This window comes from Ipomoea triloba, chromosome 15 (genome assembly GCF_003576645.1).
Source record: "Ipomoea triloba cultivar NCNSP0323 chromosome 15, ASM357664v1".
Lineage (NCBI taxonomy): Eukaryota > Viridiplantae > Streptophyta > Magnoliopsida > Solanales > Convolvulaceae > Ipomoea > Ipomoea triloba.
This window is the reverse complement of record NC_044930.1, coordinates 15218457-15290545: the sequence shown is the minus strand read 5'-3', so window position 1 is coordinate 15290545 and position 72089 is coordinate 15218457. Positions and strand designations below refer to the sequence as shown.

General features: G+C 38.6%; 3 protein-coding genes across 3 annotated transcripts; 1 reads left to right on the top strand and 2 right to left on the bottom strand.

Annotated features, from left to right (window-relative positions):
- Positions 1-3346: 3346 nt before the first annotated feature.
- Positions 3347-10982, bottom strand: LOC116005749. Its single transcript, XM_031245989.1, has 9 exons — positions 10879-10982; positions 5978-6168; positions 5554-5900; positions 5228-5421; positions 4964-5089; positions 4563-4858; positions 4051-4509; positions 3640-3909; positions 3347-3516 (listed from the first exon to the last, which is right to left on the bottom strand). The coding sequence occupies exons 1-9, from the start codon at positions 10980-10982 to the stop codon at positions 3347-3349; spliced, it is 2157 nt and encodes a 718-aa protein (XP_031101849.1).
- Positions 10983-44715: 33733 nt separating this feature from the next.
- Positions 44716-47895, top strand: LOC116006722 (cinnamoyl-CoA reductase 2). Its single transcript, XM_031247209.1, has 3 exons — positions 44716-45268; positions 46741-47090; positions 47621-47895. The coding sequence occupies exons 1-3, from the start codon at positions 44732-44734 to the stop codon at positions 47772-47774; spliced, it is 1041 nt and encodes a 346-aa protein (XP_031103069.1). The 5' UTR covers positions 44716-44731; the 3' UTR covers positions 47775-47895.
- A 26-nt stretch (positions 47896-47921) lies between these two features.
- Positions 47922-54777, bottom strand: LOC116006721 (probable leucine-rich repeat receptor-like protein kinase At5g49770). Its single transcript, XM_031247207.1, has 19 exons — positions 54416-54777; positions 54222-54342; positions 54056-54127; positions 53649-53723; positions 53491-53562; positions 53117-53278; positions 52960-53034; positions 52741-52812; positions 52564-52635; positions 52379-52447; positions 52181-52255; positions 51991-52062; positions 51161-51295; positions 50535-51007; positions 50262-50423; positions 49895-50031; positions 49284-49503; positions 48967-49202; positions 47922-48573 (listed from the first exon to the last, which is right to left on the bottom strand). Exons 1-19 carry the CDS (start codon positions 54501-54503, stop codon positions 48100-48102), a joined length of 2862 nt encoding a protein of 953 aa, XP_031103067.1. The 5' UTR covers positions 54504-54777; the 3' UTR covers positions 47922-48099.
- Positions 54778-72089: the final 17312 nt, after the last annotated feature.

Sequence of the window (72089 nt, the reverse complement as noted above, 5' to 3'; positions counted from 1 at the left end):
GAGTAGCATGTCTATATAATATATATGTAATATCTTTTCCTTTATTATTTCTGAATCAAAATTATTATGATTGGCAGTTACCTAAGTTTTAATTCTAAATAAGTTATTCTTTATTTTATATAAGTCATGTATTTATGAGGATGAAATAATCCACCTTCATCATCTTAAAAAAAAAAAATCTTCTTTCTTGATACACATTGCCGTTCAGTAAAAAATATATATATATAAAACTTCCATCCTCCTTATTCAAACATTCCTCAAAAGGTTGAAGTAATCCTACAAGTCTAGTAAGTTATCTATTTTAATTGTTTTCATTTTGGGTAGTTTAGTTGTAGGATTTTGGTTGAGAATGTATGTTTATGTGTATGTTGTTTCTCTTGTATTTTTATTTGGTTGGATGATGGTGATGGGTGATAGAAGGGGAGCGCGTGAGCAACTGAAGGTTTAGAGGAATTTCGAAGAAATAAGCATTTACGGTAAGTTTTTATGTCCACTAAAGATGATTTTTACCTCGTATTTGAAATTGTGAAAAAAATATGATTTAGATGGATTCTCCTTGAAAGTTGTGATAGAAATGTATTTTATTGGTGAATGATGTGATGTATATGATTCATTGTGTATATTATTTATATATCTATACGTATAGTTAAATTTTATGTATTGGTTATATATCTATACGTATAGTTAAATTATATGTATTGATTTTCAAAACTATCTTTATGTATACTAGTAGTATGCTGTATGCATGACCAAATGATATTTATCTTAAAAAAAATAATATTAAATGTAGATATTATCTATTTAGTATGTGCCGTATATATATATATATATATGTATAATTTTTTTTAATAGAATTATATATAATATATAGACGTACGTAATTATATATACATGTACCTACCTATTTAAATATGAATGTGAACCTATCTAATTGTCTTATATATATATATATATATATATATATATATATATATATATATATATATACACGCATATATAAGCTAATTGACGTAGGAATATATATAGTGTTATTTTTTTTAGATTTCTATTGTTCATAGATGATACTGGCAACGTATATATATACTAGATTCGTGACTTGTTAATTTATAAGTGAGTGTATATATGTGTGCATTTTTTTTGAGTATATTTAATTATGTACTATCAAATGTCAAAGGTGTATTTCACAATGGTTGATTGGTAAATTTAATTGAGATATGAATTATCAATATTTTTCTAATTTGCGAATTTGGAAATAAGTGTATTTAAATATTTGATTTTGGACAATTGAGTTTTGAGCCGAAGGGTTAAAATGTTTTGGTGGTTAAATATATATACATGAAAAGAAAATTTTATGAAGAAAGTCTTATGGAAGATATGAATTGTTCCCTTCGTGGGATATGGATTGTTCCCTTCGTGGGATATGGATTGTTCCCTTCGCGGGATATGGATTATTCCCTTTACGGGATATTGATTGTTCCCTTTATGGGATATTGTTCTTCCATAAGCGTATTTAATTAATTAATTAATTTATAAGTGGATTATATTTTATGATAAGAATATATATGTGGTTTTCGAAATGGTCGAAAGATTAAATGTTAGTGGTTAATGTTTTAAAAAATTAATTGAGTAAATCTTTATTCTTGGGTGTTTGCTTTACGGGGTGGAGTAGTTTCTTATTTAGCAATTTGCTAATTTTGTGTTTTGTGTTGTTTTGAATTCTGTGATAACAGGAAGTAATAGAAGCTTGAAGAGCGCGCCAATAGACCGTATTAGGTGGATATTATGTAATAAGGTTTTGGAGTTAGACCATTTTGGGAGTTCATCATTTTATTTGAGTTGTGGTGGTTTAGCCTTACATATTGGTATAGTTAGTTTAGGTGTGGCGGTAACACCCTTTGGTTCATGAGTACATTAAACAGTTTATTTTCATATGTTGGAATGTGAATAGTTTCTAAATAAAGGTGTTGCCTATTTCGGCTTTCTAATTTTGGAAGGTTTCCATATTTAAAAGTGCTATAAATAGTAAATTTTGAGAACATAAAAATTGGGGTGTTACACTAAATTAACTGAATAAGAAGTAAAAGATGACAAAATAGCCTTAGAAGCATCAATAGAGAAAGCGACATAAGAATAAATATTGACTTGATCTGAGCTTAAAAGGTTCTTGAGAGTGGAATAGTCGGTGTAGAGGTCCACGGAAGAAACTCCACGATCCTTAATCTAAGACAGCACCTCCTTACACGCCATAGATTCAGCCATAAGCGGAGAATAGCAGTGTGATAATTGACCACTCCGAGCAGCTAAAAACACTCCATCCGGCGAGAATAGGACTGCCCCCATAGAAGCACATTTTGACGCATGCTGATATCCTGCGTCGAAGAAGCAACGGACGGTGTGCGCAGTTGGTAGGGGAACGTGAGCGTCGGCTTCGGCAGCAGCTGCCGCAATTGTTTGGGGAGCGGGAACAACATATGCGACATACAGCCCTCGGCCTCATCAGAAAACGGTCCCAAACAGCCTCGTTTCTTGCCTTCCACAGATGGTAAAGTACTACCATAAACACAATCAAATCTCCTTCCGTGAGAGCATGCATTGCATTAGAGAACCACATGCAAAAACTATTTCCTACCACATTATGTATGGGAATAGAGGACTCATGCCAAACTAATCTTGCAAAGTCACACAAAACAAGAGAATGCATAGTATTTTCATGATCCAACCCACACATTGGGCATGAAGGATCAACATCTACTCTTCTTAAAATAAGGTTCGTGGTAGTGGGAATGATATTAGAGATAGCTCTTCAAATAAAAGTTTTCCACTTTGGAGGGGCTTTAATTTTCCAAAAATGTAGCCAATTATTGAATGCCCCAGGGTCACTCATAAATTCACCAACAATGCTTCTATACCCATCTTTAACCGTGTAACACCCTGTAGGATTCCCAAACCAAAACCATATATCTTCATAGTTTGGGCTAATAGGAACCCTTAGAATGCGCTCCACATCAGAGGGCATAAAAATATCTTGCAAGATTTCCTGGTCCCATGTATTTGTTGCTGGATCAATCAAACCAGATACTAAGGAACCCTCTAACTCAGGTGGCATCTCCGTCTGAACCATTGGGTCAGGATCGTCCGGTAACCAGGGATGACCCCAAATCAAAGTGGTTGTGTCGTTACCCACTCTTTTCCTGACCCCATTGCAAATCAAATCATGGGCAGCCATGATACTACGCCAACAGAAACTTGGACAGCTGCCCACAGAAGCATTAATAAAGGAGGTTCTTGGGTAGTACCTGGCCTTATAAATTCTAGCCACCAAGGAATTTGGTCTAGTTAGAAAGTGTCAGGCCTGCTTACCTAACATAGCCATATTAAAAGCTCTCAGTTCCTTAAAACCTAGACCTCCATACTTCTTAGGGACACATAGATGATCCCAAGCCTTCCAATAAATACCCCTTTCAGAGCCTGATCCCCACCAATAACGATTCATAGTCCTCTCAATAGAGACACACACTGAATCAGGAAGTAAGAAAACGCTCATCGAAAAGGTAGGCATTGATTGAGCCACACTTTTCAACAGAGCTTCCTTACCTGCCTGGGAGAGAGGTTTCTTATTCCACGAACATATCCTCTAACGTATTTTATCCTCAATATACGAGAACACTGCTTTCTTGTTTCTCCCTACAAAAGACGGCAATCCTAAATATTTCCCGAAATTAGGAGCCTGATTGACTCCCAAGACCAAAGCAACCTCCTCCCTATCCTCCTCCATAGTATTCCTGCTAAAACAAACACTGGACTTGTGGAAGTTGACTGCCTGCCCTGACATAGCCTCATATTCATTTAAGCAATTCTTGATCACTCCAGCCTCTTGACCTGTTGCTTTGAAAAACAAAAGGCTATTATCTGCAAAGAACAAATGTGAGACCAGAGGTGCTCCCCTAGCAACTCTACAACCTTGAAATAAACCACGTGACTCAGCTTGTTGCAGAAGCAAAGAGAGTCATTTAGCACAAATGATGAATAAATAAGGCGATAAGGGATCACCTTGTCGAATTCCTCGAGTGGGGATTACTTGACCAACAACCTCCCCATTAACCATGATGTTATAGGAGACCGTGGTGACGCACAACATAATCAAATTTACCCAATCAACTGCAAAATCCAAAGCCAGCAACATTTTACGAAGGAAAGACCACTCCATCCGATCATAAGCTTTGGCTATATCAAGCTTGAGGGCCCCCCAGCCAACTCTACCTTCCTGTTTCCTGTTCAGAAAGTGACCAACTTCCGCAGCAATCAAGATATTATCAGTAATCAACCTGTTAGGGATAAAGGCACTCTGGGACTCAGAAATTATATCACCTAACAGGGGCTTCATACGATTGGCCACCATCTTAGCCATTACCTTGTAGACCACATTACACAGAGCGATAGGGCGGAGATCAAACATCATCTCAGGGCAAGTCTTCTTCGGAATCAGAACCACATTAGTGTCATTAAGCCCTTCCGGAAAAGAGCAATTATTAAGGCAATTCACCAGAAATGCTGATAAAAACCTGGATTCATCCCGTCCGGGCTTGGGGCTTTATCAGGAAACATAGAGAATATAGCACTCCTAACTTCCTCAACCTCGAAAGGTCTAAGAAGGGAATCATTCTGCTCTTGCGAAACACGGGGAGTGATAGAGGCAACAAAAGTATCCACAGAAGTTGCAGCAAGATTTGAATTAAAGATATTATGATTATGATAATAGTCAAGCACCACATTTTTCAAACCATCCCCCTCCACCCATACACCAGATTCATTCTTTAATCTAGATAGATAATTCTTCTTTTTACGAGCAGAGGCATACCTGTGAAAGAACTTCGTATTAGCATCTGCACCTCTGAGCCAATGTTGCTTGGCACGTTGTCTCCAGAAGGAATCCTCCTGAGCCTCTAGACGACTCAGCTCCTACTCCATACGCTGGAACTCAGCAAGAGATGTGGGGTCAGTGAGACCCCGTAAGCATTGTTGATCTCTGCGTAGGGATTTAATCTTCTCCCCGAACTTGTGAAAGTGATCACCTCCCCAAGAATGCAATCTGTCCCCACAAAAACGCAAGCAATTAACCAGTCCCCCCGCCCTACCAATCTGCCACGCCTCCTCTACTTGCCTTCTGCACCCCTCATTTAACATCCAAGCCATCTCAAATCTGAAGGGCCTACGTACAACCACTGACCTCACCCGACCCTCCGAGAGCCCCAAGAAGAGGGCTGAATGGTCTGACGATCGAGTAAGAAGGTTCGTAAAACAAGCATCCGGAATTGAGTTGCTCCTTGCGGTCGTGGCAAGAACCTTATCCAGGCGCTCCTCCATCCACTCAACCGTGCCCTTTCCTCTCTCCCAGGTGTACTGATAACCACGCATGGGTAACTGTAACAATCCACAATCATCGATAGCCTCCCCAAATCCGCGGAGGAGGTTGTCGGGATGCGGATTACCCCCCCCCCCCCCCCCCCGTTTCTCATGTTGAAACAGAAGATCATTAAAGTCACCCAGGATCACCCATGGTAGAGAAGACCTACCAGCCAGCGATCGCAAAAAATCCCAAGCCTCAGTCCTCCTATTACGCTCTGGAAAACCGTAATAACCTGTCATCCTCCAATCTCCAACCCCAGCAATAGATACCTCCACATCCACATGATTCTTCGAGAAACTCAGAAGTCTGGCCGTGTTATTCTTACGCCACAACAAAGCCAACCCTCCACTTAAACCGAAACCATCAACATAAAAAAGTCCTTCAAAACCCAACTTGATTCGAAGGCGTTCTGCATGATCCCGTCTTACCTTGGTTTCCATAAGGAAGACGAAATCGGACTTCTTACGAGACACTAGGTCCACCACTTCGCGAACTGTACGTGGATTGCCCAAGCCACGACAGTTCCAACTGAGGGTACTCATGATGAACGGCGGGTCTGGGGACCAGAACCTGCCACCTGCACGTTTTTTGAAACATCGAGCATTGCAACATCACCATCCTGCCTCCTCGCCCCATTAGAACCACCTTCACGCCTCCTCTTAGATATTGCCGCAACCCCCACCTCGGTCTCCCGCTGCTGAACAGCCGCAACCTCGGCAAGGGCACTGCTACGGTTAATAGGCTCAACCCCCGTCTCTTCACTTTTGCAAGTGCAATCTTTTAATACTAAATATGCAAAATGTTAATGTGCAAAATGTTAATACTAAATGTGCAAACTTGGAAAAGTCTGAAAATTTCAAATTTTAGTGTTCATGGATTGCAACTTTTAATACTAAATATGTAAAATGTTAATACTAAATGCGCAAAATATTAATATTAAATGTGCAAACCTAGGAAAGTCCGAAAATTACAAATTTTAGTGTTCACGGATTGCACCATTAAGTATGTATTAATGCACCACACCTAATGGTTAGTGACCGCCTAACCTATACTTGCACAAAGAGTGAATACCACCTCTACTGAGGCTCAATTCATGATCTCCCATTTAGAAGAGTCACTACATGCCACTTGACTACAAAGCAATTGGTTATATATATACACACACTAAAGTTCAATATTGAATACATGCGCAAAGACTTTTTTTATTATTTTATTATTTTTTTATTTTTAATTCTATTGCTTAAAAGTAGGGGATTATAAATATAATAATATCTATAAAATTTAATAGCCTTAATGTTGCCTGACAAGCCGCATGACAATAATCCCATCCCCGGTCCATAGTAAGGCCTTATTTAATAATTACATTCGAGTTCCAGTGGGGTGATATTGACTCTTTGTATTTTAATAGATTAAGAAAGATACTCTTTGTGAATAGATACTTCATTGTAATAGAGTCAGTAATATTAAAAAAAAGTTAATTGTTTTATAAATTTTCCTCATAAAAATAAATTTGAATAATAATAAAAAAAAGTAACTAAAAATAGGAATTTCATAAATATATTCCTCCACAATCCTGTTGGGCTAGGATGTGGGAGTCTTTGAAGCAATGGGGAAGGGATTTTGCTTTATGGGCAAAGAATTTAGAAATGAGTAATGTAGTATACCCCTAATTTATTTTTTCTATATTTTTTTGGATTCTGACTTGACATCGTTTTATTGATTTAATTATTTTTAATTAATAGTTGGTTAGCTTATTTATGGGCACCCAATGATTAGGAGCTACGTCAGAAGTGAAAGTATGGGAGGGGAAATTTATAATGGGTAGCCTAATATCTTTAAAGTTAGCAGTTTATTGTACTTCTAAGAATTTTAAAAATGTCATTAAAATCTTCATCTTAAATCCAAGGTGGTATAAATATTATGGGCCTATGGACGAATGGGCTTTTTATTCATATCTATTGATCCAACTGTAGTTAGGCTATTTTTGTAGCCCAAATAAAATCTTTGTTGGAGGTCCTTCAATCATTATTGCATGGACGATGGTCCATGTTGGAGGTCCTTCAATCATTATTGCATGGACGATGGTCCACACAGCTGTGTGGACCAAAAATAAAAAGTACATTATTTTTGTACTGAAGGTACATTATTTTTTGTACTGTAGGTACATTATTTTTGTACTGAAGGTACATTATTTGATATATACTATCAAATAATGTACCTACAGTACAAAAATAATCTACATTCAGTACAAAAATAATGTACTTATTTTTGGTCCACACAGCTGTGTGGACCATGGTTGGTCCATGCAATAATTTGCCGTTGGAGGTTGGAACTCTACAATCTTGCTGCTAGGAATGGCAATAGGGCGGGGCAGGGGCGGGGAGGGGGATCCCCCACCCCGNAAAATCTTTGTTGGAGGTCCTTCAATCATTATTGCATGGACGATGGTCCATGCAATAATTTGCCGTTGGAGGTTGGAACTCTACAATCTTGCTGCTAGGAATGGCAATAGGGCGGGGCAGGGGCGGGGAGGGGTATCCCCGTCCCCGGCGGGGAAAGGGAAAAAATCCCCATCCCCGGTCAACTCCTAGTCAAAGTGTTATTTTAGTACAATTTTTTTAAGAAAAAAAACAAAAAATAAGAATTTTAAAAATACGAACTACCGAAATTCTAGCATTCTAGCATGTATACTATAAATCTATAATACACAAAAACATAATGTATAATCTATTAATCTAGCATGCATACTGTATACTGTGGATATATGCACACAACTAGATACTTATCCCTAAATTATAATATACAAAAACATACTAAATCACAATTAACTCTAGCATACTGTATATTGTTGATATATGCAAACAACTACATACTTATCCCTAAATTTATAATACACAAAAACATACTAAATCACAATTATTATAGCATACTGATCGGGAGAAATAATACACAAATACAAAAACAAAATACAAAGAAATACATAAACTAAACACTTAAATACACATATTTACAATACAAAAAAAAAACAACATGAAAATACACAAAAATTAAATCTTAAGCACATGTGAGGATTGTGACTGTGATGGGCGGGCACAGAGAGAGAGAGTGAAATAAGAGAATTTAACTTTTTTAATGTTTATAATTCACTTACTAACTTTCTAATGTTTAAAATTCTATATTTCTATATTCTATATAATAACTAAAATAAATAATATATATATATATATATATATATATATATATATATATATATATATATATTTTTTAAATTATTCGGGGACGGGGCGGGGCGGGGAGGGGTATCCCTGTCCCCGTCCCCGTCCCCGACGGGGAATTCCAAAAATTCCCCGTCCCCGTCCCCGATCCCCGCAAAATTTCCCCATCCTCGTCCCCGTTCGGGGACGGGGCACATTGCCATCCCTTCTTGCTGCGGCCTAAATTCAATGTATAAACTACCCGAATTTAGAGAAGACCACACTTAAAACTTATATTCTGATTTCGAACTCACAATTCGCTTTTCGAGAACAACTCAAACCAAAACTTGAATCTTATATGAGTTCTGGTTTTGCAAATGGATGATCCAATTTGATTTTTTTAAATTACATATTTACTTTTTTTTTTTTAAATTCAATTTTTCTCTGTCTCAACTCTAAATCTTAGAAATTGTAAATGAAAACAAATCCCTGTAACAAGTTTTGGATTGGTTGAATTGATTATGTTTTCTGATGTTTTCTTTGCTTGAACTAGAACAAATAATTATCCAATTACCCGTCCAATTCACAGATAAATTTTTTTATTATTTATTTAGATAATAAAATTAGAGATAAAATTATTTTAAAAAATCTAATATTGAACATCTATATATATATATATATATATATATATATATATATATATATATATATAAACAAAATCCTCCAAAACGAAATCTTATTTCTTGCCCAAAATATTGTACATTAAAACAATTAAAATAATATTAAAAGTACAATAATATTAAAACACGAAATACTATAACATCAAAACATTGTTATACATTAGGATTGGTACATTATATTGGTATAATCTATATATTTATAAATATATAAAAACAAAATCATCCAAAACGAAATCCTATTTCCCGCCCAAAATATTGTACATTAAAACAATTAAAACTATAAAATAATATTAAAAGTACAATAATATTAAAACACGAATTCCTCTAACATCAAAACATTGTTAAACATTAGGATTGGTACACTATATTGGTATAATCTATACATCTATACATATATAAAAACAAAATTATCCAAAACGAAATCCTATTTCCCGCCCAAAATATTGTACATTAAAACAATTAAAACTATAAAATAATATTAAAAGTACAATAATATTAAAACACGAATTCCTCTAACATCAAAACATTGTTAAACATTAGGATTGGTACACTATATTGGTATAATCTATACATCTATACATATATAAAAACAAAATTATCCAAAACGAAATCCTATTTCCCGCCCAAAATATTGTACATTAAAACAATTAAAACAATAAAATAATATTAAAAGTACAATAATATTAAAACACGAAATCCTATAACATGAAAACATTGTTATGCATTAGGATTAGTACATTGTTATAATCTCTCTCTCTCTCTCTCTATATATATATATATATATATATATATATATATATATAAACAAAATCCTCCAAAACGAAATCATATTTCCCGCCCAAAATATTGTACATTAAAACAATTAAAACAATATTAAAAGTACAATAATATTAAAAAACGAAATCCTATAACATCAAAACATTGTTATGCATTAGGATTAGTACATTGTTATAATCTATATTCTATATATATATAAAAACAAAATCTTCCAAAACGAAATCCTATTTCCCGCCCAAAATATTGTACATTAGAACAATTAAAACAATAAAATAATATTAAAAGTACAATAATATTAAAACACGAAATCCTATATCATCAAAACATTGTTATGCATTAGGATTAGTACATTGTTATAATACTTATAAAAACAAAATCTTCCAAAACGAAATCCTATTTCCCGCCCAAAATATTGTACATTAAAACAGTTAAAACAATAAAATAATATTAAAAGTACAATAATATTAAAACAAGAAATCCTAAAAAAAAAAAAAGAAGAAAATGAAGCAATTGTAGGGTGACATTAATTTGATGGGTATATATTTGATGCACCGCCAGTGTATAAGTGCTATACAACGGCGGTGAACCACAATGTGACACGTCATTAAAACAGAAAATTCAATGTCAACAAAGCCCTCCTTTGCAAATAAACAACTTTCTAAATCATTATTATTTTAATTAAACAACTTTCTAAATCATTATTATTTTAATTATTAATTTCATTAAGATAAATTCCTCCTGGTTTCTTGCTACTTGCGGGTTTCACTTAAGGGACTAGTCTAGGTGAGTAACATCTTGGCTTCATTGAGCTCATTCTTGCCCTAGCTCTTTCGCCTGCCATTGCCCAGAGTGTTTAGCAAGATCAGTAAGAATCCCAATAGTGTCTTCTTCTTCATTGACAGAATCTTTTGCCCCTATACCCATTTCTTGGGAGTCTCTTTGAATCCTCCTTGACAGCCATTTTAGCATCAGTGGTGGGAGTGGGGTGGTGGCATGGACTAGCTCTTCAATGGCTAGTTTTTATTTGGCGAAGACTCAATTATTGAGTGTTTGGTTGGCCGGGCTTGTCAAAACCCAACGTGTCTTGATGATCAAAAAACTTACCTGCAGATTGAGAGCCTAACCTTCCGATCCCTCGAACCTTGAGAGCTGTCAAGAATTTAATATGCCGATCCTTCTTTGTACCTCGTTCGGGGAACACATAACTATTTGTAAAATTGTACGTTAAGGTTTTATTAACATTGTTGTTATTTGCTGAAACTAGTATGTGGGTATTTAGAAACAAGTGGTGGGGAAAGAGGTAGTGATCTTGGAGTTGAGGAAGGAGAATGTGGTGGTTGTCGGCATGAAAGGTGGTGGGGAAGCTAGCCACTCGAAACTGGGAATGATCGAAGAAGGTTTGCTCAAATCAATGGAAAAGAACATATATGACAAAAACCTAGAAATTACTCTTTAAATAGGTGGTTGAGCCCTGTTGCAATATCTTCTCCATTTACAGAGCTTTGTAGAAGGCCTTGGAGAAGACAAACAATTCAAACTGAAAACATATCTTTTGTTTAAAATATGATCACCATCACCAATCCAAAACTTAATCAACTCACAGGAAACAAGTACCATATCTCCAGCTCTCCTTCAGGGAAAACTTTGTCGTTGCCGAACTTGTTGAGAACAAATCCATCTATATATGTATATGGACGTATGGTCGGCAAACAGAGATGCGAAGAAAATTTTATAAGTTTTGGATCAATACATAATATGGTAATTATATATTATTATTATAGAAATAATTATTATTATAGAAATAATAATAATATAGAAAGTTGTTTATTTGCAAAGGAGGACTTTGTTGACATCAAATTTTCTTTTTTATGATGTGTCACATTGTGGTTCACCGCCGGTGTATAGCACTTATACACCGGCGGTGCATCAAATATTTTTCCTAATTTGATAACTGCTTACTATTTACAACTACCATATGTAACCAAACTTACTCGGTAGTACAATGTCTCATTTCTGTCATGAAGTCGGTTTAAGATCCTTCATAGGACGATTGTTCTAAGTTCCGCCAGGGTGTGGAGAGTTATACTATCTTAGATGCCTTTTAAATTTGGTACGCGGACCTTTTAGCCATGAAGATATCCGCACTGTTCCAGGAGTCATTCATAATTCGTTTAGGGATACGTGTTATGAATATGGATTATTAGATGATGACAAGGAGTACATTGATGGCATTATTGATTCGAGTTCACTCAGTAAGCCAGAAGTAGTTTGGAATGCCGTTTGAGAATTTCTTGCCGAGGATGCATGAAGGATGTAATTTAGTGGGAGGTGAAGGTGAATGTGGTAAAACGAAGAGTCAAGACTCCCCGAGTGTCGTGTCTCTCAAGGATGGCGAATGGGAACCGAATATGTGTGGCATTTAGGAAGTTGAAAGGTAAGAGTTACAAGAATTAAAGGTAGAGTTCATGGGTGGTTTGAAAGTAAAAAGGGATAGAAAATACAAAAGTTAAAAGGAAAGGGGTGCATGCCAAAGTTAAACTAAAGGATTGATTATCGTAGGTAGCTTGGAATTGGGTTTCGGGATCGATCTAGGGAGTCACGGTCTTAGTATTGAGTGGCGTCACACTCAAACTCTCAATCCTCATTTGGTTGAGGCATTTTATCGAACACCTAGTATACCACTCCTCTCGGGTCTCGTCCTTTCGGACTAAGAGCGGAGATATAGATGAGTTGGGCTCGTGAGAGGTCGCTATCGCGCACACTCTCACTTCCACTCGGTTCACTAGCTACCCCGGCCATAAATAGAAGCAAAGATTGAACAATCATCATCCATACATTCATCAATCATACTCCCACAACACCAAGATCATAATATCAAATTATAAGCATCAATCCATAGATCAACAAGGGAACACACACCCAACTACTCTACTCTACCATAACAAACATAAATAGAAGCAATATAAACAAAGCAAGAAAGTAAAGATTCAAACTTTATATTAAAAGAAGAATGTTACCTAAAGGAAGCTTTAAATCTACATCATCATCGTCATCCTAATCTACTCTAATCTAAGGAGGAGTATTGGAATTCCTCCCCAAAGGGGAAGAATTTGGAAAAGAAAACTAAGATCTAAAGATTGGGGTGCCTCCTCCTCCCTCAAAGGTCTAAAATAAGGAGCCTTATATAGGGGGAACAAAATAGGGGCAAGATAGTAATAATTCCACGCAGCAAAATTTTAGGGTGACACAGGGCTCTCGACGCGTCGAGCCCGGAAGAAATATTTTCCGCGATCTTCCACACGCGTGGTGGAGGTCATGGGGGGTTACTGGAATGTTTCCACGCCCCTCCACACGCGTGTGAGGCTGCGTGGGAGGCTCCTGCTTCATGGTTTCTCCATTTTCTGCTCCGTTTTGGCCTTAGGTCCTCCGTTTGGCTGTAAAATAGCTAAAAAGCATCTTCCAAGCTCTTGTTAGCGGTTTTGGTCACATTCGAGTCTTAACGCATGATATTCTTATGAAAGGGCTACTAAACCATACAATTATAGCCCTTAAATGACCCCTAAAATGAGCTATTCTTGGTGCTTATCAATGCACAGGTTCAACGTCGACGTGTCTTGCAAAATCCAGGTATATCGAGCTCCAATCTATTTATTCGACTTTGTTATTTGCTTTTCATTATTTATAAATAAACTAATTTGTTATTTTTTTTTGTTTCTTTTATTTTTTTGCCTTTTAAAAGTTGATGTTATCGGATTCAGATAAAAAACAGCTTGCTCTGATGGAGTTGGAGAATTTGCTATCTTCGTGGGGAAAAAGCTTGAAAGACATTTCGGAAATGCCAATTCCAGACGAAAGTAGCATGGGTTTGAGTGAAAACATGTTGATAGCCGAAGAGTTGGCGTATGACAAGGAATCTTTGAAGACGGAGCCTGAGACATTGGTAACATAATTGACCGATGAACAAAAGAATGTTTACGACTCTGTGATGAATGATATTGATTCAAATGGAGGTGGATTATTCTTTGTGTATGGTTACGGAGGAACAGGCAAGACGTTCGTGTGGAGAACGTTATCATCAAAGATAAGGAGCCGCGGTGATATTGTTCTAAATGTTGTTTCCAGTGGAATAACATCTTTGTTGTTGCCGGGAGGCAGAACAGCGCATTCCAGATTTGCTATACCACTTTCTTTGAATGAAGATTCCACGTGCAATATATTGCAAGGTAGTGACCTTGCTGAGCTTATAATAAGGAGCAAATTGATAATATGGGATGAAACACCGATGACGCACAAATACTGTTTTGAGGCTTTTGACAAAACCATGAGGGACATATTGAGGTTCGCCATACCGGGTAGTGCTGAAAAGACTTTTAGTGGAAAGACAGTAGTTTTGGGCGGCGATTTTAGACAGATCCTACCTGTTATTCCGAAAGCAACAAGACCAGAAGTTGTCGGAGCAACTATTAATTCTTCATACCTGTGGACAAATTGCAAGGTATTAAGGCTGACCAAGAACTTGAGACTATGGACCTTAGCTTCAGAGGAAGATAGACATACAGTTGATTGGTTTTCAAAATGGATTGCAGATATACAGTTGATTGGTTTTCAAAATGGATTGCAGACATCGGAGATGGGATTGCAGGGGTGGTAAACAATGGTTCATCTGATATCGATATTCCGGCAAGGTTTTTGTTGAAGTGTGGACACGATCCCATAGCAACTATAGTTGAGAGCACATTCCCAAGCTCGAGATATGGCATGCTTGATGAGTCGCAGCTAGAAGGCTGAGCGATTCTCTCGCCGACTTTAGATGTCGTTTATCAAATTAATCAGTACATGTGCGACATGAATACTGCAGAAGGACAAACATATTTAAGTTGTGACTCTTTGTGTAAGGCAGAATCAGGCGGTGAAAATCTATCAGAAGTGCACACTCCTGAATTCTTAAATAGTTTGAGATTGTCGGGTCTTCCTAATTATTCATTGACATTAAAGGTCGGTGCACCTGTTATGTTATTGCGGAACATAGACCACTCTCTTGGTCTTTGTAACGGAACGCGGCTCATTATCACAAGATTGGCAGATCACATTGTCGAAGCAAGAATAGTTAATGGGACACATGAACGGACCAAAGTTCTTATCCCCCGAATGTCTCTTAGTCCTTCTGATACGACATTGCCCTTCAAGTTCCAGCGTAAACAATTCCCGTTGATGCTTGCATATGCCATGACTATAAACAAAAGCCAATGCCAAACACTAACTCACGTTGGGTTATTGCTAAAAAAACCGGTCTTTAGTCACAATCAATTGTATGTCTCTTTCTCCCGAGTCAGTCATCCTAATGGCCCGAAGGTGTTAGCGGTAGACGAGGATGGACAAGATTGTGTTGCGACTTCCAATGTCGTCTACAAAGAGGTTTTCAATAATGTGTAAATATAATCAATGATATTATGTTTTTTTTTTCAAAATGATAAAGTTGCTATATATCTAGACAAAAAAATATATCATCTATACAAATGAATTAGGATAGCAACTCATTACTATAACTAAGTTGCCAGAGAACGAGCACATTGGGCCAATTTCTAAAAATTCCTAACAATGATATATAAAATCTCTAAAGTTACAACACCGCATGCCTACATCTACACATTAGCTATTAATTTGAGCATTTATTTACTCGAATTCAAGCAATGGTAACATCAACAAACATAAATGACCCAACTCATATCTTCACTTGCACTATATAATATTTGATGTAATAATTTAAATAATTGTATATCCATTCAAATATTCTTAATATATTATAACAAACTCATTCCGTGCATCGCATGGGTGTAAATACTAGTGTACAATTATTTGATTATAAGATTAGTGCAAGAGTGTCATTCAATTAATTGAATAATATATCACTTGTTTGTTTACAATTATCTTAAAAAGATCGATATTTAATATAACTTAAGTAATTATATTATTACAAAAATAAATATGGAAAAATGAAAAATAATTTAATTTTAATTATTACGGAGTTTAAAAATAAATTCAACGACCAATACTTAGCTTAATTACCATAATAATTATTAAGCAATTATTATTAGTCAATTACACTTAATTAATTATTTTTCGTTAACATGAATATCAATTCGTATATACAAAAATTATTATTATTATTATATATTAAATATGTTCGACCTTCTGCAGTGTTCATGTCACACGTGTACTAATTAATTTGATCAACGGCATCTAAAGTTGGTGAGATGATTGCCAAACCTTCTAATGAAATATTAATATATTCATTTCGTTTTTCCTAATATTTCATTTCCTTATAAATATATTCGTTTCCATTTTCCTTCATAAAAAAATTAATATTCATTTCCATTATTTTTTCCTTCATAATTTTTTCCTAATATTTCAATTGGTGGTTACTAATTTGTTCGTAGGGAAAGATGTGTTATATTTCCAGTGAAATATTAATATGTTCATTTCGTTTTTCCTAATATTTCATTTCCTTTTGAATATATTCACTTCCTTTTTTTGCCAAGCACCTTGTGTTCAAATGGCATGTAGTGGCCTCCCTCATATGAAAGGTCATGAGTTCGAGCCTCAGTGGAGGAGATATCGAAATTGACTCTTTGTGCTTCAATAGGTTGAGAAAGTATGTATGAACAGATACTACAATGTAATAGGGTCAGTTGTATTCAAAAAAAAATTTCTTTGGTGGGGAAAAGTTGTGTTATATTTTCAGTGGAATATTAATATATTCATTTCATTTTTTTATAATATTCCATTTTCTTTTGAGTATATTCATTTCCTTTTTCCTTCATCAAAAGAATTAATATTGTTTTCCATTCCTTTTTCCTAATAATTGCCAATTAATTGGTCCGATTCCTTGCCAATTAGTAAGAAAATATTAATAACAGATTCCCGTGTAATATTCATTTTCTTTTCGTTCATAAAAATTTAATATTAATTTCCATATGATTAAAACGTAATATAATTATAAAAATATAATTGTCGAATATATTTTCAGTGAAATATTAATAAATTCATTTTGTGTTTCCTTCTAAATAATTAATATAATTATAATATAATTTTTTATTATATTTCCAGTGAAATATTAATATATTCATTTGGTGGTTACTAATTTTTGCATAGGGAAAGTTATGTTATATTTATAGTGAATTTTTATTATTAATCTCCTTTTTCATTTGGCCTGATTCCTGTGCCAATTAGTAACATTAGTAACATAATATTAATAACAGATTCTCGTGTGTAATATTTATTTCCTTTTTCATTCATAAAAAGATTTTAATATTCATTTCCATATAATAATAAGTAATATAATTATAAAAATATAATTCCCATTTATATTTCTAATGAAATATTAATAATATATTCATTTTCTTTTTCCTTCGTAAATATTAATAAGATTAATATAATTACAATAATTTAATTGTCGAAATAAATTCATTTCCTTTTTCGTTCAATTTTCAATCAAATATTAATATTAATTTACTTTTTCAAATGGCCTAAATTCCGTGCCGTTTAATTTTCAATAAATTATTTTTTTAATATTCTTTTTTTTTTTGAACTATAATTTCACCTATGAACATGGTTTGAATAAACGAATAAAACAATTACATATAAAAAGTATTGTAAAATCATGAAATGTTAAGATTTAAAAAAATCACACAAATTTAAAATTTGAAATCTTTAATGCCCAAAAACATAAATGTCTAGGATTTTCAACAGGAAAATATTTTATTAATTGCTTCTCAACTTTCACATCTCTTAACAGATCCACTATCCATTGCATCACATTTCTTATTAGGCTCCAAATATCTGCATTTGTAATTAAAGGATCAAGAGAGCTGGAAATATAAGATTTCAAATATAAAAGAATAGTTAAAAAAATCAATTAAAAAAGAATAGTTAATACTTAGAATAAAAATAGTAGTTATTTGACAAATTAGCTTACATTTCAGCAATTGAAGCTACTAACAATTAACCCCAGCGCTTGTGATTGCAAAATATAAGAACCTGCAATGAATATAACCAAAACAATTTCACAAACGAAAAACAACAAGACTCAGAGAGATGAAAATTGGTGGTGGTGGTTGACTGGGTTTCTTCTTGTATTTATAGCCATAAAGAGACAGGCAGAGCTATTATATATGAATGGAAAACCTCTATTATATTATATTACAGACATATTTGAGTTCCATATATATTATATTCCAATAACTATTTATTTATAGTTCCATTACCAATTATTAATTGGTAATTGGTAATAAATAAATGGAACTATAAATAAATAGTTGTTGGAATATAATATATATGATATTCAAATATGTATGTAATATAATATAATGAAGTCTATTCATATGTTTTCACCATTAACGTAATAATAACATATCTTTTGGTAATAATTGGTAATTGGTAATAAATAAATGGAATTGTAAACAAATAGGTATTGGAATATAATATATATGGAATTCAATTATAATTAATAGAATTCCATACAATTCTAGCTATTTGTTTGCTACCAATTATAACTAATATATTTGAGCGGGAAAATTTGGGAGGAGGGTGTTGTTTTTATATATTATATAGATTGTTTCAATACTATATGATAGTGTTAATTACTTCCGTGTACTTTGTATGTATAGAAGGCGTATAGAAATTATGTGTAAAACATAGAGTAGATCAATAGATTAGCTCTCAATTCCTCTTTCTTATTGAGGGTTCTTGTATAACTTAGAGAGAAGATAGAGCATTACTGCTTCTAGGATACTTCTAGAGAGAGGGAGAGAAGGAAAAAAAAAAAAACCCCATACCATGAAGGACTCAAGTCCTTTATACAGAACTAATACCCGTATAAGACGCTGGACATACATAATTATTAGTAGGGCGGTATACTCGGGGTATATTCCCTATCAAGTAGCCCCCCAGTTCGTGCCCTAACGTCGAGCCGATGAGGAAGGGTTTGGGCTAGAGATTGATCTTACGGTCCGTGGCTTACGCCAGTTGCCTCGTTAAAAACCTTGGGCTATGAAAAACCTAATGGAAAAAAATCCTAGCCTAAGGAAAAAATAGCATAACCTTAAGCGTCAATAAGGAGAAGTTTGACCTGGAAAAATTGACCATATAGTCCGCGACTTACGCTGATTGCCTCATAAAAAACCTTAGGCTAAGAAAAAACCCAGCGGGAGAAAATCTTAGCTAAGGAAAAAAGAGCACATCCCAAAGCACAGTCTATTGAACTACGAGGGTCTCCAAACTCTACCGATCTAGGGTTCAGAGTTGCGATATGATTGAGCGGTCAAGCTTCACCAACCTGGTGACTAGATGGTCGAGAGGTCGAACCTAATCACGATTTAGAAATTTGATTTTACCAATCGGAAGATTGATTTTTTAATGAGATCTAGCGATCAAGTCTTACCAATCAAGGGATTGGATTTAATCGCGGTCCAAAGACCTCTATTGATCTTATCGATCATCGGTGGGAACGCTTTTCCCAATGCCCTTTACATGCGCTAACTGGTCATAGTTGGTTTAAGCTCGGCCAAACCTAGATCTAGATTACCAGGCTACAAGATCGCTCTTAACTAATCGCGCTTGGTTGGTTCTGATTACCACGCTAATCATTATGACGGGGTTTTGGAACCCGAAGTTATTTGAACGGGGAATTTTTTTTCCATTTTATGCTCGGTTTACGAACCGAGAGTCTCAAGTGGGGGGGCGCTGGGAGACCCGAAAGTCTAACGGGACCTCTGAAGTCAATATGCTCGCGAAGTATGCTATGGTGCGCTATAGCCACCGAGGTCACTTTGCTCGGGAAGCGCATTACGGTCGGGAATTGCTTAAGTGAGCTCTGTAGGACAAGGGAGTTGCCCTATAATCCTACTAGTAGCCCCCCATTCCCTATGTTGCGAGAATTGTTGGTCCCGGTTGATAAGATGTGAGTCTAGAAGGGGGGGGGGTTGAATAGACTCACAAGGATTTTGAAAACTTTTTCAACAACGAATTGAACCCTTAAGAAGGTTGAACTTCACCAAAGATAAACACAGCAGAAAGATAAAGCTTAATAAGATTTTAATATCACTTTGCACGATTTTGTGATTATGAAAAGTTAGGTTTGGTTGTGAGTATGCAATGCAGTGCGTAAATAAAGAGAGAGAGAGAGAGAGAGATTTTTATAGTGGTTCGGCTGTAAACGAAGCCTACTCCATTCTTCTTCACAACTTGTGAAGGATTGCACTATTATCTCTTTGATAGTACAATGTCCTTTCTAAAACGCGCTCCTTTGATCACCATGCCCGGCAGCCATGCTTTAATAGGTTTTTCAACTCTTTCAAAGTTTAATCCGCCTCTTTCTACTCCTCATAAGTAGAGATTGGTTGAAATGGTTGAAGAGTTTCTCCAACGTGGAAATCTTGTCTTGAGCTTCTTGATTCAATGCTTAAAATGCACAAGATCTTCATTTGAAAACTAGAATGAGAGTTTTAGCGTTTGAATATTTTGCATATTGTTTTTGGGCTTGTAATTGCTTTTTGCATATGTCAACCAACAACTCCAAATGAAAAGAGCTTGGGTATTTATAGGCATGAATTTTGATTCCGTTGGAGGGAAACCAAAATTCAAAACCTTTGACCAGTGTGTAATATCCGTTAGGTAAAATGTGATCATTTGTGAATGTTAGTACTTTCTAGCCGTTTGTCTACTTTAGTGTAGAGACAATTTGTCTTTTGTCTTACACAAAAGGACAAATCATTTAATGCTCATTGGGATCACAACCTAGGACCCGTTTGACATTCTAATCATACCCAACCTCAAGGCCATGGACAAGACAAAATTTCAGAGAATGTCTTTAGAGTCCTTGTGCCTTGGGTACTCGTGAGAATGATTGACCTTATCATTCTCTCATCATCTCCTCGAATTAATCATCTTGATTATTTGGTCTTCAAGAGTTCGGCCATTCCATTATTCGGCCTTGTGCATTTTCAGTCTTCATATCTTCAAGTCTTCAAGTCTTCGGTCTTTTAGGCTTCAACCTGAAGCCTTCAGTCTTGAGAGCATTCTAAATCTTTGACTGAAAGTTACTCTTGATCTGTATGGACTCGTCCAAAAGAATTCTTGGCAAGGATTCGTCCTACTGGAAAACAAAAAACATAAAAAGTTTGGGGGGATCTCCTCTGGTCTTTGGTATCATCAAAATCAATAACTCGGGGTTCCTAACAAGAATTGCCAGCCTAAGGGAATAGATACAATGGCCTCCCAAGTTCGTTTTCACTCTTAATAGTGATCGGGAAATAACTCGATCGAGTTCACGATCTCGATACATCGAACAATTCTTATAGCATCGATGGTTGATTTGCTTAACTTGTAGGACTTTAGAGAATAACGAGTTTTAATCATTATAGGACTATGGGGATTCACGAGGTTTAAACTTAACGATCAAGGGGTCGAACCTCTAACAAGATTAGAGGGATTGAATGCTACCGATCAAGCGATCGGATTTTTAATGTGATCAAGTGATCAAACATAAGGCTCGTGGTGGGCACCTAGATCAAGAGATCGGCGACGGTCCAGAGAACAAGTATTATGCCCATGGTCGAGCACCTCGATCAAGAGATTGGAGCTGATCTTGATCCGGGGGATCAAGAATTTAGGCCCATGGCGGGCATCTCGATCGGAACTGATCTAGGGGATCAGGAATTTAGGCTTATGGCAGGCACCTCGATCAGAATTGATCTAGGGGATCAGGAATTTAGGCCTATGGTTGGCACCTCGATTGGAATTGATCCAGGGGATCAGGAATTTAGGCCTATGGCAGGCACCTCGATTAGAACGGATCCAGGGGATTAGGAATTTAAGCCTATGGCAAGCACCTCGATCGTAGATCGGACTGATCCAAGGGATCAGCAATTAGGCCCTCGGTCGGGCACCTCGATCGTAGATTGGACTGATCCAAGGGATCAAGAATTAGGCCCATGGTCGGGCACCTCGATCCGGAGATCGGCGCTGATCTTATCGATCAGAAAATAGGTTCAAGGCTCTTTATCTTTTGATCTTTGTCTTTTATCTTCTAAGCGTAGAGGTCCGGAGGCTCTTGTCTTTTGATTTGTAGAGTTTGATGCCGAAATATGTTCCTAGGCTCATCGTGTCGATGGTGGCAATGCCGACCTAATCGGGGTTGTGACGCCGGTGGTGGTAATACCAACCTAACCGGGCTGAGCTGCCTACTTCGTAGGGCTTATGGCGGGTTTTAATCCCGAACTTACCGTGCCAGTGGTGGAAGGACCGACCTAACTGGGCTTGGTACATATTTTTTACTTGCAACTATACACACGGTACAATTTACACAGTATCTCAAACTAGTCCTACGGATCTAATTTTTCGATCCTACAATCGCTTCGGCCTTCAGCCGAAATGGTGCCGAGAGAGTTCTCCAGGCTTTCGATCTAATGATCTCTTTGGTCTTTAAATGGAATGGCGTGGAGATTTTTCCCGGGCTTAATGATGCTGATGGCGACAGTATTATCCTAACCGGGCTTCGTACACAATTAACCTGCATACATGATCGTATTACATTTTACTAAGCAAATTAAATTAGAGTTTACACGGTCGAGGGAATTTTCCTCTACCGGTTCGGAGATCGTAGTTTTTTTTTTTTTTTTTTTTTACCTTCGGTCATAATCGATCTTAATGATCGCAAATGGGCACCTTACTCCCAACGCCTATAATCGGACAAATAACGGGCACCTTTCTCCTGTAGTTCTATACGCCCAAAAGATGGATCCGAGGACCATAGCGGACACCTTGCTCCCACCCAGTTTGCAGGACTTATGCCGAGATTAAATCTCGGACTTATAATGCCGGTGGTGGATGGACCGACCTAACCGGACTTAATACATATGTTTCACTATTACATTTTCTAGGTACAAGTTTAGAACTTATACAATTTGCATGGTGCGACATTGATTTAAGAATTAAAAAAGAATCTAATAATTCTGAAGAGACCCCAGGCAGCTTGTTTAGAATACAAGCAAGCATTTTTAATTCTTTTCCGCCTGGTTGTATTTCTGAACATTTGATTCGTTAATGATATTTCATCCTCGTTTATTTTCAAAAAAAAAAAAAAAAAAAAAAAAAAGAGTCCGGGAACGGGATTAGTCAGCAACGCCCGGCCTGCGATCGATCCGCGGTCAAACTGATTGGACTCTTCGACGGGTAACTATCGTGATCGAAGAATTCAAGGTCCCGGGATGATATAATCGACGCGGTATAGCTTGGAGTTGCATGACTAGACTCGTAGATACGATTCCTGAGAAGGTCGCAGCATGCAGGGTCCCTGCTATAATCTCGGTAACTGGTTTGGATAGCTTAGACCGCTTGGGAAATAGAGTTGGGTTAGACTCTAGCTCATAGGTCGGGAACAATCGTTGATGCTCAGGAGTTCACGGACGACATGATGCTAGCCACTTAGAGTGGGGTTCGCTCTCTCATTATCTTCCGTCTCCCTTGCCGAAACTCTAGACTTAGACCGCTCAGGGAATACGACTGATTATCCCTTGTGAAGTTGTGGATATCAGGGAATGAAAATCGATATGCTATGTTTGAAAAAGCTTTGAACTTGATATTGCAGAAGAGACGCAGGTGACTCATCAATTTGTTCAGGAACTAAGGAAATGCTCTACATCGGTACAAGGTCGAGTAGAGTTATAATGTGGACTTGGAGGTTCGTACCGGGCATCCGAGCAGGTGCTGGTTAATGCGTAATGTCTTGTTGGTTGGAGGAGCCCGAACGATGGGGTGAAAGGCCGCAATGATGAACATCGGTACATGAATTCTTGAGCATCAGCAAGTATTGCTGTTGGCTTGTACCTTGGTGATGACAATCAGTGAAAATGTACAAATGGAAGTGCTGCGAGCCCAACTCTCTTGGCAGACTAATGTAAAAGGAGATCATTAATAGTATTCTTGGCACCACTCAATTTTCATGATGGCGTTCTTACTACTAGACCATCCGCTCTGCTTGGACCTGATGAGATCTCAACTGCTGAGAAGGTGTTCGCAGGCTGATGGTATGAGCGAAACAGAGCACAATCCCGGAGGTCGGTGAGGATGGCAGCAAGGAACACACTAGAGACTGGATTCGCCTATTTCTGCACCTGTACGCCATATGACTCAAGGCACGAGCATATTTAGTGAGATGCCTTGTTTGAGATTCTCTTGGTTAATTGCTTTAAATGGTGATCACTCAGGGCAAATCGCCTATTTCTGCTGGTATCTTTAGCTTTCTAGCATCGACGTGGTCGGGAAACTTGTGATGCTCAGGTGGTGATTGATAAGGAAGAAAAGCTAATTGAGGAAACAAAATATTTTACAGAGACAATGGAAACAAATATCACTGCACGAAATCAAGAAAATATTCAAACGAATCATTCTCATCATCTCATATCGAAATCCTTGATTTGAAACAGTGGAAGCTGGTCCCCAAAGATCACAATGCACTTTTGTAAAGGAAAATAATTAGACATATTATTATTCAAATTAAAGGGCAATTTACAACTCTTTCCAGATTGACAACTAACACATATAGAAGACTTAGTTTGCCAATTAGTAACATCAATGACCTTCTTTCCTTTTAAGAGAGATAAAATCTTTGCACTTGGATGTCCAAGGCGTTGGTGCCATAGAGAGAATGAGTTGTCCCCTTTTATTGCAGATAAAGCTTCATGAAAACCAGGTTCTAAAGCATAGAGTTGTCCTTGTCTATGCCCCTTCCCTATTGTTCTCTTGTTGTGATCCTTAATAACAAAATCAGATGATGTGAATTCAACAGTGCAAAAGTTATCACTAGTGATTTTATTTACTGAAATTAAATTCTTTTTCAGTTTCGGAACGACAAGAACATCTTTTAAATTTAGTTCTCCAACACATGCATTTCCACTATGTGTTATATCAAGTTTGTTTCCATTTCCAACATAGATAACATCGTTTCCTTTATATGGTTTTGTATAAGACAACATACCTGCGTTGTTGGTCATGTGAGCTGTAGCTCCCGAGTCCATGTAAAAAGAAGGGTCATTGTTGTTTAAGGTGAGAGCTGCCAATGCTTGTGGTAGATCTTCTGATTGATAGGAATAGTCAAATCTATACCAACAATCAAGAGCAATGTGATTCAGCTTACCACATATTTGACACGTTGGTTTGTCACCTTTTGATTGTTGTACAATTCCGTTTGTTCCATCCCTTTTGAAGTTATTGGAACCAGCATTGTTGTAACGTCCTGCTGGAGTAAATCCTCTACCTTTTGAATTAAAACTCCCACGACGTCCACGTCCACGTCCACGTTGGCTAAAGAGTGCTTGATTATATTCAATATAATTTTTCTCTTCTTCCTTTTGAGAAGCTATGGTCTGCTCATATCCCTGAAGAGCGAGTAAAAATTGATTAAATGTAGGATAAGGAGGTTTAGTTACCATAGCTAGACGGAAGTTTTCATATTTTGCTCCTAGGCCACGTGCAAACTGGAAAACTTTATCAAGATCATCCACTGGTTTCTTGATAGCTGCTAGGTTGTCGCAGATTGATTTGAATTCTTTTGTATAGTCATCTAAGGATCGTGATCCTTTCTTGATAGTCATCAACATATTTTTCAAAAGACCTTCCTTTTCAATTGTGATTGGCAGCAGTTGTTCTTCTAAAGAACTCCACACATCATATGTAGTGGCATCTTCTGCAATGGATGGTTGAGCCTCTTCTTTTATTGTGCCAAGCAACCATGAAATAAGAAGACCATCATTTGTTAACCACAAGAGTTAATTCCAGCAATGGTCCCCCGACTATGTTGATTTTCCAAAATTGGTCCTCGTCTTTTAATTTGGACGAAAAAGACACTTGACTTTCAAATTTGTTCCAGCAATGGTCCTTCCGTTTATCAGCAGTCAACTAGGCGTTATGTTAGGGGGTAAAATAGTCTTTTAATTAGATAGTCTTCTTCCCCAAGCTGCACCTTTTGTTTAGGCCTCTTTCCATAGATGGCATCAAATGAGGTACAAAGCTTAGGGTCAAAGCTTTCGTGAGATACCTGGACAGAGGACTGGAAGAGGCGCAAAGCTTATGCCACGGGTGAACAACAACCTCTTTCTCTTTCTCTTTCTCCGAGGCGCACATTCCGGCGAAGGCAAAAAGCTTAGGGCACGGCGAACAAGACAATCATCCCGGTGAGCCTCCCTTCTCCAGCAAACCTTGCATCTCGGTCAGTTCCAGAACTCAGGACTCTCCAAAAGTAATCATCTAAACCTTTATTTATTTATTTTGATGTGTATTTTGTCCAACCTCAATGATGTGATGATAGAATGGGTTTCTTATTTTTGTGATATGATTTGATTTGCTTATTGAATAGCCAATTGATTTGCTAATTGTTAAGCTGTCAACGAACTTTCAAACTAAACAAACTTAGAAGCAGCTATCTTTGTTCTGCTCAGCTCATCTGCTTCTTCATATGTTTTGATTTTTGCACTAAACTAGGAACTAAGCTAGGAAATTGGGTCTGTTATGTGACTTGTTTTAAAATCGACTATGTGTGTTATGATAGCTTGTTTTAAGCAAGCTTAGTTTACTGGGAATTTAGGAATTTGGTATTCTATTAGGTATGTGGAATTGGGATTGTCAGTGGAAGCCTCCATGAGACCATGACATCTCCATCAACCTGAGTTTAATAAGAAATTTGAGAAGGGTTGTTTAACATAGTTTCTATGTGAAAATTTTATGAATTGTATTGCTTTTCAATGATGAATTGCTTTCATCTTACCCCACTGGTAGCTATGGGTTCAAGTTCATTCCTAATTCCAACTTTCAAATTCTCTAATTCACAAATCATTCCTCATCCGATGTTCTGCCTCCCACCTCCACTTGGTGGCTAAAGTTATGGGTTTGGAGATTGAGACAGTTGAGCAAAGGTTGAAATCGTTTCTCAGTCAGCTTCAATCTGAGTTTGGCATTTTCGAAAGGATTGTGTACAAAAACAAGAATCAACATAGAAGATGTTCTTATTTTCAGTACCTGATGAAGGTGAGAAGAGATTTAAGACTTCTCAAATCAGCAAATTCGAGGAGATTTTCAATGCCTCATTTGGTGTCATCCATGGAAAGAGGCCTAAACAAAAGGTGCAACTTGGGGAAGAAGACTATCTAATTAAATGACTATTTTACCCCCTAACATAACGCCTAGTTAACTGCAGATAAACGGAAGGACCATTGCTGGAACAAATTTGAAAGTCAAGTTTCTTTTTTGTCCAAATTAAAAGACGAGGACCAATTTTGGAAAATCAGCATAGTCGGGGGACCATTGCTGGAATTAACTCTAACCACAAGGTGTAGGCTGGATTCACAACCCCATCTTTTAGCAAACGTTCAGGTTTGTCATCATTCTTTTCCAAATGATGAAGCACGCCGAGACTACGAGCCAGATGAAGGATTTGTGATCGCCACATGAGATAGTTGTTGGAGCCTAGTCTGATTGAAATCAAACTGGCACACTGATGGAATGATTGTAATGTAAGCTTGGGTTCTTCCATGACTAATTAATAAGAAAATGGAGGAACTAGGCTCTTGATGCTTGCGAGTTTCAAGGCTTCTGATACCATGAAAAACTCTTATAAACTTGATATTTTATTTCAATTGCTGTGTGTTTCTTTCATAAAACATGGCAGGCTTATATACAAAGAGAAAAGAGAATTAAAAGGTAAGATAGCAAAATACAAGCTGTATACTATATTAACTCCTTGATTTTAGGCATGAGATGATGAGAATGATTCCTTTGAATATTTTCTTGATTTCCTGCAGTGATATTTGTTTCCATTGTCTCTGTAAAATATTTTGTTTCCTTAATTAGCTTTTCTTCCTTATCATTTAAAGAAAAAGTCAGATTTTTTTCTTTGTTTTCAAAAATTTCAAAAATTAGTAGAAAATCAATTTGATAGAAAAATAAAAAAATTTCAATGTGATGGTGGTGGAGAATTTAACTCCTTTGATTTTCTCAGTCATATTAGTCATTGTGGTATTCAGCTCCAGGTTTCATGTCTTGGAACCCCAGAGCAAAACGGGGTCGCCGAGAGGAAGCACCGGCACATTGTTGAGACAAGTTTAACTATCTTATTTCATGCTAACTTACCATTATTTTTATGGATTGAAGCTTTTATTGCAGCGGTCTATTTAATCAACAGAATGCCAACCTCAGTTTTACACAATCAGTCTCCCTACTCTAAGCTATATCACAAAGAACCAAATTACAAAAGCTTGCGAGTGTTTGGATGCTTATGTTTTCCTTCTCTAAGACATCAAGGAGGTAATAAATTTGTTAAGAAAACTTATCCTTGTGTATTTATTGGTTACAGCCCTATTCACAAGGGTTATAGGTGCTATGAACCTCGAACAAAAAGAGTATACATATCAAGACATGTTGTCTTCGATGAAGGTAAATTCCTCTATAAACCATCTTCTCCAGAATCGATTCATGTGCCAATAGAATTTGCAGAATTTCCATCTCTTGATGAATGGTTTAAAGTCACTCTTGAAGCTGAACCTCCAAAGGTAGGAACAAATGCAGAGTCAGCAACTCAAACATCTATTATAACTACTATTGGTTGTTGTGATGAAAATAATGATCATAACAGATGTTATAATGATAGTAATGTTGAATCTCCGGAAAATAATGGAGTTTTGCTTGATGTTAATGTGCCTTATGAGGATGAAACCTTAGTTGCAGTTGAACCGACAGATACAGAAACTCTCACTTTGCTAAATGACTTGCCTAGGCATATTGTTGATACAAATGTCGACAATAATGAAAGTGAAAATTATGTTCGTCCTCAACGCCATAGGCAACCTCCAAAACATCTACAAGATTATGAATGCTATCTATCTCAAGTCGAGTTACCTGTAGAACCCCGAAATTATCATGCTGCTCTAAAAGATCCTCGATGGGTTATGGCTATGAAAGAGGAACTACATGCCCTTCATTCAAACCAAACCTGGTCACTAGTTCCTCGACCCCAAAATGTGAATGTTGTTGGGTCAAAATGGATTTATCGTATAAAGCAACAGGAGGATGGATCTATTGAGCGTTTCAAGGCTCGTCTTGTTGCCCGTGGTTTTACACAAGTCTCAGGTATTGATTTTGATGAGACTTATAGCCCAGTTATTCGTCATACTACTATTCGTCTTGTGATAGCACTTTCAACTTCTCTAAATTGGCACATGAAACAACTTGATGTGAAGAACGCCTTTATGCATGGAAATTTAAAGGAGATTGTGTATATCGAACAACCCCCTGGATTTGTGGATCCACACAAACCTGATCATGTATGCCTTCTTCACAAGTCCCTCTATGGACTAAAGCAAGCTCCTCGAGCTTGGTTTGATCGCTTATCTCAGTTTCTTCTTCATCTTGGTTTTTATTGTAGTAAGGCAGATTCTTCTTTATTTGTTTATCATCAAAATTCTGTTACAATATTGCTTCTCATCTATGTAGATGACATATTGGTAATTGGAAATAATGACTCCTTTATCTCTAACTTAATTCATCAATTAAGTACAGAATTTGCTATAAAGGATCTTGGATGTCTAACATTCTTTTTAGGTGTGGAAATTAAATACTTCAATGGAGGGGTTATTCTCTCTCAAGGCAAATATATCAAGGATCTTCTCACTCGTACAAGGATGGCAGATAGTTCTCCTAATGCTACTCCCTATGGTTCTTAAAGAAAAAGATAATATGTCAAAACACAATGGTGTAGATGATGGTGTAGATGCTACTTATTATAGAAGTATTGTTGGTGCTCTTCAATACCTCACATTCACTCGACCAGACATTCAACATGCAGTCAATAAAGTTTGCCAATTCTTCAACTCCCCCACAGAACTACATCTTAAAGCAGTCAAGCGAATTCTTCGCTACCTTAAAGGTACACAAGACTATGGTTTACGGGTCATTTCTAAAAGTCCTCTATCTTTGTATGCTTTTTCAGATGCCGATTGGGCAGGTTGTCCCTTAACTAGACGAAGCACAACAGGTTTTTGTGCTTTTCTAGGTGCAAATTGCATCTCTTGGTGTTCAAAGAAGCAACCTACAGTTGCTCGATCTAGTTCAGAAGCAGAATACAGGTCCATGGCTTCCACCACGGCTGAATTAACTTGGCTCACTTTTTTATTACGTGACGTTGGCATCCCTTTACTTCATGCTCCACAATTATTCTGCGACAATCTCAGCGCTCTTCATATGTCAGTTAATCCTCTTTTTCATGCAAGGACAAAGCATATCGAAATAGACTACCATTTTGTTCGAGAAAAGGTAGCCATGGGTCACCTTATCACACGGTTTGTGCCATCTTCACACCAAATAGCAGATATTTTCACCAAGTCATTACCTAAGGCACCTTTTATTTTCCTTCGCAACAAGATAGGACTCCATTTACACTCTGTCTCCAACTTGAAGGGGGCTGATAAGGAAGAAAAGCTAATTGAGGTAACAAAATATTTTACAGAGACAATAGAAACAAATATCACTGTAGGAAATCAAGAAAATATTCAAAGGAATCATTCTCATCATCTCATGCCTAAAATCAAGGAGTTAATATAGTATACAGCTTGATATACGTGCTCAAGAAAGCTCGAAAAGGATGAAGCTTAGATTCAGATATGTGATGCTTGGTGGCAGCTCAAAGACAAATTCTAGCTCATCGTAAATTTATCTGGTCTGGAGTCCACAATGACCAGCTCGGGAAAGCGATCAGAGTAGATTACCGGGCTAGTGGTATGAAAACTCATATCGAGTCTTGCTGCTGCAGCAAGCACGCTAACCGGTTTCATTTACGCAAGTGCTTACGCGACAAGGAGAACATGCATTGATCGTTTGCTTCGAGGAATAATGCCACACTAGCAATACTGCCATCATCGACTTGAAACTAGGTTCGAATTATCACCTTGAGGAGATCGGGGCGTGGTTATCTGCTCGAAAGCTATTAAGGACTGATTTGCTGCATAATGGTCGGGTTCGATCACACTTGCATGGTAGGGATCGGAGCCAAGTAAGCCACCCAGAGATGTCATGCATGCTTAAAAGTGAAGGGTTGATCCCTGCTCGTTGAGGTTGAACGGGGAGAGACTAGGCTTCATTTGATTTCGCTCATCTGATGATGATGGATTGAATACAGCTTGACATGCGCAGAGCTCCACTTCTATCGAAGCCAATGGGTTAGGAGACATAAGAAGTTTGGTAGAGAGCATCGTACTGTAGCACCGATCTTGGAAACTTGACGAGCTCAGACTCGGCGTAGAGGACATAGATCATTTAAAAATCTTTTATTGATTTTCATGTACACGCATGCACGGATGAACCGACCATGAGAGCTTGCGTGATTTTTCCCTCTCATTTTTAATTTGTTTCTTTTGTTTCTCTTTCCTTTCACTATCTCGATTTTTGCACTCCACCGCCACATGCAACCAATGAAAAGGAAATCTTGCATTATACTTTTCTTGCCTTTCGCACTCTTCCATCACCAACGAGAGGAGGAAACCAGTTAGCAAACACAGACGTGATTCTCAGGTTCCAGCATCGGCAATGATGCCCAGTAGCCCATACACCACCGCGACTGATACGATCGCCCCGCAAACGTATCGATCGTTCTTTTCGAGTAAGAACAAACTCCAAGAAACTAAAATATTCAAGAACAAATGTATTTCATTCATGTCTCATACTTCTTATTACAGAGCTTTATATAATATGTAAACTAACTACTAAGCTTAAAAAGTAGGATCAAAACTACACTAGTGGATGCGCATAATCAGCAAGGTAACCCGGCAACTTACGCGTTCTCCTTGGCCTGTCTCTACCAAGTCCATGTTCTGCATGCATGACACCTGTATCACCTTCCTCTGTATGCATGATGGCAGTATTATTCTCTTTGGTATGTGACAGTGGTGTATCAATACCCCCACCCGTAGAAGACACCTTGTCCTCAAGGTGGAAACCTGGAAGGAGATCAGAAAGCACGTCTGTAGGCACCCAAATAGCCTCCTCAGGCGGCAAATCTGCCCAGTGAACTAGAACATGATCTTCAAGTGACCCTCCATGAAGGACAGATCGTGAGTCAAGAATCTTGAAAGGTGTTGACGAGACATCCTGAAGGAAATCAATTGGAAGTGAGGAAGGTGACGAACCAGCAGCATCACCCTTGTAAGGATGGATCTTTGCGGACGGTGGAAGCTGCAAAAATACGCCACGGCTCCAACACGCTCCATAATTTTAAAATGGACCGAAGTAGCGAGCGCCTAATTTAGGAAAAGGACGCTTAGCAACTGACAATTGTCGAAATGGCTGTAGTTTAACCCAAACCATATTGCCAATCGTGTATTCCACCTCACGGCGCTTACGATTAGCCATTTGAACCATTCGATGTTGGGCAGCTGCTAGATTCTCTTTGAGTTTCGCCAGAAGTGCATTACGCTGAGTCAAGAGATCCTCTAATACACTAATATTAGTGGAATTCGGGACATAATGTTGAATGACCGGAGGAAGTCGACCATACAAAGCCTGAAATGGGCACATCTTGAGGCTGTGGTTGTAGTTGCTATTGTAGCAGAACTCCGCCCAACTCATTAACGAAACCCATGTGGTCGGCCTATCACTCGCAAAAGCACGAAGATATTGTTCAATTCCCCTATTTACCACTTCTGTCTGGCCATCTGTTTGCGGGTGGTAAGCAGTACTATGCCAGAGACTTGTACCGCTAAATTCAAACAAAGTCGCCCAAAAAGTGCTTACAAAAATTGGATCACGGTCTGAGATAATAGAAGTCGGAAATCCATGGTGTTTGACAACAATATCGATGAATAATTGAGCCGCCTTCTTGGCCGTGAAATGGGTAGGTAATACTCCAAAATGAGCATATTTCGTGAGACGGTCGACCACTACCATGATGGCAGTATATCCCTGCGACGGTGGTAGGCCAATAATAAAATCCATCGTGAGCTTGTCCCATACTGAGTCCAGAATTGGCAGTGGTTGTAGTAGACCAGCGGGTGCGATAGTTAAGAACTTAGTTTGTTGACAAGTCAAACAAGAGCCAACGAAATTCTCCACATCTCGTCGCATGTGCTGCCAGAAAAATAGCGTAGATAATCAGACCAAAGTACGTTTGATTCCAGAATGCCCCGCTACCTTGGACGAATGAAATTCCCGCAACAGGGTGGTTTTTAATAATGAGTGGCAACTGATATAGTAGCGATTGCAATAAAATAGAATACCATTTCGACGAGAGAAGTCTACTGGTAATGTGTTATCATCCATGCGTTGGTGGAGAGCCTTAAGATCTTCTAATTCTGTATTCTCTTTCCGTAGAATCTCCAAGAAATCGAACACATGCCAACTAGCAATCATCATCACAGAAGCACCCTCATGCAAACGGGATAAAGCATCCGCAGCGACATTTGCTTTCCCGGGTTTGTATTCGATTCGAAAATCATAACCCATGAGTTTGTGAATAAACTTTTGCTGCTCAGGGGTGTGAACCTTTTGGGACATGAGTTCTTTAAGACTGAAATGATCTGTCTTCACAATGAAGGAACTTCCAAGCAAGTAGTGGCGCCAGTTTTGGATTGCTGTGGTCAAAGCCTGTAATTCCTTTTGATAGGTCGATGTTGATTGCCATTTTTCGTCCATCTTCTTACTGAAATAAGATATAGGGTGGTCGTGTTGCATGAGAACCGCCCCCAAACCAGTGCCCGATTCATCGACCTCCACTACGAAAGGCTTCGTGAAATCTGGTAAACTCAAACAGGGCTAGAAGCCAATGCAGCCTTGAGAGATTTTAAGGCCTCATCAGCGTCGGGACCCCACTTGGAAGCTTCCTTTTTTAGTAGGTCTGTAAGTGGAGCGACAATGTCAGCAAACCCTTTAATAAATCGGCGGTAATAACCAGCTAACCCAAGGAACCCCCGCAATTGTTTCATGTTCATCGGAACTAGCCACGAGAGGATTGCTTCAATTTTTCTAGGATCCATGTGAAGTTGGCCCTGATGAATGATGTGCCCAAGATATTCGATAGAATCTCGACCAAAATCACATTTGGATAATTTCAAATAAAATTGATTAGTTTGTAAGCAACGGAACACCTCACGAACATGTGCAACGTGGTCCCCCATTGACGAGCTATAAATCAATATATCGTCAAATTTTCGCAGGAAGGGCCCCAGGATAGAATTCATGGCCGCTTGAAAGGTAGATGGCGCATTGGTGAGACCGAAGGGCATGACGAAGAATTCATAATGCCCTTCGTGAGTGCGAAATTCTGTTTTAAAAATATCATCTTCTGACATTCGTATTTCGTGGTACCCAGCTCGCAAATCCAACTTGGAAAAGATTGAGGCCTTTCCCAATTCATCGAACAATTCATCAGCAGTGGGAATTGGAAATTTATCTTGGACTGTGATGGCATTTAACGCCCGATAATCGACACAAAAACGGTAGGTACTATCTTTTTTTAAGACGCGGAGAATAGGAGAGGAGAAAGGGCTTCGACTCGGCCTCACGAGACCTTGGTCCAACATTTCACGAACCAATTTCTCAATTTCAGCTTTCTGAAAATAGGGGTAACGGTATGGACGCACATTTACGGGTTTGGTGTTAGGTAGCAAATGAATTTTGTGGTAAAAAACGCGATGTGGTGGCAATTGAGTGGGTGATTCAAATATGGACGAAAATGCTAGTAACACTTCTTTTAATGGTTCTGGGACGGTTGGGAGGGTTGGTTGAATGGGAACTTGGTCGATGGGCTCAGTCGGATTTATTGGTTGTATCTCGTAGAGGGCCCTAATGTCACCCTTGGTAGCCATAGCTTGTAACTGATGGAAGGATATGGGTTGATTATTGAGAGCAGATTCACCTTTAATCGTGATTGGTGTTGAGCCCATGCGAAATGACATAGTCATTGCCGAGTAGTCATGAGTGACACTTCCAAGGCTTTGGAGCCATTAGACACCCAATACCACATCTGGTCCAACAATGTTCAGAACTTGTAAATCAACCGTGAATGAATTTCCCTGCATGCAAATTTCCACGTTAGGACAAACATGTTGGCATCCTAGCGTATCACCGTTTCCAATGTAGACCTTGAATGGCTTGATGGCTTTTGTAGGCAACTTCAACTTCTCCACAATATCTGGGTTTATAAAATTGTGGGTACTCCCACTATCGATTAACACTAAGCATGGGGACTGTTTTATTTTGCCTACGAGGCGTAGCGACCGTGGGTTGCCCGACCCTGTCATGGTGTTAAGCATGGATACATCGCCAGCAATGAACTCCACGTTAGTAGGATCCTCCTCACCAACAACTAGTTCTGCGTCCATGTCTGGTTCCTCTTCATCACCAATAAGCAATAGGAAGCGACCTTTGCATCGGTGGCCCTGCGAATATTTTTTGTCACAATGAAAACAGAGTCCCTTATCACGCCGGTTACGTATCTCCGCTGCCGTGAACTTCCGTATGGGCAAGGCAGGGGTCGGCAGTGCATGAGGCGCTGGCAGAAATTTTTGGCCACTAGTTCCCCCAGACAGAATACCCGAGGGTTGCGAAGCTGGAGCTAGCCGAATTGTGACCTGTGAAAAACTAGAACCTCTAGGCTGCCAACGGTTTTCTTCTGGAATGGGTGAAGGTCTTGGGTTTCCTCGGTAGGCCGTGCGACATTCAGCCATTAATTCATTGTGGCAAGCTTCATGAGCTTTGGCTAACTCGAAAGCTGCTAGAATGGACCTTGGTTTGGCTAATAATAACTCCCGTCGTATGTGTGGTTTCAACCCTCCAATGACATAGGAAACCAATTAGCTCTCTGACACTCCTGTCACCTTGTTGAGCAATTTCTCAAACACCGTTTGGAAGTCTGCTACAGTCCCTATCTGCATAAGTTTGGCTAGTTCGGCTAGAGGATCTTCAAAATGTGTGGTACCGAACCGGAGTTCAACCTTTTCTAGGAAGTCGTGCCAACCATAAATCATGCGATTTTGTTTCATCCAACGAAACCACTCTGAAGCATCTCCCTCCAAACAGAACCCGACAATTTGCAACCGTTGGTTCTCGGGAGTTTGGTGAAAATTAAAATATTCTTGTATGTTGAAGATCCATTGTTGGGGATCAGCCCCTCCAAATTTTGGGATATCAAGTCTCATGCTACTGTGTTTCTATACAAAGGAGTTTCCGTCAGAGGATCCATCGTCAGTGGCGATGGTAATCGCAGGATTTGCCCGGAATAGAGGTCGTCGCTGGGAGTGGGGTGTGGAGGCTTCCAACTCTTGTTCCTGCACTGCTTTAGCCTTCTCATGGTGAGTCTGTGACTTTGCTTCCATGGAAGCCATGAAGGTTTCGAATTGGTCCTTCCATTGGCTTTGAAGTCGAGCTTCTTGGGTGGACAACATCTCATCGAACATCTGCTTAAGGTTTTGCATGGTTATCGGAGGATTAGATGATTCTGACATCCTGGCTCTCTCTTTCTTTCTGTAGGTTTTTTTTTTTTTTTTGGTGACTGTTTTCTCTAGCTTTTAAAACTCTCAATGAAAGCACCAAATTAATACGATCGCCCCGCAAACGTATCGATCGTTCTTTTCGAGTAAGAACAAACTCCAAGAAACTAAAATATTCAAGAACAAATGTATTTCATTCATGTCTCATACTTCTTATTACAGATCTTTATATAATATGTAAACTAACTACTAAGCTTAAAAAGTAGGATCAAAACTACACTAGTGGATGCGCATAATCAGCAAGGTAACCCGGCAACTTACGCGTTCTCCTTGGCCTGTCTCTACCAAGTCCATGTTCTGCATGCATGACACCTGTATCACCTTCCTCTGTATGCATGATGGCAGTATTACTCCCTTTGGTATGTGACAGTGGTGTATCAGCGACATAACTGCTGGCCTCCCTCGCTCGCCACCGAAGTCCGACAGACTCCTACGGTAGAAGAAGGTGGAGAGGGTGTTGTTCGTCACAGTGGTGCCGCCGGAAAAGGGAACATCACATGCCGGACCAGGGAGTGATTTCTATTGGTGAGGTAGTGATTCCGACGAGAGAGAGGGGAGAGGAAACTGGTACTGATGCTACATGGGGGGTGGAGTGTGAAAGACGAGCTTAATCTCATTCTCCGAAAACTCCCTTTTTGGTCGCCTGTGATTTGGCAATTTTCCGTGAATTGTTGCATTTATTTCTTGAGGTTTGCATCCAAATCCGTTGAGCAGTAGGCCTTTTGACCAATTCATTCCATTCTTCTCGCTGTCGTTACTGCCGGAGAAACTTGGAATTAACAGAGAAGAAATTCTCCCTTCCGATGACTAGAGGAACACGGCTTTTTGCTGCATTACCCACAGATGGCGCCATTTTGATAGTGCTAATTACTTCTGTGTACTTTGTATGTATAGAAGGCGTACAGAAATTATGTGTAAAGCATAGAGTAGATCAATAGATTAGCTCTCAATTCCTCCTTCTTATTAAGGGTTCTTGTATAACTTAGAGAGAAGATAGAGCATTACTGCTTCTAGGATACTTCTAGAGAGAGGTAGAGAAGTCCAAAAAAAACCCCATACCATGAAGGACTCAAGTCTCTTATATAGGCTAATAACCGTATAATACGCTAGACATACGTAATTATTCGTAGGGCAGTATACTCAGGGTATATTCCCTATCACTACAATTAGGGGGGAATAAAACCAACGAACCCTGGACGAACAAAGAACCAGTTTCCTTTGAACGAACATGAACCACATAATTCGCTGACTGCTTGACGACATTGCTTAACAATAGAACCAATGTATGAGAGGTCAATAGTACGGGAGTTGAAAGCTAAACAAAAATTTAAACAATCAGACTCTAAAATAACATTGTTATGCCCAAGGCCTTTTAGCCATGCCAAAGCTTCCTTCATCCCAACGTTTCTCCAAGCAAAGGATCACGAATGCACCCAAGACGGTCATTATTAGCTACCACAAATAGTTCCAAATGATCACGAACCACCACCCCATACCCTTCACCATTGTCAAATATTGCGGCATCAATATTACACTTAAGAACACCACCAAACATTAGGGATACAATTAGTGACTAAAACATTCAACACCCGTAAAGCTTCTTTCCAACTCTCGACCAAACCCTAAACTTGCCTTCGCAACCCCTCCACCGTCCACACTCCATTCCTCCAGACATTATCATTCCGAATAGACTACATGGTCCAAAAAACATCCGCCATGAACACTGCTCTTGGCAAGCATAACACTGCCTCCATGAATGCTGGCAAAGACCTCCCTTGAAAAACATCATCATCGCCCCATAATTGACAAGCAACTTCACAATCACAAAAGATGAGCAGCCGTTTCCTCCACGTTAGAGATGGAAACGTAGTTACACTTATATCAATAATTGGATGCTCTTTCTTCGCTTTATGTAGTTAAAAACCGTTGTCTTTGAGGTAAAATTTATGTTGTTGAAACCAGTGTTGTTGTAAGTCTCACTCAAAGACAATGGTAAAAAATCATTGTCTATTGAGTATTGTTGAAACCAATGTTATTGAAAGTCACGCACATAGACAACGATTTTTTATTTTAACATTGTCTTTTCTATAAAAGATAACGGTTAAAAATCATTGCCTATTGAGTGTTCTTGAAATCGGTGTTGTTAAAAGTCACACACATAGATAATAATTTTTAACCGTTAGAAAAGACAATGGTTAAAAAACTGTTGTTGAAACCAGTGTTGTTGAAAGTCACACACATAGACAACGATTTTTAACCACACACACTAATGACAACAGTTCGGTAAAAACCATTGTGTTTGACAAAAGTGTTGCATCAAAGACAACGGTTTTGGACAAAACTGTTGTCTTTTAACAAAATACAACACTTTTATTAAAAACGATTGTCTTTATAGTGTTTTCTTTGTGCATTTTTCTTGTAGTGAATGGATGAAATATGTTTGTATATTAGTACACTATATGTGGTTTATTGATGCACTCACATGTTAACTATTTGTACCTTGTACTCTTAGGGCCATTAGATATTTCCCTTAATTTTGGTGTTGATAACCGTTGCGAAATTTGTGATGTATCATTCAAGGTTGATGGAAATAGATGTCATTTAATTTGGAGATATCTCTTTGAATAATGAAATATTATGTTCATCACAACCTTTATGCGCTATAACTTGATTGCGTAAGCACATTTAACATTCAATCGCATGTAAATCAAATCAATCAACTAAACAAGGTTCATGATAATGGATTTTTAATTAAAAAATAGATAAAGATAAAACTTACTTGATTCCATTGGACAAGTAATCTCTGAATCGAATAAATTAAGAATTTCATCACGTCTCTGATCTGTATACCTTAATTAATCACCTCCTGATGATATGAAGGCTAGAAAACCCTAATGTCAAGAGGTTTCATTGTCTGTGAAACATGTGATGAGAAAAACCCTTAAAAATTAGTGTAAGATTTTCCCTAATAATATATATTATATATTAGGGCCTTAATTAAGTGTTGCAAGTTGATTAGGCTTATTAAGTGGTTTGGTTGGACTGAATAACTAGTACTTGTTATTCAACCAGACTTTGTGCCTAATATAAACCTGGATTGATGGATACATGATTATTCATTATATAGCACATACAGTTCACGGTACTCATACTGTTCAGTAGACACCAATACACCATCTAGAGTTTTGAGTCAAGTATGAGCCAAATATGGCTAACGGTCTACCGTTCTACCGTTCAAGAGGCATCACACGTCAACTGTGGCTGGAAATCAACACTGCTCCCGCTTCCGCTACTACGTGGTCAGGTTTTCTCGTAGACTATTTTGTATGGTTAGATTCTTTTATAACATTTGGTATCAGAGTTATAATCTCTACATGGTTTATTACTATGCCTAAAAATAACAATTAATTTATTTTAAATACATTGAGTTCTTAGTATATATTTTGTATACTAATTCTTTGAAATATGTATATATCTATTTGGTTTTTTGATATAATAATTTGTGTATATTTCGGAAGGATTATATATCGATTGCTGAAATTCGTTTTCAGCCTTAAGCATGCTGAAATTGATTTTCAGCCTTAAGCATAATTTTGTTTTAATTTTGAAAATTATTGAATCTAAAAGCACAACAAAAGCCAGCTTGCGTGTATTGAATTATTTGGCCGTCTTTGTCCCCGATTTTTTATTTTTCCGGCGACCATCGTTTAGCGGCGAAGCAACAACAGCTACAGTTATTTAAAAAAATCTGATGTTCTTCCCTTTCGGTTAGCTATCGGTATTGTAAGTATGTAATGTAGAATTCCAATGAATATATGCTATATTTAACTAGGGATAGATAAGAGACAATTACTCCTGATAATATTCCTAATAGATATAATGTAAAAATATGAACGCACCAAATAAGTACACCAATCATTTAATAACGCAGTTCGGAGAACACTCCTAATCTGCGGGGCCACGCCCAAAATTTTCCACTAGATCAACCCGCTAGTTTTTACAAGTACAAGGTTCAACTGATTTACAAAACTAGGCCTACCACCTATTTTAACGCCAACCTTATAAAATAACTCAGTAAGAAAATTTGAAAATACAATTTGAGCTAATCTATCAATTACACAAATTGTATGCCAACCTGGATTTTGACACAAGGTGTACTAGTACTGCGCGGAGCTGCTTCTCCAAATTTAGTACTCGTTTCTAGTCCCGAACATTTGAAGTTTCTTTTGTGTAGTCAATGACTCTTGAATTGTTACTCCCTGAAACTTCGATTTGATCTCATTACAAGACTCCCCTTTTATAGTGTTTGTAGACCCTTGTAATTAGGAAGTCCACTATCCCATGTTCAGGCATGTTGTATGGATGAGAGAGAGAGAATTAATCTTGATCACACAATTTATCAAGACTAATTCAGTGACTTCCACTTGCCAGCATTTCTTTAAAAGCTCTTCCACATTTTGTGCCACACTGCACACGTACACATGATGTTTTCCTTTTGTCTAATTTCTTTTGTACCACACATCATATTCCTCATTTGGATTTTCCATTTCCATTTCATTTTCTCAATTCTTTTTCTTTTGTACCACACATCATATTTTGCATTCATAATTCCCTTAGTATTTGCTTCTCAACTTTGTTTGATTTTATATGTCAATACAATAACATATGCCAATTAATTTGTACCAACAGGTATAGCGCTAGTTTTCTGAAAACATCAATAGGATGACGACGACGGATGGATTTGGGTTTGTAGGTGACTGTAGCATCATAGTGATGACGACGATGACGCTGGCATTGCACCAGGAAGGACAGCGGAGGCAAGATTGGGTTTTTCCCCCCGAACTCGCTGCTTGTTATTCTTCTTCAGGCAACATCGACGACGGGCTGTCGTTGCTCCATCTCTGTGCTGCTCTTAGGGTCAACGATGGGGCTGAGGGTGATTGGCGGTGAGCGCTGGAGGTGTGCTGGATTTCCGATTCGCCGCTGCTGTCTCCTCCTCCTCCAGGCGGAGCCGGCTCCGGATTGCTGCTGGTCTCCCTCATTGCTTCGGATGTCACTCATGGCTGCTAGGGTTGCTGTTTGATTAAACATAAAGACAGAAGATGATGGTGATGGATTGGGCCAGGTCTTGCCCAATTCGGCCAGACCTGGACCCATATATATATATATATATATATATATATATATATATATATATATATATATAACTTTGTTTTGGGCCTATTTGGTTTATTTGGCCTACTTTAGTTTTCATCATCATATTTAGACTTCTTCTAGTTTAATTGTTCAATTCATTCATCTTTAATTTATTATTAAATTATCATTCAATTTGGGGAACATATTATGTTTTAATTTTGCTATTTGAATTTTAATTTAATATTGAGGTGCATATTAAATTGCTTGAAGTATTGCAATTTATTTAAGGATATATGGGTTAATAATACATTAATATGCAAATTCAAACATGCTATGTATATTTGTCAAATATTTATTTTATTGTTTCAATTATACATTCATTAAAGCATGGATTAAGGTTGAATTTAGCATATTATTAACTCATAGTATTTATCATTCAATTTTTTGGATTCTTAGGCCAATTTAGGCCATTATGGCCTATTAAGGCAGCTTGTTTGGTTTCTCATTTAATTTGAGCATATTTAGTCCTATATTTGACTTGGGACTTTAAAACCTATTTTAAACAAGCTAATTTGGACCTATCTTTGTTTATTAAAGTATGAATCTTACCGTTATTGATTGATATTTTAATAATAATTATACTTCCTTTTGGTTTTATATAACATAGTTATTAATTTTTAATTATTACTATCTATCATATTTCGTTAATGGTATTCATTGATGGTAATAATATTAAGTTTGGATCTATTTCAGTACTAGATCGTTTTCTATCCGTGTTATAGCTCACTTAGGCCATTAAGAATCATAGGTCTAATTTGAGCAATTAAATGCTATAATTATTGTCTTGGCATGTTTTTTGAGACATCACATGTGTGGCCACTGTGATGAGGAAAATGGAATTTTGTGAAAAATGGATTGATTTGGTTGATAGAGCAATAGGTAACATTTGGTATTCTGTGATTGTAAATGGGGCTCAGAAGGGATTCTTTCATACTACAAGGGGATTAAGGCAAGGTGATCCACTATCACCTAGCCTTTTTGTCATTGCAGCTGAACTCTTATCTAAGCTAATTGTAGAAAATGCCCCATTTACTCAACCAAAGAATGGCCCCCAGATTCATCATCTTGCATTTGCAGATAACATGATAATTTTCACATCTGGAAAAGGGGGTGCTATTCAAAAAACAATGGAAACCTTGGGGGTATATGAAGGTCAATCTGGCCAATTGGTGAGCAAGGAGAAAAGTGCTTTCTATATGCACCCCAAGGCTTCTAGGGAGGCAGTTTGAAGATTTAAGATGGTGACTAAGTTTTAGAAAAAGGAGTTTCATTTCACATACTTGGGTTGCCCCATTTATGTTGGAAGGAAAAAGGTCTTATTGTTCTCTTCTCTGATTGCAAAAATTGCTGCCAAGTGCTTATAAAATCAAAATAATCTAAACCACTCATTTCAACAAACAATTATTTATTAGATATGTAGATTCCTTATCTATTTCATTCTTTCATGGAAAGAAAATACTACATGAACGCAAATTATATCGTGGACCGCGCATCAAAACGACGTCGTTTTGATTAATGAAAACAGATGGATGAAACGACCTCCGTTCCGCGCCATTCACTTTCAGTTCATATACACTGCAGTTACATTTCAACACAACTGCAGTTACATTTCAACACAACTGCAGTTTCATTCGATAATATAAAAACACAAATGTGAAACTATTATTCAGTATCAGTTCATATACACTGCAGTTACATTTCAACATAACTACAATTACATTTCGATATAACTACAGTTTCATTCGATAATGTAAAACACAAATGTGAACTGTTATTCAGTATCAGTTCATATACACTACAGTTACATTTCAACACAACTACAGTTACATTTCGATATAATTATAGTTTCATTCGATAATATAAAAACAAATGTAAGGCAGTATCTTTTGAGTTGAACTGTAGTATCAGTGACCGTGAACTTCTATTTCTTTTTCTAACTTCTATTCTCTTACAAATTTTTAATGTAGACATTTTTTTTGAGATTTACTGTTGTGGGCTCCAGCTAAGGAAGAAGAACGGTTGGGTGATGGAAGTAAAGGTCGGAGTGTGGTGGTGCAAAGTCTCGCCACTCCAAGGATGGAGATAAGAGTTAGACGCCACTTAGGAGGGAAAGTCCCAAGATAAGTCAAAATACTCCTCAAGAACTCAAGGAGAAGAAATTGCCAAAGCAATATTCTTGAATTTACTACTATCAAAATTGTCTGTCTAACACAAATAAAAGCAGTGCTATTTATACACTTTAGCTAGTCCCTACATCAGGGCATTTAAGTTCAAAAAATGCTATTCTAATGCTAAATTAGCAAAAAGATGTAACTAGCCACAAGAATAGGATAACTAAGTCAAATAAGTTTATAAAAACTAAATTCTAATTGAATTTAGGATTTATAAGCTTAATTTGGACTTTACAAATTGAATAACATAAATACGGACCAAAATAATCTCAAACTTTTATTTGCATGAAAAAATACTCGAAAGTGTTGATTTATAAGGTATAAACCCCCACTCGATTTTATTCTTCAAATTGTGTGAATTAGATGGACCACCTTCAACTCAACTCCATCTTCATATTTTTTATTAGCTTGACTTATTCCTTTAATAAGGCCACTCATAGCTTCATGAAATATCTGCGCCTTTGCTCTCGTCATTAGACCCTCCAAGATCAAAGGATTATTTTCTTTGTCATCCTCATAGTTGTCCTCAACATCTACATAATAAAAATATTCGATCCTTGTGGTCTAGTGGCACCCGGTGTCTCAGTTTATACTCCCAGATGGATGATGGGAGTGGTTTCGAGCCTCAGTAGAAGTAATTGTTGACTCTTTGTGCTTCAACGTAGTACTAAAAAAAAAAAATTCTTGAGAAAATAAATTATTGCACCGTCCATCCATTGTACAAATGCTGGGTCAGCATCAGCCTCGAACTGAAATTCGTGCAATTATGGCGAAGGACAAGATAGCGAAAGCCGCCGTCTGTGTCACCGGCGCCAACGGCTTCATCGGCTCGTGGCTCGTCAAGACGCTGCTTGACAGTGGCTACGCCACCATCCACGCCGCTATCTTCCCAGGCTCCGATCCCTCCCACCTCTTGTCCCTGCCGGGCGCCTCTGACTCCACTGTGCGGCTTGTGGTGCACGAGGTGAATGTTCTCGACGCCGACGCCGTATCGCGGGCCGTGGAGGGGTGCGCCGGCGGCGGCGTGTTCCACGTGGCGTCGCCGTGCACGCTCGAGGACCCCGTGGACCCCCAGAAGGAGTTGGTAGAGCCCGCCGTTCAAGGGACTCTCAACGTGCTCGCGGCGGCGAAGAGGTTCGGCGTGCGTCGCGTCGTACTCACTTCCTCCATCTCCGCGTTGGTGCCCAATCCCAGTTGGCCGACCAACAAGGTCTTCGACGAGTCTTCCTGGACCGATCTTGACTACTGCAAATCCCGCCAGGTTTCACCTTATCTTGCAATACAATTTGGGTTTTCTTGCCGGAATTAATTAAACCAATTAAAGGATAAATAAGTCGATTACAAAATATTGAGTAAGATAAATAAAAATTTGAGCAAATATCATTTTTAGTCCCTCAACTATAATATATGTATCAATTTTGGTCCTTGACTATTAAAAATTTCAAATTAGGTGCATGACTATTCAATTTCTATCACATTTGGTCCTTGACTATTAACATTTTCAAATTAGGTGCATGACTATTCATTTTGTATCACATTTGGTCTTGCCGTTAAATTTCCGACCAAATTTCCGGCGAAGTCACCGGTGACCAACTAATTTATTTAATTTTTATTTTAAAAATTATTTTAATACTCCGTAACTTTTAAATAAAAAAAACTTAAAAATAAAAAATAATAATAAAAAAAAAATAGAAAACGCCGGTCACCCCTGATGACTTCGCCGGAAAATTTAACGGCAGGACCAAATGTGATACAAAATGAATAGTCATGCACCTAATTTGAAAATGTTAATAGTCAAGGACCAAAAGTGATACAAATTGAATAGTCATGGACCTAATTTGAAATTTTTAATAGTCAAGGACCAAAATTGATACATGCATTATAGTTGAGGGACTAAAAATGATATTTTCTCTAAAGATTTGTAATAAGGACTCTTGTAAAATAATTACAAGAGAAAATTGTGTCTTAACGAGACAACTGTGAGAAAATTTATACTCTCTTATCCTATTTATTATTTATTGGTCAAATTAACTCGGGTGATCACTTCTATTGAATATAAAAAAGATTAAATCTTTCTTTATTGTTTAATTTCTTTAGTAATTTTTTATTACTTTTAAATTTAATTTTTTGTGTTTAATAGTACTTTTAATGTAGTTTCTAAATATATAAATTTTATATATTAATGCTAAATTTAATATTATGAAAAATTAGATTAAAAATAATTTTAGTATGTCTCGTAAACGAATCAAACAACTAAAATGGGACATAGTACTAAACTTTGGCCCAAGAAAAGGGTGGCGATTAGGGTCCCTTCCAATTTCACATGCACCACCTGGCCTCACGGCCGGGCCTTGACCTAGCTGAGGCCGAGCACTAGGCTCGGCCCGGGGGCCGGTCGGGGTTGCCTTGTTCCGCCTTATCTGGTCGGTTTGCTCAGGCCCTATTAATATTATATATCCATCAGTATATTTAAAGTTGATATAACACTCATTTTTAACCTTACCCCCAACAGTAGCAATTTCAAGATTGAAACTTGGTACTCATCTGATTTAATACATGTTAATCTGTAGTGCTTTTTTATTAGGAATTTTAAGAATAATAAGAAATCACAGTTATGAAAATGTAATCAGAGAGAGACATGTTTCGCCTTCTGTAGGCAGAAAAAGCCATTCATTTTGTTAAGGGGCGGGGTGGGGTTTTAAGCATAGCTGAGAGATCTGCTGTGGTTGACAGAAATGGTATCCTGTATCGAAGACATTGGCTGAGAAAGCGGCAAGGGAGTTTGCGGAGAAGAATGGATTAGATGTTGTAGCTATTCATCCGGCTACATGTCTTGGCAAACTTTTGCAACCTGGATTAAATGCGAGCTCTGCTGTTTTGCAACAGCTTCTTCGGGGATCAAAAGATACGCAAGAGTATCACTGGCTGGGAGCTGTGCACGTCGAAGATGTGGCAAAGGCTCAAGTACTGCTATTCGAGACCCCTAGTGCTTCCGGGAGATACCTGTGTACCAATGGCATTTATCAGTTTGGTGATTTTGCTGAGAGGGTTTCAAAACTTTTTCCTCAGTTCCCTGTACACAGGTTTGTCTTCCCGTCCATTTTCTTCTTCAATGCCATCAAGTCTTTCTGTTTTTGAAATTCTTCAAGTATTGGCGTTTTCATTCCAGCAATGTTGTCCCATATTGTTTTGGTTTCATTACTTTACTAAAATATAACTGTAAGTGGGGTTTTATGATTATGGAGTAACAGGATATCGCTCATGCTATATCGGTTTCCTCTGTATTAGCTTGTGAACTCTTACTACTAAAGGCTTCAATATCGTGTTGGCTAGTCTATCAGATAAGAATAACGATTGGCTTTGATCTGAATGCGCGGGTGTTTTAAGTTTTAATTACTACTAGTCATTGAGCCCCAATATAGTTATTGGTTAGTCGTTTGTTATGGAGGGATGCAATATCACAAAACCCTGTTATGAATGAAACCAAAACCTAGGAAATAATAGGTAAGGAGAGGGAGAGGGTTATGAAGAATAATGAATTGCAATATTACTGCATACCAAATTTGTATGTGTTTAGTTTTTTTTAAAGCAACTGTACTGTTTTTGAATACAGGTTTTCAGGCGAAACGCAACCAGGTTTGATGACTTGTGAAGATGCTGCGAAAAGGCTTATCGCTTTAGGGTTTGTTTTTACTCCAGTTGAAGATGCTGTGCGGGAGACAGTGGAAAGCCTTAGAGTAAACGGCCATCTGGTACTGCCGAACTGATTATCATAATGTCTAATGTTTATTTTTAAATAAGTATTTCAAAATATATCAATATTATATATAAGATGTTCCTCCATAAGTAATTGAATGTTGAATTTGTAATATATACTGGTTGCACAAATCATGAATTTAACAATCAGGTTTCTCTTTCTTCAAAGGGTATTCATTTCCATTTCATCAAAAACACAAAATATACATAAATGAAGGCAAGAAATTCAAGATTTAAACAAATTCCATCTGTTTTTACCTAAAATATACAAACATGACAGTGTGAAGGCGGCAGAAAAGCAGGCCACAAGGCCATAGATGCAGGATCTGTGGTGTTTTACTTGGGCTCTAAGTTTAAAGGAGGATAGGCTCCACTGTAAACAAAGAGGCTTTGATCACTGTAAGGATGCTGAAAGCCTGTGCTTGATCCCTCATAGTTCTCTGAAGCTGATGCAGATTCAGCATTAGGGTTCATCCCAAGAATCTCCATCACGTTCTCAATCTCTTTCACCACTTCGCTCATTGTTGGCCTGTGAACTCCTGATTCTTCGACGCACCTCAATGCCAGATCCACATATTTCTCGACGCTCCTGGGTGTTGCGCTAGAGCGAATGGCTGGGTCGAGAACTACATGAAGGTTAAACATTTCTTTACTCCTGTCCATCACTTGCTTCACTTCCCGAACTATGTATTTCCCTTTTTCAATTGGAACTCTCGCGGTAAGCAGCTCCAACAGCACCACTCCAAAGCTGTAAACGTCGCTCTTCTCTGTTAGCTGATTTGTCATGTAATACTCTGGATCCAAGTAGCCCTGCATCAGTAAAAGTACTGACTGGTCAGCTAGAACATTGAGATAGATTTAAGTATGCCAAAAGGCAAAAGCACAATATTTCATGGCAAGTTTGAATATATAGTCTATATTCACTGTTGCAAAAATCGGCTGGCACCGATTAGGCACCCCTAGGTCGAGGGAATTTTACCCTTAGGCGGACATTAGTCGGCCGAATAGGCGGCCTAGGCGCCCGAGTAGGCCAACTCGGCGCCTAAGTCGGCCAAACTAGGCGCCAGAGTCGGTCAACTCGACGCCCAACTCGGCTGAGTGTTCTGGTGTGTTATTTTTCTTATTATTATTACTCAGTCGCCTAGGCGCCCCTTGGGCGTCCAACTAGCACCTAGCGTCTTCTACAACATTGTCTATACTTACCATTGTTCCTTTAACTTGAGTGGTGACATGACCCCTTTCAGGTTCACCCATGGACTTGGAGAGGCCAAAATCCGCAACTTTAGCATTCAACCGCTCGTCCAGCAAAATGTTATTTGTTTTTATGTCGCGGTGGATGATGGGAGGGTTAACGAGGTCATGCAGATACTGCAACCCTTTGGCTGATCCAAGAGCTATCCTAAGTCTCCTCATCCAATCTAATCTGATTCCAGACTTTCCTGCAAATACAATACAACATGTGATGATTTCTTGGTATCTTTGACATTTCCCAAAACTTGCATTGTGGAACTTCAAAGTACCTGAGAGGCTGTCCTTAAGTGTGCCATTGGGAATATATTCATACACCAGCATTTGTTCACCTTGATCAAAACAAAACCCTACCAGTGCAACAACATTCTTGTGATGAACCCTAGAGAGAAGCTCAATCTCAGATTTGAACTCTGGAGCACCCTGCATTGATCCCTGTAGAGCTCTCTTTATGGCAACCAGGTGCCCACCAGGAAGGCTTCCTCTGTATACCTGAAATGTTATCACAAGTTTTAAATCCCCCCACAAAATACTTTGATATTTAATTTATTTTTTAGAGTTTCCTAGACAAATATCTCTGTCCCATTTTATGTGTCCGATTCGGTTAACAAAGGCTTGACTGAAGTAATTTTTAATTCAAATTTTCATAATATTAAGTTTAGTATTAATACACAAAATTTATATATTTATAAACTACACTAAAAGTACTATTAAACACAAAAAATCAAATTTCAAAATAAATAAAATATAATAAAGAAAATAAACAAAGAAGAAAGAGTTGGTTTGACTAATGAATAGTAAGTAGGACAGATAAAATGGGATAGAGGGGAGTAATAATGAAAGAAAGGTAAAACAGAAAGAGGAATTGATGGAGACATCTGACCTTTCCATAACCACCAGATCCTATATCATTGGTTTCTGAAAAGTTGTTTGTACATTTCTTAAGCTCTTCAAATGAGAAACATTTTGCTGCCTTTAGCTGGGGGACACCACCACTGTTTTTAGAAGGATCCCAGGATGCTGCATCATATATAAGAAAAATGGTGAGAATTTAAAGATACACATGAGTAACAACATCAAGTTGCATTAGTAATTCCTCCGTGACTTAGCGGCTCAGCAGACAGGGCCAAATGCTGGTGCGCACAAGGGATCTGCCCACTTTGAGCATAATCCCACACTGTCTCCAAATACTGCTTATTGAACCAGTGAGCTAAGCCTGTACGGATAGCATTAGTAATTCCTGATCTTACCAAAAGGATCACTCTTTTTAGTAGCTTCTTGAGCTCTTCTCTTTTGGCGGAAAGCGTAGACCCCAATAACCAGTGATACAATCACAAGAACTGAACCACCAACTGCTGCTCCAATTATAATGCCAGTACTTGAGGACTTGCCTGATTCTGTAGAATCACTACCTGGTTGATAGAACAGATTCAGAAATACAAGCATATATATGAAATGTGCAAGACAATAAATAATGTTTGAGCAAATATGTGAACCATATCATCCTTAAAATGTTCTGTCACCTGTGAAAAACTTATAGCCCTCAGCAATGAAAAAGAATGGTCCATATTCTTTGGGTGGCTTGAAAGTCTGATTGCTAAGCACAAACCCAACTCCAGAAACTGCTGTTCGGTTGAAATAATCCTGGCCGGATGGAAAAACTTCCAAGTGTACTACAAGGTAATCATCCAAATTTTTTGTTGGATTACTCAGGGAAACCGTATCTACAGGGAGTTGATGAGACAGGAATGCGCGCATCAAAGACCCTTGAAGCGTCTCGAATATGGTAGCGTTTCCCAAGTTGGAGAAGGAAGGAGCTCTGAAAAATATGTTTCCTGTGTATGCATAGGCGCATGCACACTTAGGGCTCGATATTTGGCCAGCACTGCATTGACGAGGCGAACAATTAATAGGAGTTGAATATGGGGATTTAGGCTGGGGTACAACACAGTAACTCGCAATGCCTCCTTCGTCACAATATGGGTTTTTCACAAGTCTGTAAAAGAAGAAAATCAAAAAGAGCGGGATCATTACACAGCAGCACACATTTGGTAAATAGGCAATCACTTGCCTAGCTGACAAGAAAGAGCCATAAAAGGACCAGTTTCAAAATGGCTTAAGAAGAAACACAAAAGTTAGTTAAACCTACATGATCTGGAAAGGGATTCCTGGTCTCTGTGTAAACGCATCAATCAAGTTGATTCGCAGATCAATGAGTTGCAGTTGGGAGCTGTAGCTGGGGCTAATGGTCAGGGTGCCATTAAGTCTGTTCTTGCTCAAGATGCTGCGAGTAAGCAACAAACCGCTAGTCATTAATTTGAAATTTGGAATGTAGAATTTTTATCAGTTGAGACAAAGGAAGATTATACATTTATACGAGGAGTTAATTCCAGCAATGGTCGACTATGTTGATTTTCCAAAATTAGTCCCCGATTTTAATTTGGACAATTTAGATCCCTTGACTTTCAAATTCTTTCCAATCTTGGTCCTTTCGTCAAATTGTGGTTAAGTTGAGGACAAATGAATGGGTAAAATTGTCCGTTTACCTGTTTAGTGTATATTACTCGTATTTCTCATGTCCTATACGTTGTATATATGAATATAATCTCAGTTGGAATCTCAATCAAAGCCATATAATCTCAGTCCAAGTCTCTTCGATTGAGATTATATTCATATATATAGCGTATATGACAGGAGAAATACGAGTAATAATACACTATACATGTGAACGGACAATTTTACCCCTTTATTTGACCTCAACTTAACAAAAATTTGACGAAAGGACCAACATTGGAAAAAATTTGAAAGTCAAGGGACTTAAATTGTCTAAATTAAAAGTGGGGGACTAATTTTGGAAAATCAACATTGTCAGAGGACCATTGCTGGAATTAACTCTTTATACGAGTCACAAAATTTTTTAATTTTTGTTTGTGTTGGCCGCATTAACTGAAGGAAAGAAAAAATTAAGAGGACACTCACACATTCTGCAACTGATTAAGACTGAAAAGGTCAGGAGGAACTTGTCCTTGTAGTCCTGTATTTTCCATCACTCTGCAAGTACAATGTTTGCAAATGAGGTTCATGCTTAGAGAAATAGACATGGATAGATATAAGATCAAGCTAAGGAACCCCATATATAGAAAGAGAAAAAGTGAGAAGAGATACATACAATGTCGTCAGAGACTGTAAGGTTGTCAACGACAATGGAAAGTCCGTCGGATCAAATGAGTTATTGCTCATATCTCTGCAATATTATCAGACATTTGATTCGGCAAATCATTTCAGTTCAACTAAAAGCAGCATTTACAAGCTTTTTTTGGACAAAAAGAGATGTTAGCAAAACGGTTTACTTAATTGTTAATCTTACAGATAGTTGAGGTTATTCATGCCAGTGAGATTGGGCAAGGCGCCACTAAAACCATTGTTTGCCAAGTATCTGCAGCCCACAAAGTTAAGGAAAACATTGAATCAAATCGCTGGATAAAGGCGACTTTCTTGAAATAGAATACATAGCAGACAATCAGTTACATATATAGACTTCGGTCTGCTTACAGTTCATTGACGCTTGTGAGGTTGTTGAGATTTGATGGAACGGGCCCCCTCAACGAATTCTTGTCGAGACGACTGTTGCAAGCAAGGATTTTTATATTTCTATCAGTTCATTCATAAGGAGTGCACACTTAACAAATAACATGGAGTATATTCTAAAAAGGAAACCGAAATACTTACACGACCTCCAAAGTCTTAACAAGTCCTAATGTTTCAGGGATATTTCCAGTAAGCCCGTTTTGTTCAAGCAACCTGCTCAGTATAATATATAACACATAAGGAAACCATTTTCCACGAATACAATAAAGGATTTGGATATCCAGTAGTTTATTCAATCTAATTATAGTCTTTGTATAAAGATACAATTCCACATCACTAGCTTGGATCAATGGAACTTACAAATGTATCAGTTTCATATTCGGGTTGAAAAGCTGAGCTGGAATGTCGCCAGAAAGTTGATTCTTTCCAAAGTGACTGCAAAGTTATTGATACATCCAAAAGATGAAAACCAAAGAGAGTAATGAATATAGAATGAAAAGGATGGGATGATACATACAAGTGTTTCGTATCAAGAAGCATATCAAGACCAGGTGTGTCCCCTTTAGAGACTGGAAGAGTTCCGGTAAGTTGATTATCGGCCATATCCAGCCAATAGAGTTTTGACAATTTACCAACTGATGGTGGTATTGTGCCGACAAATTTGTTTGAGTTCAACGATCTGCATAGCATAGTGTAACAGTATGAAGTTCATATATATATATAGCTCATTCGACAATTTTGTTGTAGCATCCTCTAGATGATGTTAAATGGAACGAACTATATAAGCAACAAGTAAAATGTTGTTACTACCACCACCAAGCTAGAACTTTCCATATATTAACAACTTCAAGGAAAGGGAAAATAATAAGATAAGGTGAAAGTCGTCCTTACAGAAATCTCAATTCGGTCAGAGATCCTATTGCGTCTGGAATTGGTCCAGAAAACCCACAACCAACAAGGATTCTGTTTTGCAGTCATGAGCAATCAGCTTATGATAGAACACCAATCCTCAACAATTTTATTTACTGCAGTAAAATCCAGTTACTTACAAGTTTGACAATGCTTTCAGGTTTCCAATGGCTTGAGGAAGAGGACCTGTCAATTCATTGTTGTATGATAGATCCCTATATGAAAAAGTAGTTGATAATTAGAGATGGGTTTTGGCAACTCGGCCCACAAGGAACGGATGCACATCTGAATCCAGAAACACATTAGCACAACAGAATTGTGTAGTATAAGTTATAATGTAGGGAGAAACAAGAAACCAACCAGAATGGGATTAACCCCAGCCAAGATAACTAAGGATATAAACTTGTAACCAGAAGGTCACTAGTTCGAATCCTAGAACTCTTGGTTTACCTGGTGCAACCCTAGGGTGGTTTACCTCATTGCGATCCTTTACATCACAAGGCGGGATTTACCCGGTGCATACCCTCAGGCAGAATGGAAGACTTACAAGGTCTCTAGCTCTGACAACCCAGCAATGTCTCCAGATAGCCCACCACGCAGACTCATGCTTGATAAGGTTCTGGAATTAAGAATAATTGCAGAATAAATTGGAGTTAAAAAGTAATGCAGAAGAAGATGAGAGGTAAAAATAAAGTTGGAGGTAGGATTCTTACAATCCAACGACGCGGGAATTTCTGCATTGAATCCCATCCCAATGATCATCGCAAGGATCTTGGCCAGTCCAATTGGGTGGTACATTCTCCCACTCAGATTTCAGAGAGTTTAGAGCAGCCACTGAATAATGAATCAAAAGAGGAGGAGTTTTAATTTGGGTTTTTCTTCACGTCAAGATTAACAAACAACTTACCATCATCTGGATTGGTCCATGCTGCTACAACCAAGATATTTATGAGCACAGGCAACAAACACAACCAGATTCTTGGGAGGATGATCATTGTTTAACACAAACCACCATGCAACCTCAAGAAGCCCAGAAATTAAAGAAACAACGTTGTTTGATGAAATACTAGACAACACCCACCCTCAAACCCAACAATACAATACAATACACCCTTTCACAACTCTGCTTTTCTGACAAAACCCTCCTTAATTGGTGTTTGACCTTGTCTTGAGATTGAGATATAATAACAAGTCAACTTCCATAGATGCCCTCCACTAGCCGCCCAGCCCTTCTTCAATGTTTTACGGAGTATGCATCAATACTTTAAACTTATATTCGTTCACATACATCCTCAATTTTTCCATACTGTGTATATTTTAATTTGATTAAGACCAAGACTTGAACAAAAGTACTTCCCTATATCTCAAATTGTTCAGAAATTATTGCATAAATGTCAACCGCTTTCCAGTTTTTAAATGCTCCATTTTGCTATAAACATCAAAATGTTATGCTTTGGGTGACAATCAGATGACTCCTGGGGCAACAAGGTGGTACGTAAAGTACGTATTTATAATGCAACAAGTTGATTAGTCTTTTAGCCATTTAATACTCCTATTAATCTAGCTTCTAAATATATAAATTTTAAGAAAAATTACATGTTTGGTCTTCTAGTTATATCTGTGGTACAAACTTAGTCTTTAAATTATATGCGTAATTATCTTTAACCCATAAGTTATGAATGGAGTGACGATTTTAGTCATTGAAGAACCAAATTAGCCACTTTATTAAGTGACAAATTGGTGATGGAAATAGTCCCCGATGGACTAAAATCGTCACGCCATGCATAACATAGGATTTGTACCACGAGTATAACTGAAAGACTAAAAATGTAATTTTTTTCTTAAATTTTATATACTAATACTAAACTTGAATTGAAAATATTTTAGTCAAGCCTCGTTAACCGAACCAGATAAGTAAAATGGGACGGATGGAGTAATACCCATGACTCTCAAGTTATGAATGAGACTAATAGCTCGGCCGAGATGATAATGCTATACACTTAAATGGTTCAAACACATTTCAAGAGTTATCACTCTATTTTAGTTTTAAGATAAAGATTGATATAGACCTTGAGTTTAGAGTGTAAACCTTGAAATAATCTTATCAAACGTTATTCATAATCTCTCAATCATTATTATGGTCCACATAGCTGTATGGACCATACTATTAAATAATGCACATTCAATATAAAAATAATGTACATTCAGTATAAAAATAATGTACATTATATTCAGGGAATGTACATTATTTGTGTACTGAATGTACATTATTTTTATAGTATAAAAATAATGTACATTTAGTACATTAAAAATGTACATTTGATTATGGTCCACATAGCTGTGTGGACCATGGTCCACACAATAATTTGCCATAATCTCTATATACATGTCATCAACATGTTGATTTGAAAGAGTCCATCTAGTTTCTGTATAAATAAAATTAAAAAAAAAAAAAAAAGATGCAACTGGATTAGAATTGGATAAATCGTTTGTGTGCTGGAAAATTCAAATTAGGGTTAGCTAAGAAATCAAAACTACTGGGCCATTAGTCAACAAATATGAAGTTTCAATGAGGGTAACATCCAACTAATTCCACGTGACTTTTATGTAACAGGCTTGAACGCATGTATTATTGAGATTAATAGTTTGGTGACATGATATAATCACATATTGTTCCACTTAAATAGTATCACCCTCTAATGAGCTCATTTCTTATTTGTATGTATATATTTGAAGAGCTTGATTAATTTATGCATCTTTATAATCGTGTATTAATTTGAAAAATACTACTCCAATTTGCCTTGTATTTTTATTTTTTTTGCCAGAACAGGTTATAGAGTCCCGTTTTCATATTTTCCCTCCAAATAAAAAATTTTAAAATATACTTAATTTTGATTTCTCATAACCCATCTCATTTCACTTCTTTTACCATTTATATCACAATATTTTTCAATATCGAAGATGTTCAACCTAACATGGTTGACTTCCTACTCTCATTTGTGCTAAAGTGCACCATACCTACATACTTTGTAGTCTGATAAGCAATAAAATCTTATTCTACCGACTCTAACATATAGTATGAATACCTGTTTCTACCTGGATTTAATTTACATTATGAATTATTTTTTAAGTAAAAATAAAATGATAAAAAGAAACAAGTTGATTAGATAAATCCTTCATGTGAAAGGAAAGCTATGGTTCAAGAAATTAAATCAAAATTACAAGGCCATTAGTCAACAAAAAGAAGTTTCCAAAAAAAAAAAATAAAAAAAAATAATAATAATAATAATAAAAAGAAAGATTCAACGAAGGCAGCCAATTAATGGGTCATTATGAAATAATTAATAATCTCCACACGCCATGTAATATAATGGTATGAACGGCGTATTGTAAAGCCGGTAGGTAGTAATGGAGTTTATTAATGAGTTGATGTCACTGTCACTGCTAATATTATAATATAGCCATGTTGTCCACTTACGAAAAAATCATACCTAAATCTAATATAGAAAGTTTGTTTAGGTTGTCAGATAATTGGATGGCACTGCTTGACTTTATGTTATTGCCTCTCTGTCTTTGTCCCGTATTATTTACAGTAGAGGATGATGGAAATGGGACAATTACATTACAAGAGTATAACTATCATCAATAGAGTAAATTGTAATCACTACTCGATAAGGTGTTCTAAATAAACTCCGTCTTGTAATTCTAATCGATAATGATCAACCTAATTTGTCTAAAGTTAATGGACAACCTCACTTGTTATAGTAATCACATTAGTATAGTTTTTTCACAAATTTTTAGGAACCAAGTAATAGAGAAGGAGAGAAAGAAAAAAAAAAAAGAAAAAAAATGCTATGGTTAACGTGCCCAGCAGGCACATGGCTTTCACGGCGTTGGCGATTCTGGTGCTCCTCAACGGTAATCTTTTTTTATTCTTTGGTAAGGCTCACTGTGGAAATAAAAAAACAGCTCCCAAGCACCTCAAACCTTCTCTCTCCTCTTTTCCTCTCTTTCACCTCACATTTGGTCCCACAAAAAACTAAGAAAAATCTACTAAGGCCTTCCTCAATAGTGGGGATTTTAGTGTGGTTTTTGAAAAGTTTTTGTAACTGTGATTAAGAAAGAGAAAATAGGAGTGGAAGAAGAAAAATAAAGAAAAAACAAAACAAAATAATAAAAAAAAAACAAAATAAAAATAATTTTTTTTTTAAAAAAAGTATTTTACGCAACCGCCTGGGCGCGTGCAGTGCCTGGGCGGAAATCTGCGCCTCATGCAGTGAGGAGTGGTTACTCTGAACCAAAGTGGGCCCCTGATGTCTGCTGAAACCTCCTCTCTTGCCGGAGAAAGAATCCATCCAAACTTTTTCCCCACATTTGTAAAAAATTTCACTCTAAAGTTTTTGTTCTGCCAAAATCCCATCAAAACTTACAAATGGGAATAGCCTAATATAATGCTCTTAGATTTTTGAGTTGGTTTTTGTCACATGTAGAAAACTAGGAAAGAAATAGGAGAGGGAAAAGAAAAACAAGGGAAAAAAGGCCCAAAAAAAGCAAAAGCTGACGACAAAACCTCTCGAGCACTTGAGCTTTGATCACCAAGCCCGCCTCAAGCCTCAGGATCTTCACAAGACAGCTCCCAGGTTACTCCGCCTCTTCTTGCCTTCTCCAAAGCAAGGTTGTTCCGGTTGTCACAGGTTGAGTGTAACAATCTCCAATCTGACCAAAAGCTTTCGTTGGATAATCTTCCTCGTAGTGCAGCTTCGGTCACCTTCTAGATGTGTAGTAGTTTAAGCTTTGTAACTCTCTCAAAACACTAAGATGTGTTTTCTCGCTATTATGAATATCAAGTATGATATTCCAGATTAAGCACTTGCACTTTTGAACGTTTGAACTAGACACCTCTTATGATATCTTGAATTTTTCGAACCTCTCAAAACCTTATTCAATTTGTGTCTTCACGTCCTTCTATATGAGAGTTGAGGAATAATTCCGTTGGAGGGAAAATTATTCCGTTTGAAATCTGTCTCCCATGCCGATCATGGGACTTGCATATTTTTAACATGTTTCATGGAGTGGTAGTCTTGTAACTTGAACCTTTTGTCTTGTAGTGAATATCCCATATTCCACTATCGTGAGTCCATACTCCACTTACTTCTTTTGGTAAAAGTTACTCTTTTTTTATTCCCATTGATCCTCGTTTTAGGGAATAAGACCGACCTCTGATTGGTGCATCTTCTATCCGTTGGTTGTGGAGTTCTGACGTGGCATCCACTTCCGGCTGTTCTATTTTCCCATAATACTCTGTCAGCACCTCCTTAATATTTTATCTCCATGATATTCTTCTCCAAACTTAGATTACTTTGTCTATGCGTGTTAATTGCCGTTCAGTTCATTGGAGAAGTGCTAGTCTTTCGAGACCAAAAATTGATGTCTCGACTACTTGATGTCTCGATCTCATGTCTTGAACTGGATTGATGTTTCGAGAGATTCCATCTCTCGAACTCTGCTTATGTCTCGAGACTTAGTTGATGTCTCGCAGACCCTTATTCCTCCAGTGATGTCTCGTGCCTTCTTCTGATCTATCTATAAGCTTACAACACGAAACTTCTAAGATGTTCAAACAAGTTCACCTTAAGCTTAAATATTTTCCGAGTTGAGCTCAATTACCCTGTTGTATTTTCGCTCATAGTTTACTTGTCGAACTTACATATATTTCCTATCTATCGAGACTTAGGGGATTGAACATTACATTTGGTATCATCAAAACCTATTACAGTATGTTCCTAACAATTTCCCCCATTTTGATGATGCCAACACTATACTTACTTATATGACTGAGTTTCAAGAAAATAAACGTTGATTTTATTTTCAGCGCATACGGTAAGTTTGACAAGGAAACTAATCTGCTTAAGCATGAAGAACAAACTCACGCAACACCCCCAGCAAAAGATATATATATTAAGATTAAGGGAATGTTTTACATAAAAAGAACTTAGCAGAAAAGTTGAAAGAAAATAAAGATTAACATGATTGAGAATGCATGTAGACATCGAGAGCTTACTGCTTGTCTGCTTTCCTTTTCTCGTTGATAGCTGCTCGTGTCTTGATAGGGTCTTTGGCGTTTACCAGATCCAGGTACTCATCTGATACGTCAAGGTGAAGGTAGTTGATGAAGGCTTCACTTATGAAACTTCCTTCGATTACCCCATCTCTCCACCATTCGATGCATTCGCTGGTAGTGAGGCCACTGTGAGAAGATAAGTCAGTTTTGTTGAGAAGACTTACGATGATTCCATTTAGAAATTCTATAGAGTCTTCCTTGATTCCCATTCTGTAATTTTTCATAAATTGCTCATCTTTCTTCTCCTTGGCCGTTTGTTGTTCTTGCCCCTTTCTTCTCCTTTCTCGGTCTTCTTCTCTCCTCTTCTCCATTTCCAGTGTGCGCTGAACCCTTAGATCCTCCTTCCTCTTGGCTTCCTCCATTGCCTTGCTCATTGTTCTTGGAACTTTCGGAGGAGGTCCAGTGGTTAAGGGTTCACTGGCTGCCCTTTTCTTGCTTGTGGATGTCCCTCTTGGCCCTTGATTCCCTTGATTTTCCCCCTTGTTGGCATCATCCTGACGGGAAAGGAGAGTGGACATACCTTCGAAAAGTGATTGAAGCTGGGCAGGTACTTGGTTTGACAGGTCATCGAGTAGTGCTTTGATTACGTCCTGTCGAAGTTCACTGGAGTTCTGGAAGGCTCGAAGTTCAGCTCTTAGTTCTGCCACTCCAGCCTTTGCTCCTGCAGCTTCTGCTCGAGCTTCTGCAGCCTCATTTGCGGCTCGTCGTGCTGCATCTTCAGCCCACACCGCTTGTTCGAGAAGTTCTGCATGGCTGGCTTGGGATTCACTTGTACCAGCAGCAGGCATTGATGCGTTGCGAACAATAGTGAGTATGCGCTCAATTTGAGCCATCTTCTGAGACTGATCGGCCATGAATTGGCGCACCTCGCCAACGAATGCATCTTCGGCCTGTCGATCATAGTCAGAAGTAGGAGAAGAAGGTTGAGAAGTACCTTTAGTCGGAGGGGACTTGGATCAGCTAAGAAAGGAACGTCTGTATTGGATGCTTCCCGGTTTCCATCCAATTGAGGATCCTCCTCAGTGTTACCTCTCGGACCAGAGCTGGGAACTTGATCATCTGCCGGAGGGATTGGACTTGAGGAAGGAGGTTGTGCATCGACAGGTGCTTCCCAGTTTCCACCATTGATGAGAACATCTTCCCCCTCAGTACCTCTCGAACCAGCAGGATTTGAAACTGTCTACTCTCGTTGCTCATCTGGCTGCACCTCAGTCTGCTCAGGCGAATCAGGAATCACTATGGTTTCAGGAGCAGCTGGTGCACTCCACCTTTGCCTATCAAATATTCTGGCTGCAAAGGTGGACGCCGTGTCATCTGGGAGTAGGAATGGAGATGGCTGCTCCATATAGATTGGAAAGCCCGACAGTGTGAGCAACGGAATGTCACCCTCTCGAACTGTCTGTGCTTCGTCGGTGTCAACTGAGGGTGTGGACTCAGGAGCTGGCAGAAGTAAAACTGAGTTGGGTTCTGCCTCAAGTGCTTCAGAGGTCTCGGATTCACCTCTCGAAGCGGCTACCTGTGCGTCCAGAGCAGAGTCACTGACTTGGGACAGAGGAATTGCGGCTGTTGCTATCGGATTTTCAGAATCATCTCTCGCAACTCCTGAGGTCTCTCCTGGACCTCTCGTATCCTCTACTTGATGTCCCAAGGATAAAGCAGTAGCTAGCCTGAGATCTTCTTGATATTGTGCCTCTAATTCAGGATCCACTTCAGGCTCGTCTTCTTGTTCATCAGCAGCTATGCCCTTGACTTTGTCAGATCGGCCAAGATTCTTCTTGGTCACATGCATTTCATGGGCTAGGTCTCGAAGTTCATTGGCTGGAATCTCGGTAAGGTTTAACCAGTTCAAAGCAAAGATCTCCTCAGCCTCCATAACTGCTGCTAGTGCAATCAGTTGATCAAAGGGGCCTGTTCTCCAGTCGATCCATCGGAGTACCCTGGAGAAATCATCCAAACTAGGCACATCTTCAACACGTTGATCCAGATGACCTCGTCATTCAGATCATGAGGCTCAGCAGATAGGATTTCTGTCTCTGATGCAGCTTCCACTGTCTACACATCGATCTCTCGATTGTGCTCCGAGAGATCGTCACCCAACCCAACATCTGCTATGGCTCTAGCTATCGATCCTTCAACTTGAGCAGATTCAGTGGGTGTCAACTCCACATTTTGAGCACTTTGCACTAGGTCCCTGACCACAATGCCTTGATCAACAGCAGCAGTTTCCGAAACGTCAGCTCGAACATACTCTGCTGAAACTGCTATCTCTCGTACCACCTCTCGTGGTTCCTCAGCATCACCCTGCACTGGATCACTGATCCCAGTGCCTTCAAACTTTCCAGTCTCCTCTCGAGACATATCCACAGATTCATCAGTCTCACCAGCACCATCAATATTCAAGTCAACAACAATTTCACCCGAGATGGACCTGGTAGGGGGCACTCTCTCAACCTCAGCGGCCATTGTAGCCTGAGATTCCCCCTGGGCTTGTGCCCTGTCCTCGAATGGTACTGGAATAACAGAGGGTGTCACCTCTCGAGTCTTGGTAACAGCATCAGAGTTAGCTTTCTTAGCCTTCTTAGGTAGAACAACCCTCTTAATCAATACACCCAGTGGTGCATCATCAAAATCCTCCTTGACAGATTGGGCTTTCCTCTTGCCCTTTCCCTTAGGCTTTGAGGGAGAGGGTGCAATCTTTACACCCTTGGACTTTGGAGCTTGAGATTCTGTCCTACCCATATAGGTATTACGATGAATCTCTCTCCCTTCCCTAAATTGCAAACCCTTCAAACTCAACAAATATTGAACAACAAAACCGAAACCAACATTTTTATTAATCGACTGGTTGGTGTTTGAAACTGAGCCTTGCACTTGTTGCTTTAGGAAGTTGAAGATGATGTGCGCCCAGTCCATTTGAACGTTGTTCCAGATGGCATGGAGGATTTTGAGGATGTCTAGATTGATCTCATCGGTTCCAGATGCCTTGCTGAGGATGAATTTCATGATGAGATCAGCTGCAATAGCAAACCTCTCCTTCAGATGGTATTTGCGGAAGGCAGAGGTTGCGCTGAACGGTGCATTCTCCAGTCGGATTTTGTCCCAAAAAGCTTGATTGTCCAGATTGTAATCCGAGAGGTGCTTGATTGCCTCCTCTGATGCAGCAAAATCGAATGCTGCCCTTAGGTCACCAACGGATGTTGTGATATCAATTTCGTTGAACCGGCTCTCAATCTTGCCCTTTGTGACCTTAGCATTCGCGAACCATTCGGTGTAGTCGAGGTCGTGGATGGTTCGATAATCATGCGTCATGTATTTCATGAGCCCGGCCTTTTCGAACTTCTTGAGGACTTTCTCCGTCTGCTTTGGATTCGTCGAGTGGTTGACGAATCCATCTTTGTCAAGGATACTCCCCGCCTTGACTTGCTTGATGAGAGTTCGAATATGGGCCAACTCTTTCTAGTAAGCTTCAGAAGATGAGGTTGAAGAAGATGATTCGGACGCCATTGTTGATAGCTTGGTGTTTTGGAGGGAATGTGTACAGTGTTTGTAAATTGGGGATTTTGGATATTCGGTTTGAGCTTGAATCCGGGTAAAGATGATGGATTTGGCTTTTATATCTTGTGGATTTGGGTCGAATATATGGGTAGGGTTGAGAGTTTGACCCGACAGGTGATCCCGGTTGATTTAAAATAGGTGAAAGGTCAGAAATACCCTTTTATAACGGTTAGGAGTATAACATATGGTAAGGGTATTTTTGGGAAAGTGTGTGACGGTTTAGGATGAGAAAGTGGGGTTATAAAATAAGATAACTTTATAAGTATGCTCCCACTAATCAAGATAGCGCCCTTAAAACTTGGAAAACCGTCAGTAACCGAAGACCACGTGGCTAACATTAATAGCCGTTCCTCATATATCCGTTGAACACATTAGTTTCACCTTTCGAAGGTGAACGTTCAGCTGTACTAGTTTAAGGATCTTCCCCCTGAGTGATTGATCCCTAAACCTCCTTATTCCTCCGTCTTGATCTGGTATATCCAATAACAACGCATTCAAATGGTTAAGGATCTTCCCCCTGAGTGATTGATCCCTAACCCTCCTTATTCCTCCATTTAGAGATACACACAGAACCAGTTTGTTATCTTTCGAAGTGATCTCTCGAACTCCCCTTCTTCGAGACATAAAGTATATATAGGCAAACTGATTAAGTATCTCTCGAACTACTTGTCGAACACAGAATGCAAGAAGAACAAGATTGATTCATCCAAAAGATATCACTTGGAACATATCCTTAAGTTTACTTAGTGATTTCCAGATACATTACATATGAATCAATATACTATTAGATTTCCTAGAAACTTTTGTTTGGCCTTGGAAAGCCATATAGGAATCTAACGTTAGAGCAGGAACTAGCCATCTAAAATCCTATTTATTATAGTAACAGAACTAGAGGTGGCTAATTCTTCTTGTTCTTCTCTACCTCTCCGCTGCTGCACTCCTCACATGCTCCATCTCCCTTTTCCTTGGTTCTCCATTTGGTTGAGGGAGATCCTTTTCCGGAATGTGCAGCTGTAAGAGTCCCACTTATACGAGACTCTTCTCCTGATTCCAGTATCCCATCATTGTGAATCTCCACGCATTTGGGGATCCATTCACCTTGGATGGGAATAGGATGCTTGCTTGGATTATCAGGAAACTCCGCAATCTGTTCACCCTTAGTTGATTCTGGATAGTTTTCTCCTTGAAAGTCTTTGGACTTGGCTGCCGATTTCCTTCCTCTATACCAGAATGGTACATCGTCTTTTCCTTTCTTCTTCTCCATGAAGAAGTCGATGACATGAATTGCTGAGAAAACCCCTCTATTTATAGCCCAAAAACTTATCACTGTTGAGTCACGGGATGCTAAATGAATGACCATTCAATGCTGTGTAACTCCAAAGCTGCCATAAAGTTGATGAAACTGCTCCTCACATGCGAAACAGTTCATGGCACTAAATACAAGGAGATAAGATTTGACCGTTCAACCCAATTCTATCATTCCCAATTCTAACCTTAGTTGAGAGAATCTATTTTCACATAACGCCTTTGTGAAAATATCTGCTAGTTGCTCCTCCGTTGCAACATATTCCAAAGTTATATCCTTTTTCTCAACACGGTCTCGGATGAAGTGATATTTTATGTCAAAGTGCTTTGTCCTTGAATGGAGCACCGGATTCTGAGTAATAGCTATGGCACTAGTGTTGTCACACATAATCTTAACCTCTTTACATTCAACACCATAATCCAGTAATTGTTGCTTCATCCATAAAATCTGAGCACAACAACTTCTAGCTGCTACATATTCTGCCTCAGCGGTACTTGTAGCTATCGAATGCTGTTTCTTGCTAAACCATGAGACAAGTCTTCCACCTAGAAACTGACATGTCCCAGATGTGCTCTTACGATCAATTTTACAACCGGCAAAGTCCGCATCTGAATATCCCATAAGTTCGAAACATCCACCTCTCGAATACCAAAGTCCAACACTTTGCGTACCCTTGAGATATCTAAGAATCTTTTTAGATGCATTTAAGTGACTCTCCTTAGGACTTGCCTTAAATCTAGCACATACACCTACTGCAAAGGATATATCTGGTCTACTAGCAGTTAAATAAAGAAGAGATCCGATGATACCTCGATACGTAGTTTGATCAACCTCTCGGCCTTCACTGTCAACATCGATGCGTAGAGAGGTTCCCATAGGTACTTTGACTGAAGATTTCCCTTCTANTTAGGATGAGAAAGTGGGGTTATAAAATAAGATAACTTTATAAGTATGCTCCCACTAATCAAGATAGCGCCCTTAAAACTTGGAAAACCGTCAGTAACCGAAGACCACGTGGCTAACATTAATAGCCGTTCCTCATATATCCGTTGAACACATTAGTTTCACCTTTCGAAGGTGAACGTTCAGCTGTACTAGTTTAAGGATCTTCCCCCTGAGTGATTGATCCCTAAACCTCCTTATTCCTCCGTCTTGATCTGGTATATCCAATAACAACGCATTCAAATGGTTAAGGATCTTCCCCCTGAGTGATTGATCCCTAACCCTCCTTATTCCTCCATTTAGAGATACACACAGAACCAGTTTGTTATCTTTCGAAGTGATCTCTCGAACTCCCCTTCTTCGAGACATAAAGTATATATAGGCAAACTGATTAAGTATCTCTCGAACTACTTGTCGAACACAGAATGCAAGAAGAACAAGATTGATTCATCCAAAAGATATCACTTGGAACATATCCTTAAGTTTACTTAGTGATTTCCAGATACATTACATATGAATCAATATACTATTAGATTTCCTAGAAACTTTTGTTTGGCCTTGGAAAGCCATATAGGAATCTAACGTTAGAGCAGGAACTAGCCATCTAAAATCCTATTTATTATAGTAACAGAACTAGAGGTGGCTAATTCTTCTTGTTCTTCTCTACCTCTCCGCTGCTGCACTCCTCACATGCTCCATCTCCCTTTTCCTTGGTTCTCCATTTGGTTGAGGGAGATCCTTTTCCGGAATGTGCAGCTGTAAGAGTCCCACTTATACGAGACTCTTCTCCTGATTCCAGTATCCCATCATTGTGAATCTCCACGCATTTGGGGATCCATTCACCTTGGATGGGAATAGGATGCTTGCTTGGATTATCAGGAAACTCCGCAATCTGTTCACCCTTAGTTGATTCTGGATAGTTTTCTCCTTGAAAGTCTTTGGACTTGGCTGCCGATTTCCTTCCTCTATACCAGAATGGTACATCGTCTTTTCCTTTCTTCTTCTCCATGAAGAAGTCGATGACATGAATTGCTGAGAAAACCCCTCTATTTATAGCCCAAAAACTTATCACTGTTGAGTCACGGGATGCTAAATGAATGACCATTCAATGCTGTGTAACTCCAAAGCTGCCATAAAGTTGATGAAACTGCTCCTCACATGCGAAACAGTTCATGGCACTAAATACAAGGAGATAAGATTTGACCGTTCAACCCAATTCTATCATTCCCAATTCTAACCTTAGTTGAGAGAATCTATTTTCACATAACGCCTTTGTGAAAATATCTGCTAGTTGCTCCTCCGTTGCAACATATTCCAAAGTTATATCCTTTTTCTCAACACGGTCTCGGATGAAGTGATATTTTATGTCAAAGTGCTTTGTCCTTGAATGGAGCACCGGATTCTGAGTAATAGCTATGGCACTAGTGTTGTCACACATAATCTTAACCTCTTTACATTCAACACCATAATCCAGTAATTGTTGCTTCATCCATAAAATCTGAGCACAACAACTTCTAGCTGCTACATATTCTGCCTCAGCGGTACTTGTAGCTATCGAATGCTGTTTCTTGCTAAACCATGAGACAAGTCTTCCACCTAGAAACTGACATGTCCCAGATGTGCTCTTACGATCAATTTTACAACCGGCAAAGTCCGCATCTGAATATCCCATAAGTTCGAAACATCCACCTCTCGAATACCAAAGTCCAACACTTTGCGTACCCTTGAGATATCTAAGAATCTTTTTAGATGCATTTAAGTGACTCTCCTTAGGACTTGCCTTAAATCTAGCACATACACCTACTGCAAAGGATATATCTGGTCTACTAGCAGTTAAATAAAGAAGAGATCCGATGATACCTCGATACGTAGTTTGATCAACCTCTCGACCTTCACTGTCGACATCGATACGTAGAGAGGTTCCCATGGGTACTTTGACTGAGGATTTCCCTTCTATATTGTATTTTCTGAGCAGATCCTTGGTGTATTTCTCCTGATTGATGAAGATGCCTTCCTTAAGCTGTCTCACTTGTAATCCAAGGAAGTAGTTTAGTTCTCCCATCATGCTCATCTCNATCCTTGGTGTATTTCTCCTGGTTGATGAAGATACCTTCCTTTAGTTGTCTTACTTGTAGTCCGAGGAAGTAGTTGAGTTCTCCCATCATGCTCATCTCGAACTTCCCTTTCATCAAACTGGAGAACTTCTCGCACAAGTTTGGATTGGTGCTTCCAAAGATGATATCGTCCACATAGATTTGTACCAATAAGATATGATCTCCATCCTTAATTCTAAACAATGTTTTGTCCACTAGGCCTTTGGTGAACCCACACTGAAGTAGAAAACAGGATAAAATGTCATACCAAGCTCTCGGAGCTTGTTTCAAGCCGTAAAGTGCCTTCTTCAACTTGTATACTTTGTCAGCTCCCACGTCCTTCAAGAAACTCGGAGGTTGTTCAACGTACACCTCTTCTTCAAGAAGTCCGTTCAGAAAAGCGCTCTTGACATCCATTTGATACACTTTGAAGTCTTTGAAGGCAGCATATGCGAGAAAGATGCGAATGGCTTCGAGACGTGCCACCGGAGCGAAGGTTTCATCAAAGTCTATTCCTTCCTCTTGGCAGTATCCTTTAGCAACAAGTCTGGCCTTGTTCCTGACAATGACTCCATCCTCATTCATCTTATTTTTGAAAACCCACTTTGTTCCAATGACGTTCTGATGATGAGGTCTCGGAACTAGTTCCCAAACGTGGTTCTGTTCAAACTGATGAAGTTCCTCTTGCATTGCTTGCACCCAATCTGGATCACTTAGAGCCTCATCAATCACCTTAGGCTCTATTTGAGATAGAAAGCAAGCGATCATGCTTTCNTTGGTGTATTTCTCCTGGTTGATGAAGATACCTTCCTTTAGTTGTCTTACTTGTAGTCCGAGGAAGTAGTTGAGTTCTCCCATCATGCTCATCTCGAACTTCCCTTTCATCAAACTGGAGAACTTCTCGCACAAGTTTGGATTGGTGCTTCCAAAGATGATATCGTCCACATAGATTTGTACCAATAAGATATGATCTCCATCCTTAATTCTAAACAATGTTTTGTCCACTAGGCCTTTGGTGAACCCACACTGAAGTAGAAAACAGGATAAAATGTCATACCAAGCTCTCGGAGCTTGTTTCAAGCCGTAAAGTGCCTTCTTCAACTTGTATACTTTGTCAGCTCCCACGTCCTTCAAGAAACTCGGAGGTTGTTCAACGTACACCTCTTCTTCAAGAAGTCCGTTCAGAAAAGCGCTCTTGACATCCATTTGATACACTTTGAAGTCTTTGAAGGCAGCATATGCGAGAAAGATGCGAATGGCTTCGAGACGTGCCACCGGAGCGAAGGTTTCATCAAAGTCTATTCCTTCCTCTTGGCAGTATCCTTTAGCAACAAGTCTGGCCTTGTTCCTGACAATGACTCCATCCTCATTCATCTTATTTTTGAAAACCCACTTTGTTCCAATGACGTTCTGATGATGAGGTCTCGGAACTAGTTCCCAAACGTGGTTCTGTTCAAACTGATGAAGTTCCTCTTGCATTGCTTGCACCCAATCTGGATCACTTAGAGCCTCATCAATCACCTTAGGCTCTATTTGAGATAGAAAGCAAGCCTCATCAATCACCTTAGGCTCTATTTGAGATAGAAAGCAAGCGATCATGCTTTCTCTGGGCTCTATTTGAGATAGAAAGCAAGCGATCATGCTTTCTCTGTATGCTATTTGAGATAGAAAGCAAGCGATCATGCTTTCTCTGTATGTTGATCTGGTCCGAACCTTGTCACGTACATCTCCAATTACTTGATCAGCGGGATGGCTTTTAAGCCATCTTAGATCAGGTTGTGGCTCCTCAGTTGACTCCTCGGTGGTTGGTTGGGATGTGGGAGGATCATCTATGATCTGGATTGAATCAACTGAATCAGTAGCATTCTTCTTTGTAGTGTCTTCATCATCTGATTCTGACTGGAGTTCTGCTACGTCTCGAACTATCGATTTCTTCTCATCGAGAGGTAAGTCTGATCTCTCGATCGTTTCCGGCTGAACTTCCTTAGAGTTTTCAGCTGCATCTGTTAACTTTGATGGTTGATCTGTCGATGCTCTATCATCAAAAGAGACATGTATGGATTCTTCAACCACCAATCTCCGCTTGTTGAAGACTCTGAATGCTTTACTTGTCGACGAGTATCCCAGAAATACTCCATCGTCTGCCTTTTCGTCAAAGGCTCTTAACTGAGTCTTTCCATTGTTGTGGACATAGTATTTGCATCCGAATGTATGAAAGTAGCTTACATTAGGTTTCCTTCCATTCCTCAACTCATATGGAGTCTTTCCGACTCCTTTCATGATCAAGGACCGATTTTGGGTATAGCACGCTGTGTTTACTGCTTCTGCCCAAAATCCTTGTGATATGTTGGCTTGTGAGAGCATGGTCCATGCAGCTTCCTTGAGAGTTCTGTTCCTCCTTTCAGGAACGCCGTTCTGTTGAGGTGTTCGAGCAGCTGACAACTGATGATGAATCCCGTTCTCGCTGCAGTAGCTCTCGATCACTTGGTTAATGAACTCTCTACCTTGATCTGACCGAATCTTGAGTATCGAGACATCCTTCTCAACTTGAACTTGCTTCAAAAGATTTGGTAGGGCAACTTTTGTCTCGCTTTTCTTGGTTAAGAATACGGTCCAGGTGAATCTTGTGTAGTCATCTACTACCACAAGAGTGTACTTCCTTCCTCTCATGCTGGGTGGATCCACCGGGCCAAATAAGTCCATATGAAGAAGACTTAGTGGTCTGGTAAACGATGTCTCAGCTTTGGTTTTGAAAGAGGATTTGATCTGTTTGCAACGTTGACATGCCTCACAAATCTTGTCCTTCCGAAACGTGACTTTGGGCAATCCTTCCACAAGATTCCTCTTGGTAAGCTTGTTGATGGTTTTGAAGTTTAGGTGGCTAAGCTTACTGTGCCAATCCCAGCATAAGTCCTCTTTGCTCCTTGCTAGCATACATAGGGATGGTTTGGCAGATTTCCAATCCACTATGTACATGTTTCCTTTCCTTGCTGCTTCTAGGACGACTTCGAGAGATTCCTCTTGTATGATCTGGCACTTGCCTTTGGTGAAGATAACTTTGTAGCCCTTGTCACAGAATTGGCTTGTGCTAAGGAGGTTGAACTTGAGTCCTTCAATGTAGGATACCTCCTTGATCACCAACTCATTCTTATGGATCTCACCAACAGCCTTTGTGCGTCTTTTCTTCTCGTTGTCTCCGAATGTCACCAAGGGACCTTCGATAGGATGGATGTTCTCTAGCAGTGTTAGATTTCCCGTCATATGTCTTGAACATCCATCTAGCAGTGTTAGATTTCCCGTCATATGTCTTGAACATCCACTGTCAATGAACAGATTTCCCGTCATATGTCTTGAACATCCACTGTCAATGAACCATATGTCCCTGGTGTCTCTTGAACATCCACTGTCAATGAACCATATGTCCCTGGTGTCTTGTGAACATCCACTGTCAATGAACCATATGTCCCTGGTGTCTTGTATGCAAATCAAGCAGATTTAGGTACCCAAACTTTGGGTCCTGGTTGGTTCGTAAGTTTAGGCATCCATTTATACCTTGGGCCCATTACTCCAGGCCTAGGTGCAATGTAGCCGTTATACGATTGATAATCATAAGGAATGCTAGCAAAGACTCTGGGCCTCTTAGGTGCATAAATCAGCTTAGGTTGAGGCTTGACCTCGAACTTACGCACCATGCCCTTCATGGCCTGTTTGGTCACGTGGTACCGTTGAAACTGAGGTTTGTTCCACGGTTCATATTCTTGTGACCAATCCTCATCGGATGGGTATTGTCTGCCTTCCTCCATCCGTGAGTTCCTATCTCTATGGATCTCAGACCTTCCATATTTGCCTAGAGGCGCATTATATGGAATGTAGCTTCTCTTGTACTCGGAATAGCCTTGCGAGAGATAGCTAGGTGATCTCTCGATATTGTTAACCCGGCCATTCTTCGTAGCTTTCCTATACTTTCCATTGCTGGTGTATAGGGACGGTTTGTGAATAGCTACTCTGGTCTTTCCTGTTGGTCATTTATGACCTTTATTCGGTTTGGATTGAGATCCTCCATTACTTGAAGTTCCCAAACCGTTGGTCTGCTTATCTCTCGAGAGACAGTTCTGACGGAACCCTAGTCCGGTTCTATCATTTGTAGGTCTATGATCATTTACCATTTTCTCCATTGCTTTGGAGGAATTAGTAAACGATGCAATAACCTCTCTAAGATTAAGCTCTCTAGCCTCTCGAGCTTTGCACTCTTCCTTAAGTTGGATTATTTCAGCTTCTAAATTGCTTACTTTGAGATTTAGCTCTGAATTCTCTTTCGAGACATTCTTAAGCATTTCTCTTTCAGCAATTAGTCTGCTGTTCTCCTCCAGAACTTTAGCATGAGTGCTATTAGCGATGTTGAGGTCCCTCCTGAGTAATTCCATGGTCTCGAATAGATCCTCATCGCTTCTAAAAGAAGAACATTGGGAAGTAGAGATAGAACAGCGAGATGTAGAAGTGGAGGTTACCTCATTGTTAATAGCCATTAAGCATTGATCTTCCTCTTCTGTAGTGTATAAACAGA

Excerpts from the sequence above, each read along its gene's own strand:
- LOC116006721 (XM_031247207.1), bottom strand. The coding sequence starts at position 54,503 with ATGATCATCCTCCCAAGAATCTGGTTGTGTTTGTTGCCTGTGCTCATA. Across the intron at positions 52,636-52,740 it reads GTTAAGACTTTGGAGGTCGT|TCGTCTCGACAAGAATTCGT; the intron begins GTAAGTATTTCG and ends TGCTTGCAACAG. Across the intron at positions 52,448-52,563 it reads CTCACAAGCGTCAATGAACT|ATACTTGGCAAACAATGGTT; the intron begins GTAAGCAGACCG and ends TGTGGGCTGCAG.
- LOC116006722 (XM_031247209.1), top strand. The coding sequence starts at position 44,732 with ATGCTGGGTCAGCATCAGCCTCGAACTGAAATTCGTGCAATTATGGCG. Across the intron at positions 45,269-46,740 it reads ACTACTGCAAATCCCGCCAG|AAATGGTATCCTGTATCGAA; the intron begins GTTTCACCTTAT and ends TGTGGTTGACAG. Across the intron at positions 47,091-47,620 it reads CCTCAGTTCCCTGTACACAG|GTTTTCAGGCGAAACGCAAC; the intron begins GTTTGTCTTCCC and ends TTTTGAATACAG.
- LOC116005749 (XM_031245989.1), bottom strand. The coding sequence starts at position 10,982 with ATGGGTATAGGGGCAAAAGATTCTGTCAATGAAGAAGAAGACACTATT. Across the intron at positions 6,169-10,878 it reads TGGCAGGCGAAAGAGCTAGG|TGAAGAGACGGGGGTTGAGC; the intron begins GCAAGAATGAGC and ends CACTTGCAAAAG. Across the intron at positions 5,901-5,977 it reads AAAAAACGTGCAGGTGGCAG|TTCGCGAAGTGGTGGACCTA; the intron begins GTTCTGGTCCCC and ends ATCCACGTACAG.